We start from the raw sequence: 72,089 nt of genomic DNA, 5'->3' as shown, positions 1-72,089 counted from the left end.
TTTGTGTATGGCGATGATCGTGTGATTCGTTACACAGGAGCAGATGTTGAAACAGGTGGAGCTGAGGATGTCCAGCCAACGGAGTGAGGGCTAGCTTTGGGATTAAAGCTAGGGTTTTTCTCTCATGTATTTACTATATTTTATTATGAACACGAATTTTGGAAACTTGTAACACTTTAATGTTTATGTTATGAGTTTTGGCGCGTGCTTTTCATAAATTTAAATTTTCCCACGTTGGGAGTATTATTAATGTGACTTTTGATTTAATTTATTTCTTTTATTTATTTATTTTAAGTAATATTCCTTAGGGATGTTACAAGGCACGCGCATGGCCTAGTAGCGCAACACAACGATAACAACAAGAATTGTGGAGGTGTATTGTGATTGATAAACTGCTAACACACATCAAGTGTCCTTGGTTTATATAGCTTGCTATACCAACTACACTGTGTGATAACAACAAGAATTGTGGAGGTGTATTGTGATTGATAAACTACTAACACACATCAAGTGTCCTTGGTTTATATAGCTTGCTATACCAACTACATTGTGTGTTAAGTTTCTCAATCTAAGACTGGTTCATATAGCTTGCTATACCAGTTCTGATGCATTACATCTAATATGAGACCCAAAATTTTCTTTCTTTCTATCTATCTCTTATCTTTTGCAATATGTGGGGGATTGTTATATATTTATAATAATATTGCAAAAATAATAGCGTTGTTGTTGTTGCAACGTGAGCAAGTCTCCCTCCTTTTTAGGATGGTGCATGTTGTTGCAGCGAGATCTCCTCCACATGTTGATCCCACATCCACATTTTATGGGATATTTATATTCAACACTAGGCTTCAGTTACAGAGCATGGATTTTTAAATCCCTTCATCACAAAACCTTTCTCATCTCTCCTTTTTTTATTTCTTCCTTCTCTCTTCTCTTATATCTTGGGTTAATTATCTTGCTAGTTTCTGCTATCCTCGGGATATATCCGAGATGTTCCTGTTTTACCCTGGGGGGTTTGCGCATATACTGCGGATAAATCCTTAAGGGCAGTGGTTTTACACGCCTCAGGAAATCCTTTTATTTATGCTTTTATCTATTTTATGCATATTTACTAACAGATATCACCCTCAAACCAAGACATAAAAAACATCATTTAAAAATAGAAGAATTTCCCTCTTCGTTCCCCTCTCTTCCTCAAGGTTGATTGGATGGAGAGGGAGAGGATGACATCAAGTGGATTATAGTGTGAAGTTTGTGTTGTTCACTTTAAGTGGATTAAAGGTGAAACTGGGTGAATTAAGAGTAAAGTTTGTTCAAGTTTGTGAGTGATTTGATGGATGTGATAGATTAAAAATTAATTTAAATCATAAAAAAACAAGATTACCAAATTGTACTTTATTTTAAAAATAATTAAAAATTATCATTATATAAGTTTGATTTATCAAAGAAAAAAATATGAAAATGTATAAATGAAAGTAACATATTTAAATAAAACAATATTTAAAAGATAATGTAATAAAAAATTTATAATTAAAAATTACATTTTAAATCTTATTTTATTACAATTTTTAAATTTTCGTTATTAATTATTTTTGTAAAAATAATTTCAAAAGTCATATTTTTCCATCATTTTTATAATTAAGATGAAAAATAAATTGCGGACATCATTGTAATCTTGATATCACCTTCAAACCAAGACATAACATACATGATTTAAAAATAGAAGAATTTCCCTCTTCCTTCCCCTCTCTCTCCCTCAAGGTTGATTTGATGGAGAGGGAGAGGATGACATCAAGTGGATTACAGTGTGAAGTTTGTGTTGTTCACTTTAAGTGGATTAAAGGTGAAACTGGGTGGATTAAGAGTAAAGTTTGTTAAAGTTTGTGAGTGATTTGATGGATGTGATAGATTAAAAATTATATTTAAATCAAAGAAAAACAAAATTACCAAGATATACTTTATTTTAAAAATAATTAAAAATTATTATTATATAAGTTTGATTTATCGTAGAAAAAATATGAAAATGTATAAATGAAAGTAACATATTTTAATTAAATTATTTAAATGATAATGTAAGAAAAAAATTTATAGTTAAAAATTACTTTTTAACCTTATTTTATAACAATTTTTAAAATTTCATTATTTTTACATCGTTTTCATAATTATGCTAAAAAATAAATTGCGGACATAATTGTAATTTTGATATCACCCATAACAAACATGATTGAAAAATAAAGGAATTACCCTCTTCCTTCCCCTCTCTCCCTAATCGTTGATTGGAAGGAGATTGATTAGAGTAAAGTTTGTTGATGTTTGTGAGTGATTGGATGGATGTGATAGATTAAAAATTATAATTAAATCATAAAAAAACAAGATTAGCAAATTGTACTTTATTTTAAAAATAATTAAAAAGTATCTTTATATAAGTTTGATTTATTGTACAAAAAATATGAAAATGTAAAAATCAAAGTAACATATTTTAATAAAAAAATATTTAAAAGATAATGTAATAAAAAAATTTATAATTAAAAATTATTTTTTAAACCTTATTTTATAACAATTTTCCAATTTTCATTATTAATTATTTTTGTAAAAATAATTTAAAAAGTCATATTTTTACATCATTGTCATAATTAAGCTGGAAAATAAATCGCGGACATAATTGTAATCTTGATATCACCCTCAAACCAAGACATAACAGACATGATTTAAAAACAGAACAATATCCCTTTTCCTTTCCCTCTTTCTCCCTCAAAGTTGATTGGATGGAGAGGGAGAGGATGACATCAAGTGGATTATAGTGTGAAGTTTGTGTTGTTCACTTTAAGTGGATTAAAGGTGAAACTAGGTGGATTAAGAGTAAAGTTTGTTCAAGTTTGTGAGTGATTTGATGGATGTGATAGATTAAAAATTATATTTAAATCATAAAAAAACAAGATTACCAAATTGTACTTTGTTTTAAAAATAATTAAAAATTATCATTATATAAGTTTGATTTTTCAAAGAAAAAATATGAAAATGTATAAATGAAAGTAACATATTTTAATAAAAAAATATTTAAAAGATAATGTAATAAAAGAATTTATAATTAAAAATTACTTTTTAAACTTTATTTTATTACAATTTTTAAATTTTCATTATTAATTATTTTTGTAAAAATAATTTGAAAAGTCATATTTTTACATCATTTTCATAATTAAGATGAAAAATAAATTGCGGACATTATTATAATCTTGACATCACCTTCAAACCAAGACATAACATACATGATTTAAAAATAGAAGAATTTTCCTCTTCCTTTCCCTCTCTCTCCATCGAGTTTGATCGGATGGAGAGGGAGAGGATGACATCAGGTGGATTACAGTGTAAAGTTTGTGTTGTTCACTTTAAGTGGATTAAAGGTGAATGTGGGTTGATTTAGAGTAAAGTTTGTTAATGTTTGTGAGTTATTTAATGGATGTGATATATTAAAATTTATATTCAAATCAAAGAAAAACAAGATTACCAAATTGTAATTTATTTTAAAAATAATTAAAATTTATGATTATATAAGTTTGAATTATCGTAAAAAAAAATATGAAAATGTATAAATGAAAGTAACATATTTTAATAAAAAAATATTTAAAAGATAAATTAAATAAAAATTTTATAATTAAAAATTACTTTTTAAATCCTATTTTATTACAAATTTCAAATTTTCGTTATTAATTATTTTTGTAAAAATAATTTGAAAAGTCTCATTTTTACATCATTTCAATAATTAAGCTGAAAAATAAATTGCGGACATCATTGTAATCTTGATATCAACCCCAAACCAAAACATAACAGAGATGATTTAAAAATATAAGAATTTCCCTCTTCCTTCCCCTCTCAACCTCAAGGTTGATTGGATGGAGAGGGAGAGGATGACATCAAGTGGATTAGAGTGTGGAGCTTGTATTGTTCACTATAAGGGGATTAAAGTTGAAAGTGAGTGGATTTAGAGTAAAGTTTGTTAAAGTTTGTGAGTGATTTGATGGATGTGATAGATTAAAAATTATATTTAAATCATAAAAAAACAAGATTACCAAATTGTAATTTATTTTAAAAATAATTAAAAATTATTATTATATAATTTTTATTATCGTAGAAAAATATGAAAATGTATAAATGAAAGTAACGTATTATAATAAAAAAATATTTAAAAGATAATTTAATAAAAAATTATATAATTAAAAATTAATTTTTAAACCTTATTTTATTACAATTTTCAAATTTTCTGTTATTCATTATTTTTGTACACATAATTTGAAAAGTCATATTTGTACATCATTTTCATAATTAAGCTGATAAATAAACTGCGGACATAATTGTAATCTTGATATCACCCTCAAACCAAGACATAACAGAGATGAATTAAAAATAGAAGAATTTCCCTCTGCCTTCCCCTCTCTCTCCCTCAAAGTTGATCGGATGGAGAGGGAGAGGATGATATCAAGTGGATTACAATGTGAAGTTTGTGTTATTCACTTTAAGTGGATTAAAGGTGAAAGTGGGTGGATTAAGACTAAAGTTTGTAAAAGTTTGTGAGTGATTTGATGGATGTAATAGATTAAAAATTATATTTAAATCAAAGAAAAACAAGATTACCAAATTGTAATTTATTTTAAAAATAATTTAAAATTATCGTAGAAAAAATATGAAAATGTATGAATGAAAGTAACATATTTTAATCAAAAAATACTTAAAAGATAATGTAATAAAAAAATTTATAATTACAAATTACTTTTTATACCTTTTTGTATAACAATTTTCAAATTTTTTGTTATTAATTATTTTTGTAAAAATTTATTTAAAAAGTCCTATTTTTACATCATTTTCGTAATTAAGCTGAGAAATAAATTGTAGACATAATTGTAATATGCATATCACCCTCAAACCAAGACATAATAGAGATGATTTAAAAAGAGAAGAATATCCCTCTTCCTTCCGCTGTTTCTCCCTCAAGGTTGACTGGATGGAGAGGGAGAGTATGACATCAAGTGGATTACAGTGTGAAGTTTGTGTTGTTCACTTTAAGTGGATTAAAGGTTAAAGTGGGTGGATTAAGAGAAACGTTTGTGAGTGATTTGATGGATGTGATAGATTAAAAATTATATTTAAATTAAAGGAAAAACAAGATTACCAAATTGTAGTTTATTTTAAAAATAATTAAAAATTATCATTATATAAGTTTGATTTATCGTAGAAAAAATATGAAAATGTATAAATAAAAGTAACACATTTAAATTAAATTATTTAAAAGATAATGAAAGAAAAAAATTTATAATTAAAAATTACTTTTTAAACCTTATTTTATAACAATTTTCAAATTTTCGTTATTTTTACATCGTTTTCATAAATATGCTAAAAAATAAATTATGGACATAATTGTAATTTTGATATCACCCTCAAACCATTGCATAACAGACATGATGGAAAAATAGAGGAATTTCCCTCTTCCTTCCCATCTTTCTCCTTCATCATTGATCGGAGGGAGAGAGATAGAATGAATTCAATCGGATTACAATATGAACCTTATCTTGTTCACTTTAAGGCGATTAAAGGTGAAAGTGAGTGGATTTAGAGTAAAGTTTGTTGATGTTTGTGAGTGATTGGATGGATGTGATAGATTAAAAATTATAATTAAATCATAAAAAAACAAGATTACCAAATTGTACTTTATTTTAAAAATAATTAAAAATTATCTTTATATAAGTTTGATTTATCGTAGAAAAAATATGAAAATGTATAAATGAAAATAACATATTTTAATAAAAAAATATTTAAAAGATAATGTAATAAAAAAATTTATAATTAAAAATTACTTTTTAAACCTTATTTTATAACAATTTTCAAATTTTCATTATTTGTACATCGTTTTCATAATTGTGCTAAAAAATAAATTACGGACATAATTGTAGTCTTGATATTACCCTCAAACCATTGCATACCAGACTTGATTGAAAAATAGATGAATTTCGCTCTTCCTTCCCCTCTCTCCCTCATCATTGATTGGAGGTAGAGGGATAAGATGAATTCAAGTGGATTAGAGTGTGAAGCTTATCTTGTTCACTCTAAGGGGATTAATGGTGAAAGTGAGTGGATTTAGAGTAAAGTTTGATAAAGTTTGAAAGAGATTTGATGGATGTGATAGATTAAAAAATATATTTAAATCATAAAAAACCAAGATTACCAAATTGTACTTTATTTTAAAAATAATTAAAAATTATCATTATATAAGTTTGATTTATGGTAGAAAAAATGTGAAAATGTATAAATGAAAGTAACATATTTTAATAGAAAAAGATTTAAAAGATAATGTAATAAAAAAAATTATAATTGAAAATTACTTTTTAAACGTTATTTTATAACAACACTAGTGTATTTTAGAGCTTTTACAGCGTTGTATATGCCTCGGTTCATGCGGACCCGCTGCATAAAAGCACGCGGTGGCAGTTTTGTAATTAAATTGAACTTTTATGCCTCGGTTGTCATAATAACCGAGGCATATAGAGCTAAAAAAAATTTGACTCAGCGCGTTGACCATAATTTAATTTATTTATTTTTTTCACTGATGCAATATGCCTCGGTTCTCTCTTAACCGAGGCAGTAGAGACACTTAATTATTTTGACCACTGCGTTGACCCCTAATTTGAATTTTTTATTTTCTTTAACTGAAGGAATATGCCTTGGTTCTGTAATAACCGAGGCAGTAAGTGTAATATATGCCTCGGTTCAGCGCCTACCCGAGGCAGTAAGTGTAGAATATGCCTTGGTTTCGAATAACCGAGGCAGTATCCCTTCGTAGGGTTAAAAAACCCAAATTCCTTCGTTGTTCTGCGATTTCATCTTCTCCGTTGTTCTGCGAGTTCGTCTTCTCCGGCCAACCTTCAGTTCTCCGACGACCAGCACCACCGTCACGCACAGGTCCCATCGTCCGGCGCACCTCCGACGCTCCAGCGCAGCTCTGCGCCACCGTCCCGACGCTCTAGCGCCGCGGCTTCTTCTTCTTCGACCAACCACCACCGCACTGCTCCGCCCTTCTCCGACGACCAGCGCAGCTCTGCGCCACCGTCCCGCACACCTCCGACGTAGAGCTCCCACCATCCCGCACACCTCCGACGTTCCAGGGCATCGTTTCGTCGCAGCACCGCACCGCCGCGGCTTCTTCTTCTTCTTCGACCAACCACCACCGTCGCTGCACCTTTGAGGAGTCGTGCACTGCCACCGGAGCCGCAGCGTGTTTGTTCTTCGAGCAACCATCACCAACGGCTACTGCAATTCTGTTCAGTCTGCCTCCACAGCCACTGCACGCAGCTCGAGAAGGTTCTTCCGGTGCCGTTGCCATTGCCTCCATTCAATCCACCGCTCCTTGGTATGTTTATTTTTACGATTTGGATTATTTTTGGATCTGCTGGATTTAATTTTTTTGGATTGCTTGTATGTTTTTATATTTTCAATCTTGAATTTGAGATTATTAAAAATATGGAAGAAATTTTGGATTGTTTGTACTAGAAGATAATTTGGATCCTAGGAGTTAGTATGTATCAATTTCATGAGAATTTATTTTAAACTTTTGACAGTGTTGACGTAGTATCCCTGTTGTCCGACTGTGGGTACAATTGATTCTCCTCCGTTGCTACTCACGTCTCACACTCTAGGTTCTTAATTTTATTATGAGCTTATAATTGTTTAGTATATTGTTTATTTAGTATGTTTTTTATTTATATTTTAAAGTAAATCAATTTATTTTGTTTGATCTCAAATTGTCGTTGCATGGAGTTAGCCATAGTTTCCCGTTTGAGATTGAATACGAAAATTATTTACTTGTCTCCAAGTATTTTTTTTAAAGAATGTGTATTTTTTTTAAAAGGAGACAATACTAATAATTTAAATGTATTCAATCTTGAATTGTCCGGTTGGACAGTTTAAGAAGATTAATCACTTCTTAATAGTTTATTAGTGCATGTCTATTTTAATATACATATCTCAATATTCATGAATATTTGTCAATTGTGTTTTGTATTGATCTTTGGGTGCATATTTGACTGTGGTTAATAATCACTTTCATTTCGTGTAACCTGAAGACCAATGCGAAATGCTGGCGAAATTTCGTGAAATTTAAGATATGTGTTTTAAAATTAATATGTACCAATAAACTAGAAGAAGTGAATCTTCTTGAATGGGATAGGGTCACACCTTAAATACAAAAGCGAGGTGATCATTCATTTAAAGATTACTGAAATTGTTCACACAATTTCAGTATATAAACGTATGGATCGAGACTGGATTTACTTGCCACGGATCAGTGTTGAGTATGAGAAAGGAGTAGAAGAATTTATACAATTTGCGCAACGTTATGAAGGTAGAAGTGATGATGAAGTGAAGTTTAGATGTCCTTGTGTGAATTGTTTGAATGCGAGAAAGTTGAATGCAACTGCAATTAGGGAACATCTTATTTGCGATGGTTTCCTTCCAAGTTATACAATATGGACATGGCATGGCGAATTAATAGACTTTCCAACTGTCTCTCGAACTGAAAATTTTGTGGATTCCATCGTGGAAGATCAACATGAAGAAGACAAATTAGAGGACATGATTCGTGATGTTATACGTGCTCGTATCACAAGTGGTTGGGAAACGGTAATTGTTTCACTATATGAAATACTTATATGCAATTTTGGCTTAGTTTATATACTAATTTAAATTATTCTCTTGTGTGCAGAGATTTGGTACCAGTACATCAATCCCCGTCAAGTCCATCAAATATTTAAGGATAACTTTGGCAAAGTATATTATTCAAATGTACAATAGTACTTAGTATATTTGTTTATGGAAGCACATGATATTGTAATGAGTGCTACAATATGAATAGTATTTAAGTATTGTAATGAGTCCATCAATTATAATATGATATTGTTTCTGGCTGGGTTTGTATTTCTGGTTCAAAATTTGCAGGTTAAATGTGCTAGATTTGAATGAAATAGGACTAGAATTTAAAAAAAAAATTAGCTTTATGCCTCGGTTGTAACCAAAACCGAGGCAGAAGATCATCGAATTTTTAATTTTTTTTTTAAATGGCCATATGCCTCGGTTAGACCAGAACCGAGGCAGTAAAGTGCACTTTCTGTCGCGGTCAAAACAGACCCGAGGCAGAAAGTATATTAAATTTTTTTTATTTTTTGAATTTCTGGTACGCATTAGGCCTCGGTTGGGCGGAAACCGAGGCAATAAATATTTTATATGCCTCGGGTTGTAACCGAGGCATAAACTACTGGCTTTTTACCTCGGTCGTATATGCAGCGGTTGCGGACCCGAAGCCAAAAGCTGAAAATAACCGCTGTCATTTCCCTTCCCTGCACTAGTGCAATTTTCAAATTTTTGTTATTAATTATTTTTGTAAAAATAATTTGAAAAGTCATATTTTTACATCATTTTCATAATTAAGCTGAAAAATAAAATGCAGGCATAATTGTAATCTTGATATCACCCTCAAACCAAGACATAATAGAGATGATTTAAAAATAAAAGAATTTCCCTCTTCCTTCCCCTCTCTCCCTAAAGGTTGATCAGATGGAAAGGGAGAGGATGACATCAAGTGGATTAGATTACAGTGTGAAGTTTGTGTTATTCACTTTAAGTGGATTAAAGGTGAAAGTGAGTGGATTTAGAATAAAGTTTGTTGATGTTTGTGAGTGATTTGATGAATGTGATAAATTAAAAATTATATTTAAATCATAAAAAAACAAGATTACCAAATTGTACTTTATTTTGAAAATAATTAAAAATTACCATTATATTAGTTTGATTTATCGTAGAAAAAATATGAAAATGAATAAATGAAAGTAACAAAATTTAATAACAAAACAATTTTCAAATTTTCGTTATTTTTACATGGTTTTCATAATTATGCTAAAAAGTAAATTGCCGATATAATTATAATCTTGATATTACCATCAAACCATTGCATAACAACCATGAATGAAAAATAGAGGAATTTCCCTCTTCCTTCCCCTCTCTCCCTCATCGTTGATTGCAGGGAGAGGGATAGGATGAATTCAAGTGGATTAGAGTGTGAATCTTGTCTTGTTCACTTTAAGGGGATTAAAGGTGAAAGTGAGTGGATTTAGAGTAAAGTTTCTTGAAATTTGTCGGTGATTTGATGGATGTGATAGATTATAAATTATATTTAAATCATAAAAAAACAAGATTACCAAATTGTACTTTATTTTAAAAATAATTAAAAATTATCATTATATAATTTAATTTATCGTAGAAAAAAATAAAAATCTATAAATGAAAGTAACACATTTAAATAGAAATTTTTTTAAAAGATAATGTAATAAAAAAATTTATAATAACAAATTACTTTTTAAACCTTATTTTATAACAATTTTCAAATTTTCGTTATTAATTATTTTTGTAAAAATAATTTGAAATGTCATATTTTTACATCATTTTCATAATTAAGCTGAAAAATAAATTGCGGACATAATTGTAATCTTGATATCACCCTCAAACAAGACATCACAAAGATGATTTAAATATAGAAGAGTTTCCCTCTTCCTTCCCCTCTCTCCCTCAGAGTTGATTGGATAGAGAGGAAGAGGATGAATTCAATTGGAGTAGAGTGTGAATTTGTGTTGTACACTTTAAGTTGATTAAAGGTGAAAGTGAGTTGATTTAGAGTAAAATTTGTTAATGTTTTTGAGTGATTTAATGGATGTGATAGATTAAAAATTATATTGAAATCAAAGAAAAACAAGACTACCAAATTGTACTTTATTTTAAAAATAATTAAAAATTATCGTTATATAAGTTTGATTTATCGTAGAAAAAATATGAAAATGTATAAATGAAAGTAACGTATTTTAATAAAAAAAATTATAATTAAAAATTACTTTTTAAACCTTTTTTTATAACAATTTTCAAAATTTCGTTATTTTTACATCGTTTTCATAATTATGCTAAAAAATAAAATGCGGACATAATTGTAATCTTGATATCACCCTCGAACCACTGCATCACAAACATAATTCATAAATAGAGGAATTTTTCTCTCCCTTCCCCTCTCTCTCCCTCATCGTTGATTGGCGGGAGAGGGATATGATGAATTTAAGTGGATTAGAGTGTGAAACATGTCTTGTTCACTTTAAGGGGAATAAAGGTGAAAGTGAGTGAATTTAGAGCAAAGTTTGATGAAGTTTGTCAGTGATTGATGGTTGTGATAGATTAAAAATTATATTTAAATCATAAAAAAACAAGATTACTAAATTGTACTTTATTTCAAAAATAATTAAAAATTATCATTATATAAGTTTGATTTATCGTAGAAAATGTATAAATGAAAGTAACATATTTTAATAAAAGAAATATTTTAAAAGATAATTTAATAAAAACATTTATAATTAAAAATTACTTTTTAAACCTTATTTTATAACAATTTTCAAATTTTCGTTATTAATTATTTTTGTAAAAATAATTTGAAAAGTCATATTTTTAGATTATTTTCATAATTAAGCTGAAAAATAAATTGTGTACATAATTGTAATCTTGATATCACACTCAAACCAAGACATAACATAGATGATTTAAAAATAGAAGAATTTCCCTCTTCCATCCCCTCTCTCCGTCAAGGTTGATTGGAGGGAGAGGGAGATGATGAATTCAATTGGAGTAAAGTGTGAAGTTTGTGTTGTTCAGTTTAAGTGGATTCAAGGTGAAAGTGGGTTTATTTAGAGTAAAGTTAGTTAATGTTTTTGAGTGATTTAATGGATGTGATAGATTAAAAATTATATTGAAATCAAAGAAAAACACGATAATCAAATTGTACTTTATTTTAAAAATAATTAAAAATTATCATTATATAAGTTTGATTTATCGTATAAAAAATATGAAAATGTATAAATGAAAGTAGTGTATTTAAATCAAAAAATTATATAATTAAAAATTACTTTTTAAACCTTATTTCATAACATTTTTCAAATTTTCGTTACTTTTACATCGTTTTCATAATTATGCTAAAAAATAAATTGCAGAGATAATTGTAATCTTGATATCACCCCGCACCATTGCATAACAGACGTGATTGAAAAATAGAGGAATTTCTCTCTTCCTTCCCCTCTCTCCCTCATCGTTGATTGGCGGGAGAGGGATAATATGAATTTAAGTGGATTAGAGTGTGAAGCTTGTCTTGTTCACTTTAAGGGGATTAAAGGTGAGTGGATTTAGAGTAAATTTTTTTGAAGTTTGTGAGTGATTTGATGGATGTGATCGATTAAAAATTATATTTAGATCATAAAAAAACAAGATTACCAAATTGTACTTTATTTTAAAAATAATTAAAAATTATCACTCTATAAGTTTTATTTATCATAGAAAATATATGAGAATGTATAAATGAAAGTAACATATTTTAATAAAAAAAAAGTTTAAAAGATAATTTAATACAAAAATTTATAATTTGAAATTACTTTTTAAACCTTATTTTATAAAAATTTTCCAAGTTTTGTTATTAATTATTTTTGTGAAAATAATTTGAAAAGTGATAATTTTACATCATTTTCATAATTAAGCTGAAAAATAAATTGCGGACATAATTGTAATCTTGATATCATCCTCAAACCAGAACATGATAGAGATGATTTAAAAACATAAGAATATCCCTCTTCCTTCCCATCTCCCTCCGTCAAGGTTGATTGAAGGGAGTAGGAGATGATGAATTTAAGTGGAGTAGAGTGTGAAGTTTGTGTTGTTCACTTTAAGTGGATTAAAGGTGAAAGCGAGTTGATTTAGAGTAAAGTTTGTTTATGTTTGTGAGTGATTTGATGGATGTGATAGATTAAAAAGTATATTTAAATCAAAGAAAAACAAGATTACCAAATTGTACTTTATTTTAAAAATAATTAAAAATTATCATTATATAAGTTTGATTTATCGTAGAAATAATATGAAAATGTATAAATGAAAGTAACATACTTTAATAAAAAACATATTTAAAAGATAATGTAATAAAAAATTATATAATTAAAAATTACTTTTTAAACCTTATTTTATAACAATTTTCAAAATTTCATTATTTTTACATCGTTTTCATAATTATGCTAAAAAATAAATTGCGGACATAATTGTAATCTTGATATCACCCTCGAACCATTGCATCACAAACATAATTGATAAATAGAGGGATTTCCCTCTTCCTTGCCCTCTCTCTCACTCAAGGTTGATTGGAAGGAGAGGGATAGGATGAATTTAAGTGGATGAGAGTGTGAAGCTTGTCTTGTTCACTTTAAGGGGATTAAAGGTGAAAGTGACTGAACATAGAGTAAAGTTTGTTGTAGTTTGTTAGTGAGTTGATGGTGATAGATTAAAAATTATATTTAAATCATAAAAAAAATAAGATTACCAAATTGTACTTTATTTTAAAAATAATTAAAAATTATCATTATATAAGTTTGATTTATCGTATAAAAAATATGAAAATGTATAAATGAAAGTAACATATTTTAATAAAAGAATATTTAAAAGATAATGTAATAAAAAAAATGTATAATTAAAAATTACTTTTTAAACCTTATTTTATAACAATTTTCAAATTTTCGTTATTAATTGTTTTTGTAAGGTTAAAATACCTTTTTAGTCCCAATTTTCGTCAAGTTTTTTCAAATAAGTCCTAATTTTGGTTTTGTGTTCAAATAGGTCCAAAATTTGGTCAATTTTGTTCAATTGGGTCCTTTTTTGCTAACACCGTTTAAATCATTAATGGCCATGAACAGTGACTGCCACGTGTCATTTCGTGGTTTTTTTGAATTTTTATTTTATTTTATTTTTTGAATTTTTTTAATTTTTTTTAAATGTACACATGTCAACCCAAGAACGTGCCATGTGTCACTTCGTGGTTTTTTTGAATTTTTTATTTTATTTTTATTTTTTTTTTAAATATCCACGTGTCAACCCAGTAGTATGTCACGTGTCAAAGTGAATATTCTATATTCAATTTGGTCCCTATATTTGTTATTTTTGTTCAATTAGGTCCCAATTTTTGTTAACATTAACCAATTTGGTCCCCATTGAAGATGTGACCAAATTTAATTTTTATATCAAAGTTATAATGATGTTAATTTTAATATATTATATAAAAATATTTAATAAAAAATGTGAATTTTAATATAAAAAATAAATTTGGTTTTAATTTGGAGAGGGACCAAATTGGTTAATGTTAACAAAAATTGGGACCTAATTGAACAAAGATAACAAATATAGGAACCAAATTGAATTTAGAACATTGACTTTGACACATGGTACGCTATTCGGTTGACACGTGGACATTTAAAAAAAATTCAAAAAAAATGTTTAAAAAAATTCAAAAAAAATTCAAAAAAACCACAAAGTGACACGTGACACACTCTTGGGGTTAACAAGTGTACATTTAAAAAAAATTAAAAAAAATTAAAAAAAAAATTCATAAAAATTCATAAAAAAAAAATCATAAAAAAAATCAAAAAAACCACGAAGTGACACGTGGCAGTCACTGTTCATGACCGTTAATGATTTAAATGGTATTAGCAAAAAAGGACCTAATTGAACAAAATCGACGAAAATTGGGACCTATTTGAACACAAAACCAAAATTAGGATTTATTTGAAAAAAATTGACGAAAATTGGGACCAAAAAGATATTTAACCTTTTTGTACAAATTATTTGAAAAGTCATATTTTTACATCTTTTTCATAATTGAGCTGAAAAATAAATTGTGGACATAATTGTAATCTTGATATCACACTCAAACAAAGACATAACAAAGATGATTTAAAAACAGAAGAATATCCCTCTTCCTTCCCCTCTCCCTCCGTCAAGGTTGAATTGAGGGAGAGGGAGATGATGCATTCAAGTGGAGTAGAGTGTGAAGTTTGTGTTGTTCACTTTAAGTAGATTAAAGGTGAAAGTGAGTTGATTTAGTGTAAAGTTTGTTAATGTTTGTGAGTGATTTGATGGATGGGATAGATTAAAAATTATATTGAAATCAAAGAAAAACACGATAATCAAATTGTACTTTATTTTAAAAATAATTAAAAGTTATCATTATATAAGTTTGATTTATCGTATAAAAAATATGAAAATGTATAAATGAAAGTAGTGTATTTTAATCAAAAAATTATATAATTAAAAATTACTTTTTAAACCTTATTTTATAACAATTTTCAAGTTTCGTTACTTTTACATCGTTTTCATAATTATGCTAAAAAATAAATTGCAGACATAATTGTAAGCTTGATATCACCCCCGCACAATTGCATAACAGACGTGATTAAAAAATAGAAGAATTTCTCTCTTCCTTCCCCTCTCTCTCCCTCATTGTTGATTGGCGGGAGAGGGATAATATGAATTTAAGAGGATTAGAGTGTGAAGCTTGTCTTGTTCACTTTAAGGGGATTAAAGGTGAAAGTGAGTGAATTTAGAGTAAAGTTTTTTGAAGTTTGTGAGTGATTTGATGGATGTGATCGATTAAAAATTATATTTAGATCATAAAAAAACAAGATTACCAATTTGTACTTTATTTTAAAAATAATTAAAAATTATCACTATATAAGTTTTATTTATCGTAGAAAAAATATGAGAATGAATAATGAAAATAACATATTTTAATAAAAAAATATTTAAAAGATAATTTAATAAAAAAATTTATAATTAAAAATTAGTTTTTAAACCTTATTTTATAAAAATTTTCCAAGTTTCGTTATTAATTATTTTTGTAAAAATTGTATCACACCTAGCCGGTTCTGCTAGCTTACCAACACATATCATCCTTGACCGACAACCCATATCGGACAAGGCTGGGGGACTGGTGTACCGTACCTAGCCAAACTCAACCAAGTAAACAGTGTGCATTTCGAAACCGCCTAGTACCCGAACATCACCAACATAAGCCATCTAGGCAAGTAGCCGGTCGAGACCGACTACTCCAATGAACTTAAGCTAACATCGATGCCCCCGCGTTCAATAGGTCTCAAGGGCCTGGTTTGGGGCCCAGGCCCATTCATGGCCCAAACTACAGCCCATGTCAAAACCCAGCCCATGAAATGGTCAAACATCATTAATGCCCTATAAATACACGTGGACCCCATCATTTAAAGGTACGCATTCATTAATCACTGATTTGACTCTCTGAGAGCTTTGACTTACTTGAGCTTCGGAGATTCTTCTGCAGGTAACCCCTCCTGGGTTCAAGTTGACATGTATCGACCGGGAAGAGGCCAACTGAAGAGATAGCGGACTACGTGATAAGGTGACGCTTGTGCCTAACCTCTTGTTTGTTCTCTGCAGGAACAATTGGCGCCCACCCTGGGGCACGAAACGAGCACCTTTAGTACCCGTTTTTCTCCGAAGATGGTTTCTACCCGTAGCAAAGCTGGAGCTAACAAGCAAGCGGACGCCGGCCCCTCTGGACCTCCCGGCATCACCCCCGACTTGGCCGCCATCCTAGACGGCCAGGTAAAGATGCAACAAGAACTCGCAGACCTGAAGAAGCACAGCGCTGAGGAAATGGAAGCGCTAAAACAAGAAAACTCTCGCCTCAGGAGAAGGATCGAGGCAGACGCCAACCTGAAGGGAAAAGCCAAAGAAACCTCTAAAGCTGTGAAATCTCCGGCCTTCCAGCCTACAGAGGAAGAAAGTGAATACAATCCCACGCCCCACACCTTCACCACCACCCAACAGACACCCCTTACCTCCACCCATCCCCATCACTTTCCATCCACTCAACCAGGGCTCACAGCACCCTCAACCACCCACGCTCCCACAACATACCCCCCGCTCTCCACACCACATATATTCCACCCTACAACCTACAGTATCTTCCCACAACCCACATCCTTCCTCATAACATCACCTCCACCTTTCCTGCTATGATCAACCACCCACCCCCACCCCACATTCCCCCCCCTCACCAGCCCAGACGCCGCCACCCATTCACAGATTTTATCGCTAACACTCCTCTCCCAGCCCAGTGGGAACCCTTCAACCTGGATCGCTACACCGACGAAACCGACCCCGACGAACACCTGAAAGTCTACATCACCCACGTTGCCCTGTACACATCCCAAGACGCAGTCTTTTGCAAAGCTTTCCCCACTACCCTCAAAGGCCCTGCCCTAGAGTGGTTTACCACCCTTCCACCCTACTCAATTGATAGCTTCGACACCCTTTCACACATGTTTTCCACACATTTCGCTAGAAGCCGCCCACATCAAACCACCACCATATCCCTACTAGGTATCAGACAGGAACCCAATGAACCATTCAGAACATTCATCGATCGCTTCAGTAAAGCCGCACTTCGTACACCACACCTCAACCAGGAGATGATACTTCAATGTATGACCCTCACCCTACAACCCGGCCCCTTCGCCAACAACGTCTACCTCCACCCACCCACCTCCATGCACGAACTCAAGCTGCGCGCAGCTGACTACGTTCGCATGGAGGAAATGCAAACTCTTCACACCAAATTCTGTAATGACTACGTCGCCAACACCTCCAACCCCACCTCCAATCCCACCCCACAGCCTCACCCGCGCCCTGACATACGCCCACGCGAACCCCGCCAACCTCGCTTCACCAGATATGCTCCACTCACGGTAGCCCGCTCCCGCATCCTAGACGAGGCCCTCCAAGCTGACCTCCTCCCCCCACCACGAAAGACAATCACACCTCCTAACGCCGACATGACCAAGTATTGTCGGTACCATCGCAACCACGGTCATACTACGGAAGAATGCAAAGCGCTCTAGGATAAAATCGAAGAACTGGTACGTGCCGGCCACTTTCGCCGCTTCATCCGTAGGGATGACCACTCCTCCTCCTCTTGATCCCGCCACCCTCCACGGCATGACCACAGACGACAACCAAGCAACGCCCACCAAAATAGCCACTCCACCCAACCCAACAATCAACAACCAGAGCCCGCCCACACCAACATTACCCCTGCCGACCCCCCCTTACGAGGCACCATTAACACCATCTCTGGTGGCTTCGCAAGTGGAGGCTCCACCTCGTCCGCCAGAAAGAAACACCTCCGCCATATACAATCCATCAACCATATCACTCAATCCCATCACAGACGACATATGCCCCCCATCGTATTCACAGACGATGACTTCCACGGCCTCGACCACCAACAGGACGACCCCATGGTCATCACCATCGAAATCGAAAACTATGCTGTTAAGAAAGTCCTTGTGGGTCATGGCAGCTCCATTGACATCCTCTACTGGGCCACCTACCAAAAGTTACAACTTCCTGACACCGCCATGATACCATATGATGAGCCCATATACGGCTTTTCCGGTGAACAAGTATCCACCCGAGGCTACATAGACCTCCATACCGTCTTTCGGGAAGGAACCCAAACCAATACCATCCCAATCCGCTTCCTTATAGTCGATGCGCCAACATCCTACAACATACTCCTGGGCCATCCTTCCCTCAATACCCTTGATGCAGTCGTCTCTACCCCTCACTTAGCCATGAAGTTCCCAGCCCCATCCGGCGATATCTTGACCATCCACTGTGACCAACGCCTGACACGCGAGTGCTACATGGCAAGCTTAAGACCGCAACTCCCAATCCAACAAACAAACCACATCGAACGACCACCTAATTCCCGCATAGCCCTATCCGGCGAGGACCTTGACCCCAGAATAGGCGGGGATGCCCGCCTCGAACCAGTCGAGGACACTACTCCCCTGGAACTCCCCAATGGCCATTCCATCAACTTGGGCATCGGTTTGAACTCTGATGAGCGTGCCACAATCACACCCATCCTCACCAATAACACGGATCTCTTCGCCTGGTCAACCGCCGACCTCCTTGGAGTAGACCCCAAGGTGGCGTCCCACAAGCTCTCGATATATAAAGAAGCCCGCTACGTATCCCAGAAAAAGCGCAAACTTGGGGAAGAACGCAGACAAGCAGCCAAGGTAGAAGCCGACAAGTTACTGAACGCAGGGTTTATAGAAGAAGCACAATACACCACTTGGCTTTCTAACGTTGTCTTGGTAAAGAAAGCCAATGGCAAATGGCGGATGTGCGTGGACTACACAGACTTGAATAAGGCATGCCCTCGCGACGCCTACCCCTTACCCAACATCGATCGACTCGTAGACGGCGCGGCAGGAAACAAGGTGCTTAGCTTTTTAGATGCATATTCAGGTTATAACCAAATACCCATGGCCACAGCAGATATGCACAAGACCGCCTTCATCACAGACGACGCCAACTACTTCTATAGGGTCATGCCCTTTGGCCTCAAAAACGCTGGGGCAACTTACCAGCGACTAATGGACAAAGTCTTCAGCCATCTGACAGGACACTGTGTCGAAGTCTACGTCGATGACATGGTCGTCAAGTCCCCAAGCCATCATCAACACGCTAAAGATTTGGAGGCAGTATTCTCCGCCCTGCGCCAGTACAATCTCTGCCTAAATCCCGATAAATGTGTATTCAGCGTCGACCGGGGTAAATTCCTTGGTTTCATGTTAACCCAACGCGGCATAGAGGTTAACCCCGAAAAATGCAGTGCCATCATCGAAATGCGCAGCCCCACTACTGTCAAAGAAGTCCAACGGCTAATCGGCCGCCTCACGGCCATTTCTCGCTTCCTGCCAAAACTAGCAGAACAAACTCAACCCATAATCCAGCTCCTAAAGAAATCCGCTCGGTTCACGTGGACTGATGACTGTGAACAGATCTTCCTGAAACTCAAAACATCCCTAACCTCACCCCCTATCCTCCACAAACCAGACATCAGCCAACCCCTGCTAGTATACATCACGGCCACCGATCACACCGTCAGCGCTGCCCGTGTCCAAGAAGCAGAAGGCACGCAACATCTTGTGTATTTCGTGAGCAGAACACTACAAGACCCTGAAACCAGATACCAAATGGTAGAAAAACTAGCCCTATCCTTGGTCCACGACGCACGCCGCCTACGCCCGTATTTTCAAAACCACACCATAACCGTCAAGACCGATTACTCAATCCAAAAAATACTACAAAAGCCGGATCTAGCTAGACGCATGTCATCATGGGCCGTGGAGCTCTCCGAATTCAACATTCGCTATGAACCCCACGACCCCATCAAAGCCCAGTGTCTTTTAGACTTCGTCAATGACCTACAACAAACACCTGTTGAGGACCAATGGACGCTTCATGTAGATGGCTCCTCGAACCCAAGGGGTGTCGGCGCCGGCATCGTGTTGGAAGGCCCCAACGACATCCTCATTGAGAAGTCTCTTCACTTTGCTTTCAAAACGTCGAATAACCAAGCCGAATACGAGGCTATCCTCGCCGGCCTCTCCCTAGCCCGTGAAGTCGGCGTCAAAAAGTTATCATGCAAAACCGACTCCAAACTCACCGTAGGTCATCTGAACAACGAATTCCAAATCAAAGACCCCATCCTTCAACAATACTACCATCTAGTCCGCGCAATTATTCAATCCGCCTTTGAACAGGTCCGCGTCGAACATATCCCCAGAACCGACAACGTCAAAGCCGACATCCTTTCCAAATTAGCCAGTACCAAACTCAAAAACCGTAATCGATCCCTACTACAGCAAACACTATCCACACCTTCCGTCACACACTTGCCAAACGTTAACCCACACCCCATCAAACAACATCACCCCCACTCAAAACCCAAACTGGACCACCCCTTACATTCAGTACCTCAAAACCGGCAACCCCCCTTTCCCCCCGACGCGGACAAAACTTGGCTGGCCAAGGCCGCCAGGTACACTATGGTAGGCGAGGACCTCTACAAACGTGGATACGGCCAACCCCTACTTAAGTGTGTCACGTCAGAGCAAGCCCAGTATATCATTAAGGAACTACACGAAGGAATCTGTGGTTATCATTCAGGCGCACGCACCATGGCCACAAGAGTTCTCAGAGCCGGATACTTCTGGCCCACGATAGAGGCGGACTGCCAGGATCACGTCAGGAAATGCAAGCCATGCCAGAAGCACGGCAACCTTATACATCAGAAACAAGAACAACTACACCACATACTGTCCCCCTGGCCATTCGCTAAGTGGGGAATGGACATCCTAGGACCCTTCACACCCGGCAAGGGGCAGGTCAAGTTCCTAATCGTAGCCGTTGACTACTTTACCAAATGGATCGAAGCCAAGCCATTAACCACCATCACGGCCTAGCAAGTCCAGCAGTTTGTGTGGAAGGACGTTATATGCAGATATGGTGTACCACATACCATCATAACAGACAATGGCCGACAATTTATCGACAAGGAGTTAGCCAAATTCTACACCAGCTTAGGCATCAAACATATCACAAGTTCTGTAGAACATCCACAGACCAATGGGCAAGCGGAAGCGGCAAACAAAGTTATTCTCGTAGAGCTACGTAAAAGGTTGGATACCGCCAGAGGCCGATGGCCTGAAGAGTTAATCGAAGTACTATGGGCTTACAGATGCACCCCTCAATCATCAACAAACGAATCCCCATTCAGCCTAGTCTACGGCGCAGACGCCATGATACCAGTAGAAATTGGCGAACCATCCCTGCGCTGAGAACTATACGACCCAACTCATAACCACCGAAACATGGCCCTACATCTCGATCTCCTTCCCGAACTCAGAGAAAAAGCCCAAATACGCAATCTAGCCGCCAAACAACGAGCTGCCAGAAAATATAACGCAAACCTACACCCACGATCGTTTGTCGTCGGAGACCTAGTATGGAGAATGGCCAACAGTGCTAGAAAGAAGGATGGCAAGTTCTCCGCCAATTGGGACGGCCCATACCGCATACGAGAAGACACAGGAGGAGGGGCTTATCGCCTAGAACAATTATCTGGGGAAGAGATTCCCAACACATGGAATGTATCCCACCTCAAGTTCTACTTCAGCTGAACATGTATCATAGTCGAATCAATACTTGTAACCATGGGTGTACTCTTTTTCCTCACTTGGTCTTTTTTCCCTAAGGAGGGTTTTGGCCAAGGAGGTTTTAACGAGGCACCCCTATTTGAATAAATAAAAAGAATGGTTCCCTACTTTATGACTCTATCCCTCTAATCTTGATTCATTCGTTTAAGTTCCCCACCCTTACCCCAAGTAAGCGGCCTGGGTCGAACACCCTCTAACTTTGGTTCATTCGTTTAAGTTCCCCACCCTTACCCCAAGTAAGTGGCCTGGATCGAACACCCTCTAATCTTGGTTCATTCGTTTAAGTTCCCCACCCTTACCTCAAGTAAGCGGCCTGGGTCGAACACCCTCTAATCTTGGTTCATTCGTTTAATTTCCCCACCCTTACCCCAAGTAAGCGGCCTGGGTCGAACACCCTCTAATCTTGGTTCATTCGTTTAAGTTCCCCACCCTTACCCCAAGTAAGCGGCCTAGGTCGAACACCCTCTAATCTTGGTTTATTCGTTTAAGTTCCCCACCCTTACCCCAAGTAAGCGGCCTGGGTCGAACACCCTCTAATCTTGGTTCATTCGTTTAAGTTCCCCACCCTTACCCCAAGTAAGCGGCCTGGGTCGAACTCCCTCTAATCTTGGTTCATTCGTTTAAGTTCCCCACCCTTACCCCAACTAAGCGGCCTGGGTCGAACACCCTCTAATCTTGATTCATTCGTTTAAGTTCCCCACCCTTACCCCAAGTAAGCGGCCTGGGTCGAACACCCTCTAATCTTGGTTCATTCGTTTAAGTTCCCCACCCTTACCCCAAGTAAGCGGCCTGGGTCGAACACCCTCTAATCTTGATTCATTCGTTTAAGTTCCCCACCCTTACCCCAAGTAAGCGGCCTGGGTCGAACACCCTCTAATCTTGGTTCATTCGTTTAAGTTCCCCACCCTTACCCCAAGTAAGCGGCCTGGGTCGAACACCCTCTAATCTTGATTCATTCGTTTAAGTTCCCCACCCTTACCCCAAGTAAGCGGCCTGGGTCGAACACCCTCTAACTTTGGTTCATTCGTTTAAGTTCCCCACCCTTACCCCAAGTAAGTGGCCTGGGTCGAACATCCTCTAATATTGATTCATTCGTTTAAGTTCCCCACCCTTACCCCAAGTAAGCGGCCTGGGTCGAACACCCTCTAACTTTGGTTCATTCGTTTAAGTTCCCCACCCTTACCCCAAGTAAGCGGCCTGGGGTCGAACACCCTCTAATCTTGGTTCATTCGTTTAAGTTCCCCACCCTTACCCCAAGTAAGCGGCCTGGGTCGAACACCCTCTAATCTTGATTCATTCGTTTAAGTTCCCCACCCTTACCCCAAGTAAGCGGCCTGTGTCGAACACCCTCTAACTTTGGTTCATTCGTTTAAGTTCCCCACCCTTACCCCAAGTAAGCGGCCTGGGTCGAACACCCTCTAACTTTGGTTCATTCGTTTAAGTTCCCCACCCTTACCCCAAGTAAGCGGCCTGGGTCGAACACCCTCTAACTTTGGTTCATTCGTTTAAGTTCCCCACCCTTACCCCAAGTAAGCGGCCTGGGTCGAACACCCTCTAATCTTGATTCATTCGTTTAAGTTCCCCACCCTTACCCCAAGTAAGCGGCCTGGGTCGAACACCCTCTAACTTTGGTTCATTCGTTTAAGTTCCCCACCCTTACCCCAAGTAAGCGGCCTGGGTCGAACACCCTCTAACTTTGGTTCATTGGTTTAAGTTCCCCACCCTTACCCCAAGTAAGTGGCCTGGGTTGAACACCCTCTAATCTTGATTCATTCGTTTAAGTTCCCCACCCTTACCCCAAGTAAGCGGCCTGGGTCGAACACCCTCTAACTTTGGTTCATTCGTTTAAGTTCCCCACCCTTACCCCAAGTAAGCGGCCTGTGTCGAACACCCTCTAATCTTGGTTCATTCGTTTAAGTTCCCCACCCTTACCCCAAGTAAGCGGCCTGGGTCGAACACCCTCTAATCTTGATTTATTCGTTTAAGTTCCGCACCCTTACCCCAAGTAAGCGGCCTGGGTCGAACACCCTCTAACTTTGGTTCATTCGTTTAAGTTCCCCACCCTTACCCTAAGTAAGCGGCCTGGGTCGAACACCCTCTAACTTTGGTTCATTCGTTTAAGTTCCCCACCCTTACCCCAAGTAAGCGGCCTGGGTCGAACACCCTCTAATCTTGATTCATTCGTTTAAGTTCCCCACCCTTACCCCAAGTAAGCGGCCTGGGTCGAACACACTCTAACTTTGGTTCATTCGTTTAAGTTCCCCACCCTTACCCCAAGTAAGTGGCCTGGGTCGAACACCCTCTAATCTTGATTCATTCGTTTAAGTTCCCCACCCTTACCCCAAGTAAGCGGCCTGGGTCGAACACCCTCTAACTTTGGTTCATTCGTTTAAGTTCCCCACCCTTACCCCAAGTAAGCGGCCTGGGTCGAACACCCTCTAATCTTGGTTCATTCGTTTAAGTTCCCCACCCTTACCCCAAGTAAGCGGCCTGGGTCGAACACCCTCTAATCTTGATTCATTCGTTTAAGTTCCCCACCCTTACCCCAAGTAAGCGGCCTGTGTCGAACACCCTCTAACTTTGGTTCATTCGTTTAAGTTCCCCACCCTTACCCCAAGTAAGCGGCCTGGGTCGAACACCCTCTAACTTTGGTTCATTCGTTTAAGTTCCCCACCCTTACCCCAAGTAAGCGGCCTGGGTCGAACACCCTCTAATCTTGATTCATTCGTTTAAGTTCAAATAAAACGGTCAAAATCCAACACCCCTTCACAATTAGCCATACCGCTAACGCAACACAATCATACATATTAACAACATCTAACATAGCATACACAAGGCATTCATCATATTGAAGGCAAAGTAAAATAATATACGGATTATTACAAACAAAGTTCAAGTTTCAAGAAAAATTGAATTAACTACACCCCCTTGTTCTCCTCACCCACCACAGCAGCTCCCGAATCCTTCTCCTCCTCTGCCGCCCTCTCCTCCACCTCCTCCGCATCCCCCTCATCCTCTCTCACCAACTTCCTACCAACTACATCCTTATCTACGTCAAATCTCGAATCCAAGGCATCCACATCCTGATAGAAGAAGGTCGCTTGCCGCAACCCCTTCTCAAAACCATTTATATGCTCTTGGATAACGCTGTTCTTCAAATCGTCCAACTCCCCAACAGCCCCATCGTACTTATCCTTCAAATCCTCGTAGTCTTCTTCCAACTCCCCTATACGCTTGTTTAGTTTTTCCTCAGAGTCCAAACAACGCACTATCCATGATGCCAGCCTCTTCCTCTCCGCTTCCCAGCCTTCTTTCTCCTTTTCTAGAGCCGCCTTCTCCTCCTCAAGCTTATCCACTTTACCCTGCAACTCCCCCACCTCCTTTACTTCCCTTCTGTAAAGAGACCCCACACGCCGACTCAAGACTAAGGCCTTGCTTCCAAACTCTATCATTGTTCTCACGATATGATCAACCTCCATGTTATCAATAGAGTTAACAACAATGTCCGGCAGGTTGATCGAGATATCCTTCCTCACGGATATCTCCGGCAACTCGATCAACCTGGCCTCAGGCAACTTCTCTCCACTAGCCGATCCCGCCCCGCTAGCCGACCCAAGAATAGTTGCCCTTATTTTCTTCACGTCTTTGCCCTTCCCAGGACGGGGCGGAAGCTCAGCTTTTCTTTTCGTCCCGCCGTGTACATGTACCTCCACAACCGATTCCTGCAAGTTGGGAACATCAACTTTCCCAGCCGCCTTGGCCTTAGCGGCCATCTCCTTCCTCAGTGATTGAAAGAGCGCCAAATTCTTCTTACCAGACTGCGCCATATGCCCTGCAATAACATATCACGACTCGGATCAAAACAACTTAGCATCATTAACACAGCTTAAGTAATAAATAGATACCTTCAATATCTATTATCGGATGCACCGAATTATAAACCCTAACTAGGCCCTTAGTGGGCAACTTATCCACAAATTTCAACAACATCCCCACCACCTCCTTGTCACCAGCCGATAACTCCTCCACTCCCATGTCTTTATAACGAGAAGGATTGTTGGTCCAGTTAAAGGGAAACTTGGTACTCCCATCTGCATTCAAAAAATGCGGTTTACCCCCTTCCTTCACAACGACCTTGAAGTACCCGTCTTTGAAGTGCTTGAAAGACTGGGAGAAAGCATCCAACCTGCTGATGCTGGGGCGATTGATTAAAGAAAGCCAAGTAGCCGGCCTTCGGGGTCTGGTGTCATAAAAATACAAGAAGGCATAGGGAGTAGGCTCCAAGTACAAAGACTCGCACAGAATGCGGAAGGCCTGCAAGTAGGCCCAGCTATTAGGATGTAGCTGGGTAGATGCCACATTCAACGCCCGCAGCACACCCATAGTGAAGTCGTCAAAGGGTAGTCGTACATGAAGCTGAGAAAAGTGGCACATATACATGTAAAAGAATTTCTCGGTAGCCCCCTCCTGCCCGTGGCATACCCGGTCGACGACACTTACCCTCTCTAGCGAAACAATGTCTCCGCTGACACCCCTAGACATAACGGGTGTACAGTTTAGCCAAGAGTTTAACAGACGAGACCACCTAAATAAGGATGATTGGTCACGAACATCAGCAGCAACCCATCCATAGCCGCCTTTGGCCGGCCAGTTACTCTCCTCCAACTCTTCAAGAGGATCCTCTCGAACTTCCCTCACCACCTCCATCGGCATCCCGCTTGTAACAATTCCAGAACTTGTACCCTCTCCGCCAAGTCATCCATCCTTACTCCTATCTGACTCAGTACTTTCACTACTACTAGACGTAGACACGCTACTACTACTGGACATACCTGATTTCGTTTTTTACGAGAAGATGTCGGTCGAAATAGAGGACTAGTCGAACACTTTTACGCGCACAAGGTCTTTAAATTCAGAAATCACAAATGAAATAGGTAGCCTCTTATCTGTTTGCAAACACACATTTATAGCCTGCGATCCCAAACGACGAACCTTTTCCCGCCAAAACCATATCACAGACCAATCGATACCATCATTGCGAAAATTCCCACTCCAAAATGGCGGCGCCAAAACTTTTTCGATGTGACCAACTGACGCCCTTTCACCTACCTTCTGATAGTTGCAAATTCTAAGCCTTAACACTGTTCACCACACTTAAAGGCTGCGGGACTGGTGTATCACACCTAGCCGGTTCTGCTAGCTTACCAACACATATCATCCTTGACCGACAACCCATATCGGACAAGGCTGGGGGACTGGTGTACCGTACCTAGCCAAACTCAACCAAGTAAACAATGTGCATATCGAAACCGCCTAGTACCCGGACATCACCAACATAAGCCATCTAGGCAAGTAGCCGGTCGAGACCGACTACTCCAATGAACTTAAGCTAACATCGATGCCCCCGCGTTCAATAGGTCTCAAGGGCCTGGTTTGGAGCCCAGGCCCATTCATGGCCCAAACTACAGCCCATGTCAAAACCCAGCCCATGAAATGGTTAAACGTCATTAATGCCCTATAAATACACGTGGACCCCATCATTTAAAGGTACGCATTCATTAATCACTGATTTGACTCTCTGAGAGCTTTGACTTACTTGAGCTTCGGAGATTCTTCTGCAGGTAACCCCTCCTGGGTTCAAGTTGACATGTATCGACCGGGAAGAGGCCAACTGAAGAGATAGCGGACTACGTGATAAGGTGACGCTTGTGCCTAACCTCTTGTTTGTTCTCTGCAGGAACAAAAATAATTTGAAAAGTGATATTTTTCCATCATTTTCATAATTAAGTTGAAAAATAAATTGCGGACATAATTGTAATCTTGATATCACCCTCAAACCAAGACATGATAGAGATGATTTAAAAACAGAAGAATATCCCTCTCCCTTCCCCTCTCCCTCCGTCAAGGTTGATTGGAGGGAGAGGGAGATGATGAATTCAAGTGGAGTAGAGTGTGAAGTTTGTGTTGTTCACTTTAAGTGGATTAAAGGTAAAAGTGAGTTGATTGAAAGTAAAGTTTGTTAATGTTTGTGAGTGATTTGATGAATGAGATAGATTAAAAATTATATTGAAATCAAAGAAAAACACGATTACCGAATTGTACTTTATTTTAAAAATAGTGAAAAATTATCATTATATAAATTTGATTTGTCATAGAAAAAAATATTAAAAATGTAAAAATTAAAGTAACATACCTTAATGACAAAATGTTTAAAAGATAATGTAATAAAAAATTATATAATTAAAAATTACGTTTTAAACCTTATTTTATAACAATTTTCAAATTTTTGTTATTTTAACCTCGTTTTCATAATTATGCTAAAAAATAAAATGCGAACATAGTTGTTCACTTTAAGGGGATTAAAGGTGAGAGTGACTGAACATAGAGTAAAGTTTGTTGCAATTTGTCAGTGAGTTGATGGATGTGATAGATTAAAAATTATATTTAAATCATAAAAAGACAAGATTACCAAATTGTACTTTATTTTAAAAATAATTAAAAATTATCATTATATAAGTTTGATTTATCGTAGAAAAAAATATGAAATTTTATAAATGAAAGTAACATATTTTAATAAAAAATTATTTAAAAGATAATTTAATAAAAAAATTAAAAATTAAAAATAAATTTTTAAACCTTATTTTATAACAATTTTCAAATTATTGTTATTAATTATTTTTGTAAAAATAATTTGAAAAGTCATATTTTTACATTATTTTTCATAATTAAGCTGAAAAATAAATTGTGGACATAATTGTAATCTTGATATCACACTCAAACCAAGGCATAACAGAGATGATTTAAAAATAGAATAATTTCCCTCTTCCTTCCCTTCTCTCCGTCAAGGTTGATTGGAGGGAGAGGGAGATGATGAATTCAATTGGAGTAGACTGCGAAATTTGTGTTATTCACTTTAAGTGGATGAAAGGTGAAAGTGGGTTGATTTAGATTAAAGTTTGTTAATGTTTGTGAGTGATTTGATGGATGTGATAGATTAAAAATTATATTTAAATCAAAGAAAAACAAGATTACCAAATTGTACTTTATTTTAAAAATTATCATTATATAAATTTGATTTATCCTATAAAAAATATGAAAATGTATAAATGAAAGTAACGTATTTTAATGAAAAAAAATTATAATTAAAAAGTTAATTTTTAAAGCTTATTTTATAACAATTTTCAAGTTTTCGTTACTTTTACATCATTTTCATAATTATGCTAAACTATAAATTGCAGAAATAATTGTAATATTGATATCACCCCGAACCATTGCATAACAGACATGATTTAAAAATAGAGGAAATTTTCCCTCCCTTTCCCCTCTCTCTCCCTCATCCTTGATTGGCGGGAAAGGGATAGGATGAAATTAAGTGGATTAGAGTGTGAAGCTTTCTTGTTCACTTTAACGGGATTAAAGGTAAATGTGAGTGAATTTAGAGTAAAGTTTGTTGAAGTTTGTGAGTGATTTGATCGATGTGATCGATTAAAAATTCTAAAAAACTAGATTACCAAATTGTACTTTATTTTAAAAATAATAAAAATTATCACTATAAAAGTTTGATTTATCGTAGAAAAAATATGAAAATGTATAAATGAAAGTAATATATTTTAATAAAAAAAGATATTTAAAAGATAATTTAATAAAAAATTTTATAATTAAAAATTACTTTTTAAACCTTATTTTATGATAGTTGTCAAATTTTTGTTATTAATTATTTTTGTAAAAATAATTTGAAAAGTCATATTTTTACATCATTTTCATAATTAAGCTGAAAAATAAATTGTGGACATAATTGTACTTTTGATATCACACTCAAACCAACACATAACAGAGATGATTTAAAAATAGAAGAATTTCCCTCTTCCTTCTCCTCTCTCTATCAAGGTGGATTGGAGGGAGAGGGAGATGATGGATTCAATTGGAGTAGAGTGCGAAGTTTGTGTGGTACACTTTAAGTTGATTAAAGGTGAAAGTGACTTGATTTAGAGTAAAGCTTGATAATGTTTTTGAGAGATTTAATGGATGTGATAGATTAAAAATTATATTGAAAACAAAGAAAAACAAGATAACCAAATTGTACTTTATTTTAAAAATAATTAAAAATTATCATTATATAAGTTTAATTTATCGTATAAAAAATATGAAAATGTATAAACGAAAGTAACGTATTTTAATAAAATAAAGTATAATTAAAAATTTCTTTTTAAACCTTATTTTATAACAATTTTCAAGTTTCGTTACTTTTACATCGTTTTCATAATTATGCTAAAAATTAAATTGCGGACATAATTGTAATCTTGATATCACCTCCGAACCATTGCATAACGACATGATTTAAAAATAGAGGAGTTTTTCTCTCCCTTCCCCTCTCTCTCTCATCGTCAATTGGCGGGAGAGGGATAAAATGAAATTAAGTGGATTAGAGTGTGAAGCTTGTCTTGTTCACTTTAAGTAGATTAAAGGTGAAAATGATTGAATTTAGAGTAAAGTTTGTTTAAGTTTGTGAGTGATTTGATGGATGTGATAGATTAAAACTTATATTTAAATCATAAAAAAACTAGATTACCAAATTTTACTTTATTTTAAAAATAATTAAAAATTATCATTATATAAGTTTGATTTATCGTAGAAAAAATATGAAAATGTATAAATGAAAGTAATATATTTTAATAAAAGAAATATTTAAAAGATAATTTAATAAAAAATTTTATAATTAAAAATTACTTTTTAAACCTTATTTTATAACCGTTTTCAAATTTTTGTTATTAATTATTTTTGTAAAAATAATTTGAAAAGTCATATTTTTACATCATTTTCATAATTAAGCTGAAAAATAAATTGTGGACATAATTGTACTCTTGATATCACACTCAAACCAAGACATAACAGAGATGATTTAAAAATAGAAGAATTTCCCTCTTCCTTCCCCTCTTTCCATCAAGGTTGATTAGAGGGAGAGAGATGATGAATTCAATTGGAGTAGAGTGTGAAGTTTGTGTTGTTCACTTTAAGTAGATTAAAGGTGAAAGTGAGTTGATTTAGTGTAAAGTTTGTTAATGTTTGTGAGTGATTTGATGGATGGGATAGATTAAAAATTATATTGAAATCAAAGAAAAACACGATAATCAAATTGTACTTTATTTTAAAAATAATTAAAAGTTATTATTATATAAGTTTGATTTATCGTATAAAAAATATGAAAATGTATAAATGAAAGTAGTGTATTTTAATAAAAAAATTATATAATTAAAAATTACTTTTTAAACCTTATTTTATAAAAATTTTCAAGTTTCGTTACTTTTACATCGTTTTCATAATTATGCTAAAAACTAAATTGCAGACATAATTGTAAGCTTGATATCACCCCCGCACAATTGCATAACAGACGTGATTGAAAAATAGAAGAATTTCTCTCTTCCTTCCCCTCTCTCTCTCCCTCATTGTTGATTGGCGGGAGAGGGATAATATGAATTTAAGTGGATTAGAGTGTGAAGCTTGTCTTGTTCACTTTAAGGGGATTAAAGGTGAAAGTGAGTGAATTTAGAGTAAAGTTTTTTGAAGTTTGTGAGTGATTTGATGGATGTGATCGATTAAAAATTATATTTAGATCATAAAAAAACAAGATTACCAATTTGTACTTTATTTTAAAAATAATTAAAAATTATCACTATATAAGTTTTATTTATCGTAGAAAAAATATGAGAATGTATAAATGAAAATAACATATTTTAATAAAAAAATATTTAAAAGGTAATTTAATAAAAAAATTTATAATTAAAAATTACTTTTTAAACCTTATTTTATGAAAATTTTCCAAGTTTCGTTATTAATTATTTTTGTAAAAATAATTTGAAAAGTGATATTTTTACATCATTTTCATAATTAAGCTGAAAAATAAATTGCGGACATAATTGTAATCTTGATATCACCCTCAAACCAAGACATAATAGAGATGATTTAAAAACAGAAGAATATCCCTCTCCCTTCCCCTCTCCCTCCGTCAAGGTTGATTGGAGGGAGAGGGAGATGATGAATTCAAGTGGAGTAGAGTGTGAAGTTTGTGTTGTTCACTTTAAGTGGATTAAAGGTGAAAGTGAGTTGATTTAGAGTAAAGTTTGTTAATGTTTGTGAGTGAATTGATGAATGTGATAGATTAAAAATTATATTGAAATCAAAGAAAAAAACGATTACCGAATTGTACTTTATTTTAAAAATAGTGAAAAATTATCATTATATAAATTTGATTTGTTGTAGAAAAAAATATTAAAAATGTAAAAATTAAAGTAACATATCTTAATAACAAAATGTTTAAAAGATAATGTAATAAAAAATTATATAATTAAAAATTACTTTTTAAACCTTATTTTATAACAATTTTCAAATTTTCGTTATTAATTATTTTTGTAAAAATAATTTGAAAAGTCATATTTTTACATCATTTTTCATAATTAAGCTGAAAAATAAATTGTGGACATAATTGTAATCTTGATATCACACTCAAACCAAGACATAACAGAGATGATTTAAAAATAGAATAATTTCCCTCTTCCTTCCCTTCTCTCCGTCAAGGTTGATTGGAGGGAGAGGGAGATGATGAATTCAATTGGAGTAGAGTGCGAAATTTCTGTTATTCACTTTAAGTGGATGAAAGGTGAAAGTGGGTTGATTTAGATTAAAGTTTGTTAATGTTTGTGAGTGATTTGATGGATGTGATAGATTAAAAATTATATTTAAATCAAAGAAAAACAAGATTACCAAATTATACTTTATTTTAAAAATAATTAAAAATTATCATTATATAAGTTTGATTTATCCTATAAAAAATATGAAAATGTATACATGAAAGTAACGTATTTTAATCAAAAAAATTATAATTAAAAATTACTTTTTAAACCTTATTTTATAACAATTTTCAAGTTTTCGTTACTTTTACATCGTTTTCATAATTATGCTAAAAAATAAATTGCGGACATAATTGTAATCTTGATATCACCCCCGAACCATTGCATAACAGAAATGATTTAAAAATAGAGGAATTTTTCTCTCCCTCATAGTTGATTCGCGGGAGAGGGATAGGATGAAATTAATTGGATTAGAGTGTGAAGCTTGTCTTGTTCACTTTAAGGAGATTAAAGGTGAAAGTGGTTGAATTTAGAGTAAAGTTTGTTGAAGTTTGTGAGTGATTTGATGGATATGATAGATTAAAACTTATATTTAAATCAAAAAAAAACTAGATTACCAAATTGTACTTTATTTTAAAAATAATTAAAAATTATCATTATATAAGTTTGATTTATCGTAGAAAAAATATGAAAATGTATATATGAAAGTAACATATTTTAATAAAAGAAATATTTAAAAGATAATTTAATAAAAAAATTTATAATTAAAAATTACTTTTTAAACCTTATTTTATAACAATTTTCAAATTTTCGTTATTAATTATTTTTGTAAAAATAATTTGAAAAGTCATATTTTTACATCATTTTCATAATTAAGCTGAAAAATAAATTGTGGACATAATTGTACTCTTGATATCACACTCAAACCAAGACATAACAGAGATGATTTAAAAATAGAAGAATTTCCCTCTTCCTTCCCCTCTTTCCATCAAGGTTGATTAGAGGGAGAGAGATGATGAACTCAATTGGAGTAGAGTGTGAAGTTTGTGTTGTTCACTTTAAGTGGATTAAAGGTGAAAGTGGATTGATTTAGAGTAAAGTTTGTTAATGTTTGTGAGTGATTTGATGGATGTGATAGATTAAAAATTATATTTAAATCAAAGAAAAACAAGAGTACCAAATTCTACTTTATTTTAAAAATAATTAAAAATTATCATGATATAAGTTTGATTTATCGTAGGAAAAATATGAAAATGTATAGATGAAAGTAACTTATTTTAATCAAAAAATATTTAAAAGATAGTGTAACAAAAAAATTAATAATTAAAAATTACTTTTTAAAGCTTATTTTATAACATTTTTAGAATTTTCGTGATTAATTATTGTTGTAAAAATAATTTGAAAATTCTTGTTTTTACATCATTTTCATAATTAAGCTGAAAAATAAATTGCGGACATTATTGTAATCTTGATATCACCTTCAAACCAAGACATAACAGAAATGAAAGTAACATACTTTTATAAAAATATATTTAAAAGGTAGTGTAACAAAAAATTTGATAATTAAATATTACTTTTGTAACCTTATTTTATAACAATTTTCAAATTTTCGAATTTAATTATTTTTGTAAAAATAATTTGAAAAATCATATTTTTACATCATTATCATAATTAAGCTGAAAAATAAATTGTGTACATAATTGTAATCATGATATCACACTCAAACCAAGACATAACAAAGATGATTTAAAAATAGAAGAATTTCCTTCTTTCTTCCCCTCTCTCCTTCACGGTTGATTGGAGGGAGAGGGAGATGATGAATTCAATTGGAGTAGAGTGTGAAGTTTGTGTTGTTCACTTTAAGTGGATTAAAGGTGAAAGTGAGTTGATTTAGAGTAAAGTTAGTTAATGTTTTTGAGTTATTTAATGGATGTGATAGATTAAAAATTATATTGAAATGAAATAAAAACAAGATTACCAAATTGTACTTTATTTTAAAAATAATTAAAAATTATCATTATATAAGTTTGATTTATCGTATAAAAAATATGAAAATGTATAAATGAAAGTAACGTATTTTAATAAAAAAAAATTATAATTAAAAATTACTTTTTAAATCTTATTTTATAACAATTTTCAAATTTTCGTTACTTTTACATCTTTTTTATAATTATGCTAAAAAATAAATTATGGACATAATTGTAATCTTGATATCATCCCCGAACCATAGCATAACATGATTTAAAAATAGAGGAATTTTTGTCTCCCTTCCCCTCTCTCCCTCATCGTTGATTGGCGGGAGAGGGATAAATGAAATTAAGTGGATTAGAGTGTGAAGCATGTCTTGTTCACTTTAAGGGGATTAAAGGTGAAAGTGAGTGAATTTAGAATAAAGTTTGTTGAAGTTTGTGAGTGATTTGATGGATGTGATCGATTAAAAATTATATTTAAGTCATAAAAAAACTAGATTACAAAATTCTACTTTATTTTAAAAATAATTAAAAATTATCACTATATAAGATTGATTTATCGTAGAAGAAAAAATATCAAAATGTATAAATGAAAGTAACATATTTTAATAAAAAATATATTTCAAAGATAATTTAATAAAAAAATTTATGATTAAAAATTTCTTTTTAAACTTTATTTTATAATAATTTTCAAATTTTCGTTATTAATTATTTTTGTAAAAACAATTTGAAAAGTCATATTTTTACATCATATCATAATTAAGCTGAAAAAAAAATTGTGGACATAATTGTACTCTTGATATCACCTTCAACCCAAGACATGATAGAGATGATTTAAAAACAGAAGAATGTCCATCTTCCTTCCCCTCTCCCCCCAAACCTCTCCCTCCGTCAAGGTTGATTGGAGGGAGAGGGAGATGATGAATTCAAGGGGAGTAGAGTGTGAAGTTTGTGTTGTTCACTTTAAACCTTATGTTATAACAATTTTCACATTTTCGTGATTAATTATTTTTGTAAAAATAATTTGAAAGTCATATTTTTACATCATTTTCATAATTAAGCTGAAAAATAAATTGCGGACATCATTGTAATCTTGATATCACCTTCAAACCAAGACATAACAGACATGATTTCAAAATAGAAGAATTTCACTCTTCCTTCCCCTCTCTCCCTCAAGGTTGATTGGATGGAGAGGGAGAGGATGACATCAAGTGGATTACAGTGTAAAGTTTGTGTTGTTCACTTTAAGTGGATTAAAGGTGAAACAGGGTGGATTAAGAGTAAAGTTTGTTCAAGTTTGAGAGTGATTTGATGGATGTGCTAGATTAAAACTTATATTTAAATCATAAAAAAACAAGATTACCAAATAGTACTTTATTTTAAAAATAATTAAAAATTATTATTATATAAGTTTGATTTATCGTAGAAAAAAATATGAAAATGTAAAAATGAAAATAACATATTTTAATAAAAAAAATTTAAAAGATAATGTAATGAAAAAATTTATAATTAAAAATTACTTTTTAAACCTTATGTTATAACAATTTTCAAATTTTCGTGATTAGATATTTTTCTAAAAATAATTTGAAAGTCATATTTTTACATCATTTTCATAATTAAGCTGAAAATTAAATTGCGGACGTCACTGTAATCTTGATATCACCTTCAAACCAAGACATAACAGACATGATTTAAAAATAGAAGAATTTTCCTCTTCCTTCCCCTCTCTCTCCCTCAAGGTTGATTGGATGGAGAGGGAGAGGATGACATCAAGTGGATTACAGTGTGAAGTTTATCTTGTTCATTGTTCACTTTAAGTGGATTAAAAGTGAAACTGGGTGGATTAAGAGTAAAGTTTGTTCAAGTTTGTGAGTGATTTGATGGATGTGATAGATTAAAACTTATATTTAAATCATAAAAAAACAAGATTACCAAATTGTACTTTATTTTAAAAATAATTAAAAATTATTATTATATAAGTTTGATTTATCGTAGAAAAAATATGAAAATATAAAAATGAAAATAACATATTTTAATAAAAAAATATTTAAAATATAATGTAATAAAAAATTTTATAATTAAAAATTAGGTTTTAAACCTTATGTTATAACAATTTTCACATTTTCGTGATTAATTATTTTTGTAAAAATAATTTGAAAGTCATATTTTTAGATCATTTTCATAATTAAGATGAAAAATAAATTGCGGACATCATTGTAATCTTGATATCACCTTCAAACCAAGACATAACAGACATGATTTAAAAATAGAAGAATTTCCCTCTTCCTTCCCCTCTCTCTCCCTCAAGGTTGATTGGATGGAGAGGGAGAGGATGACATCAAGTGGATTAGAGTGTGAAGTTCATCATGTTCATTGTTCACTTTAAGAAAGTGAAACTGGGTGGATTAAGAGTAAAGTTTGTTCAAGTTTGTGAGTGATTTGATAGATGTGATAGATTAAAACTTATATTTAAATCATAAAAAAACAAGATTACCAAATTGTACTTTATTTTAAAAATAATTAAAAATTATTATTATATAAGTTTAATTTATCGTAGAAAAAATATGAAAATGTAAAAATGAAAATAACATATTTTAATAAAAAAATATTTAAAATATAATGTAATAAAAAATTTTATAATTAAAAATTAATTTTTAAACCTTATGTTATAACAATTTTCACATTTTCGTGATTAATTATTTTTGTAAAAATAATTTGAAAGTCATATTTTTACATCATTTTCATAATTAAGATGAAAAATAAATTGCGGACATCATTGTAATCTTAATATCACCTTCAAACCAAGACATAATAGACATGATTTAAAAATAGAAGAATTTCCCTCTTCCTTCCCCTCTCTCCCTCAAGGTTGATTGGATGGAGAGGGAGAGGATGACATCAAGTGGATTAGAGTGTGAAGTTTGTGTTGTTCACTTTAAGTGGATTAAAGGTGAAACTGGGTGAATTAAGAGTAAAGTTTGTTCAAGTTTGTGAGTGATTTGATGGATGTGATAGATTAAAACTTATATTTAAATCATAAAAAAACAAGATTACCAAATTATACTTTATTTTAAAAATAATTAAAAATTATCATTATATAAGTTTGATTTACCGTAGAAAATATATGAAAATGTATAAATGAAAGTAACATATTTTAATAAAAAAATATTTAAAAGAAAATGTAATAAAAAAAATTATAATTAAAAATTACTTTTTAAACCTTATTTTATAACAATTTTTAAATTTTCGTGATTAATTATTTTTGTAAAAATAATTTGAAAGTCATATTTTTACATCATTTTCAAAATTAAGCTGAAAAATAAATTGTGGACATAATTGCAATCTTGATATCACCCTCAAACCAAGATAATAGACATGATTTAAAAATAGAAGAATTTCCCTATTTCTTCTTTTCTCTTCCTCAAGGTTGTTGATTGGATAGGGAGGAATAGGACAGTAAAAAAAAACTAATTTTTATTAGTGTGTTTTTTGTTGAGGTTATACTTAACCGCTAAAAAAGAATGTTATTTCTGTTATTTTATTCTAACCGCAACAAATTTATATTATTTAAATATTTTTAAGTTTTTTTTAAGATGTAATTTGAATATTTCACAATCGGTTCTTTGTCTTGTGTATCGTCTTCTTCGTCTCTTTGCCTGGTTTTACTTCTTGAGCTCATAAGTAATGGTCTCTCGCTTGTTTATTCAATTTGTTTTCTAAAGTTTTCAGAAGCTTCTGAAATTTCTGCAACCATACAAAGAGGTATGTGATACTGTTATTTTTTCTTTCAAATTTCATGTGAAATTTCTCATCTTCCTCTAAAGCAATTTGACCTATTTGTTATTGTCTTCGTAAAACAGTAGTAATTTTCTACTCTACTCTTTTTTTTTTTTATTTAGTGTCATTGTTTGTAACTTTCAATTCTATTGATTTGTTTTTTTTCATTTTGAAACAAAAAATCTAATCACGAATAAGCATGGGTTTACGGTGAGAAATTTTGCTACTGAAACCCTAATCAAGGCTAAGTATGGATTTGTAGTGAGAAATGCGACGTGCGTCGCCATACGCTACACCTAGAGCTGAAATTTTGTCAAATCACAAGTAAGTTGTCGAATCCAACTACAACCTATATTGGATTGATGCATTATTGTGTCTATAATGTGTATTTTGGGGCCATTTGTGTTGTTTCTACATATTTTCAAAGAACACGTAGTCTTATGATGCTAGTTAAGCTTACTGAAAAATAAATGTATAATGCAGAAGAGAATGCTACTGGATAGTGTGAACTTGGTCAAATAGAGTCTCAATGTTTGATTTTTTTTCTCCATTATGTATTATGATTTTCTCGTTTGATCTCATAATACAACTATCTTTGATTTAATTTAAGCATAAATATATAATGTGAAGCTCTTTTTATTGCAGTTTAATGATCATGGTTTACCTTAGTGCCCATTAGTTGACGTATACAACTTACATCATAATTTAAGGGCAACAAGATATAAAACAAGGATAATGTGCACCTAGAGCATGTGGATTTGTCTCTCAAGTGCAAGCTACGAGAGCAGATGTGAGTCTTGTCTTAATAGACCCTTTTCCAGATTGAAATTGTATGTTTTAATGGTTGTTTTATTCTTGAACTCAAAATTTGATTTACAAAATTCATTTAGATGGTGAGAAGTACTTCGTTATTGAATTTTATGCACTTTATTCCCTCTAAACTTTGAGGTAGAATCTTAGTAAGATAAGACAAGGACTAAGGAATCCATTTATATTATACATGTATGAGTGATTTATGTATGATGATGGTGTTTAATTTCTCTATTAATAGTGATATGGTTTTGATTAGAGTTGGACCATCAGGGCTAGTAGCAGCTAGGGAGTTGAGAAAAGAGGGTTACAGGGTGGTTGTGTTAGAGAAGAATCATGATGTTGGAGGGCAGTGGCTTTATCAGGCAAATGTGGAAGAAGAGGACCATTTAGGGAGAAAGCCTTTTCTAAAGGTGCATAACAATATCTATGAATCTATTTATCTGTAACACCCTGTATCTATTTATCTCTAACACCCTGCATCTATTTATCTCTAATACCATGTATTATATCTCTAACACCCTGCATCTATTTATCTCTAATACCATGTATTATATCTAATAACACCCTGTATCTATTTATCTCTAACACCATGCATCTAGTCATTCATTTGTTTCATGCCAAAGAAAATATTAGATTATGTTCATATAATGCTAAGCTTAATCATAATTTTTCTTTGTTTTTGTCCATCTAATGCTCAAGAATGGATACATGGAAAAGAAAACAAATGCATAGTCACATATATAGGACCCCAAAACCATTCAATAATGAGGTATGTGCCTTATGTAATCTCTTTATTTTCAATAATTTGATCGGAGCATGAACTTTGCATACTGAAACATGCCCATGTGAATTAGCTTAAATATGATAAATATTCTTAAACTTTCATATTTTATAAGTCTTAAACTTAACAGAGGCATTTTTTCATGCAACAGATTGTGGTGGTGGTTGGAAATTCTTTGAGTGGGCAAGGAATATCAATAGTGCTTGTGGAAGTAGCAAAGAAAGTCAACATGAGTTTCAGATCTCACTACAAGGCATATCAATAGATTTATTTTTGTCATCTTGTATCCTTGAATTGTATATAATGCATGAATCATTGTGACTTTTCTTCCCAACTCACTTCAAGGAAAGACTAACCGATAAGATTCTGAAAGTCATTCGTTTAAAGCAAGCTCTTGCCATTTTGTAAGTATACTAATACTAAACATATGTTGTTTGATGTTATGTTTCTGAAAATTAATAAAATATTGCAGGAAGTGTTGTAAACATGTTTATGCAATTAGGAAATTATAGGTAAACCATTTTCTGAAGTTTATCATTTTCCATAATATATATACATATATATATATATATATATATATATATATATATATATATATATATATATATAAAATGTTATTGCCACCTAGATTTCCACTAAATAATAACCCTATTGGCTAAGCCAATCATGTCTGATATAAAGTTCTAATTGCCAATTGAGATGTGTGTTTCATTCAATCTACGAGAAGATTAATTCATGGTTTGCCTTAGTTCCTTAAATACCGTAGACATTTCTTTTCTAATTATAGTGTTTGAGGAACACACCAACTTAATTAAGGTAGGCTTCATGGTCCATAAATTGTTTACTGTAACTATAGTAAATGTGCTATTGGAGATTTTATATCAACGCAATATGGGATTTGAATTCTGATACTATTGGTGCAGGTGCATATGAATGTTGTGTAGTGATTAAATCAAATGATGTGGCTATTGCAATAGTAGAGAAAGTGGCTAAGGGTGCTATCACCAAACTTCTTGTTGGAGCTTTATCGTGTGGCATATTTGAAAGGTATTTATTGATATATTGATATATAGTTCAATAAACCAGTTCTGCTAGTTAATATGTGTCACAACTGTAAAAAATCTTGCTTACTAGAGACATTAATATGAAACTAGTTAATGCAACATCTGCGATGTGGGATATGGCATATGAATAAAACAAGAGTATGAAAATTGGAGAAATGTGAATGGTGCATGAGTACGTTAGAAAAGAGATAAATAAAGGTCAAACATCAATGAGCAAATTCAACATACCTAGTGAACACTTTTATCCTAAGCCTGTTTACAATGTAATGAAAAAAAGTAACAAAGCCAGTAAATTGAAAACCTTTTCCACTAAAATTATGTGCACAAGGTGTCTTACTGTCATTTATGTTATATGAGCACTTCTAGTTTTGTGATCTGCCATTTTAATTGAATGAATGACTGGGGTAAAAAGGGTTTGTAAAATAATAGAGCACGTAAGAGGTGGAAACAAATGTCTGTGGTATAGGTTGAATATTTTAAATTCCCAAAGGGGCTTTGTGATTTACATTTCAAATTTTCAACATGCATAACAAGGAATAGAAGAGTCATCCAACAATTTTTAATGAATATACTACATTTGTCTGTACATAGATTTTGGGAAGGATTGTATTCTTGTGTAGAGAAGATTTGAAGAGTTCTGTTATTCAGGAGCATATAAATAGATTCTAGAAGGGGTTGCGGCAAGCGACCTTCTTTTATAAGGATTTTGATGTTAATGATGTTAAATTTGATGTAAATAAAGATGTGGTTGATGGTATACTTGTGGATGAGGTGGAGTCTAGCCTTGAGGAGGATGTGGGGAAGATGGCGGAGGCGGAGAAAGTAGATGCAAATCCTGATGATGCTGGGGATGCGAAAGATGCTTAATAGGGGCGACTTAGGATTCATATTTGAATATTTTCAATTTGACTTTGATTCTAAGTCTGTATTGATCCGTACATTTTCTATATTTTCGTTAATCCGTACACTATCTTCTTTATCGTTAATGTCATGGTTATTCTTGGTATGTTTGTTGTTGTGTGATGCCGATGGGATATGTTATAGGGACGTGCGGAATGATGTTTTTGTAAATGTGTTTTGACGTAGGCCGAAATTGGTTATAGTTCGTTTTAATTTGGGAAGTAGTTCAATGTTTTGGGGTGCGATTGTTGTAATAGTTGTAAGTTAAGGGTGTTCGACCCAGGCCGCTTACTTATGGTAAGGGTGGGGAACTTAAACGAATTGAAATTAAGTTAAGGGTGTTCAACCTAGGCCTCCTACTTATGGTAAGGGTGGGGAACTTTAAATGAATTGAAATTAAGTTAAGGGTGTTCGACCCAGGCCACTTACTTGTGGTAAGGGTGGGGAACTTAAACGAATGAAAATTAAGTTAAGGGTGTTCTACCCAGGCCGCCAACTTGTGGTAAGGATGGAGAACTTAAACGAATTGAAATTAAGTTAAGGGTGTTCGACCCATGCTGCCTAGTTGTGGTAAGGGTGGGGAACTTTAAATGAAAGGAAATTAAGTTAAAGGTGTTCAACCCAGGCTGTTTACTTGTGGTAAGGGTGGGGAACTTAAACGAATTGAAATTAAGTTATGGGTGTTCGACCCAGGCCGCCTACTTGTAGTAAGGGTGGGGAACTTAAACGAATTGAAATTAAGTTAAGGGTGCTTGAACCAAGTCTCCTACTTGTGGTAAGGGTGGGGAACTTAAAAAAATTGAAATTAAGTTAAGGGTGTTCGACCTAGGCCGTTTACTTGTGGTAAGGGTGGGGAACTTAAACAACAATGTGAAAGATGGATGAAGAGATGAACATGTAATCAAGAACCCTATACTTTATTCATAATTTATTGGGGTGCCTCGTTAAAAACTCCTTGGCCAAAACCCTCCTTAGGGAAAAATGCCAGGTGAGGAAAAAGAGTACACCCAAGGTTACAAGTATTCTGTACAACAAGTTTTCAAGCTGAAGTAAAATTTGAGATGGGACACGTTCCTTGTGTTTGGTATTTCTTCGCATGTTAGTTGTTCTAGTTTGTAAGCGCCACCCCCGGTATCCTCGCGTATTCGGTATGGGCCATCCCAATTGGCAGAGAATTTGCCATCCTTCTTTCTCGCGCTGCTGGCCATTCTCCAAACTAGGTCTCTTGCGGTGAATGATCGTGGTCATAAATTTGCGTTGTAATTTCTAACCGCTTTCTATTTAGCTGCTAAGTTGCGTATTTGAGCTTTCTCTCTCAATTTAGATAGGAGGTTGAGGTGGGTGTACATGTTTTGATGGTTTTTCTCCGGATCGTATAGTTCTCGGCATAAAGATGGTTTGCCAATTTCTACCGGTATCATGGCCTTCGCACCGTATACTAGACTGAAAGGGGATTCATTTGTTGATGATTAGGGGTACACCTGTAGGCCCACAGTACTTCCACTAATTCTTCTAGCCATCGTCCTTTGGCGCTATCTAACCATTTGCGTAACTCTACTAGTATGACTTTGTTGGCTGCCTCGACCTGCCCATTGGTCTGCGGATGCTCGACAGAGCTGGTTACATGTTTGATGTCGAGACCGGCGTAGAACTTAGCGAGCTCTTTGTCTATGAATTGTCGGCCATTGTCGGTTATGATTGTATGTGGGACGCCATATCGGCATATGATATCTTTCCAAACGAACTGCTAGACTTGTTGGGTCGTAATGGTGGCTAATGGTTTGGCTTCTATCCACTTGGTGAAGTAATCGATGGCTACTATGAGGAATTTTACTTGGCCTTTTCCTGGGGAAAGGGGTCGAGGATGTCTATTCCCCATTTGGTGAAAGGCCATGGGGAGAGTATGGAATGAAGTTGTTCTTGCTTTTGGTAAATGAGGTTGCCATGTTTTTGGCAGCGTATGCACTTTTTGACGAAAGTGTCGCAATTTGCCTCCATGGTTGGCCAAAAGTAACCGGCGAGGAGGATTCTGGTGGCCATGGTGCATGCGCCGGAATGATATATGCATATGCCTTCATGTAATTCTTTTATGATGTATTGGGCTTGTTCGGCTGTGACACATTTGAAGAGTGGCTGGCCGTATCCCCGCTTTTATAAGTCATCTCCAATCATGGTATACCTGAGGCTTTAGCTAGCCAACTCTTGTTGGCATCAGGTGCGGGGTTACCGATTCAGAGGTACTGGATGTAGGGAGTTGTGCAATTGTCGGCTTGGTTATGGGTTAGGTTAAGGCAAGTGTTTGTTGTGGAAGGTGTGGATAGTGTTTGTGTTAGGAGTGATCGGTGTCAGCTTTTTAGCTTAGAGTTGGCCATATTAGATAATATGTCGGCTCTGACATTTTCATATCTGCAGATGTGTTGGATGCATACTCGTTCAAAAGCATATTGGATGACGTTTCAGACCAGGTGATAATATTGCAGGAGGGTTGGGTCTTTGATCTAGAATTCGTCATTTAGATGGCCCATTGTGAGTTTAGAATCAGTTTTGCACGTAAGCGTTTTGACGCCGACTTCGCGAGCGAGGGATAGGCAGGTGAGGATGGCTTCGTATTCGACTTGGTTGTTGGATGTCCTCAAGGCAAAGTGGAGGGATTTTCGATAAGGATGTCGTTGGGGCCTTTTAGGACAATGTCGACACGTGCCCCCTTTTGATTTGAAGAACCATCAACGTTAAGTGTCCACTGGTCTTCTTCGGGGGTTTGTTGCAGGTCGTTGACGAAGTCTAGGAGGCATTGAACTTTGATGGGGTCGTGGGGTTCATAATGGATGTTGAACTCGGATAATTCTACGACCCAGGATGACATGCGGCCGACAAGGTCTGGCTTTTGGAATATCTTCTGGATGGGGTAATCGATTTTGACGATGATGTTGTGGTTTTGGAAATAGGGGCGTAGGCGTCGCGCTGCGTGTACTAGGGATAAGGCTAATTTCTCCACCATTTGGTATCTGATTTCGGGACCCTGTAAGGTTCGGCCGACGAAGTATACAGGGTGTTGAGTGCCATCAACATCCTGAACTAGCACGGCGCTAACGATGTGATCCGTGACGGTGATGTAGACAAGGAGGGGTTGATGAGTTTCTGACTTATGGAGGATGGATGGTGATGTTAGAGTGTTTTTGAGGTTCTAAAAAACTTGTTCACATTCGTCGTTCCATGAGAACCTGGCCAATTTCTTGAGTAGTTTAATGATGGGTTGGGTTTGCTCGGCCAATTTAGGAAGGAAGCGGGAAATGGCGGTTAGAAGGCCGATGAGGCGTTGTACTTCTTTGACACTGTTAGGACTTCGCATCTCAAAGATGGCATTGCATTTTTCGGGGTTAGCTTCTATGTCGTGTTGTTTTAGCATGAAGCCGAGGAATTTACCACGATTGATGCCAAAGACGCATTTGTCGGGGTTGAGGCGAAGGTTGTATTGTCATAATGCGGAAAATACTGCCGATAAGTCCTGAGCGTGTTGGTGATGTCTCGGGGATTTGACAACCATGTCGTCGACGTATACTTCGACACATTTGCCCATTAAATGGTTGAAGACTTTACCCATCAGTCGTTGGTAGGTTGCCCCTGCGTTTTTGAGACCAAACGACATAACTTTGTAAAAGTAATTGGCGTCGTCTGTGATGAAAGTGGTCTTGGTCATGTCAGTTGTGGCCATCGGTATCTGATTATATCTGGAGTATGCATCTAGGAAATTGAGGACCTTGTTGTCGGCAACACCGCCAACGACCCGATCAATGTTGGGTAAGGGGTAGGCGTCCCTAGGGCAGGCCTTATTAAGATCTGTGTAATCAACACACATTCGCCATTTACCGTTAGCTTTTTTTACCAGAACAACATTGGAGAGCCAGGTAGTGTAGTGGGCTTCTTCGATAAAACCTGCGCTGAGTAATTTTTCGGCCTCGATCTTGGCTGCTAGTCGACCTTCTTAACCAAGCTTTTGTTTCTTCTAATAAACATATCTGGTGTCTTTGTATATGGAAAGTTTGTGGACCGCGACTTGTGGGTCAACGCCGGGTAAGTCGACAACAGACCAAGCAAAGAGGTCGGCGTTGCTGATGAGGGTAGGGGTGAGTATGTCACGCTGCTCGTGTTGAAGGCCAGTGGCCATTTTGAGGGTGCGTCCATTAGGGAGTTCTAGGGGTAGAGTTTCATCAACAGACTTGAGGCGTGCGTCGCAGCCTACTTTGGGGTCGAAATCATTACCAGATAAAGAGATGTCAAAGCTAGGTGGACGTTCAATGTTGTGTGTTTGAAGGATGGGTAGTTGTGGTCTTAGACTGGCCATGTAGCATTCTCGCGCGAGCCGTTGATTGCCGTGGATGGTAAGGATGTCTCCGGATGGGGAAGAAAATTTCATGGCCAGATGAGGTGTAGATACGACTACGCCGAGAGTGTTAAGGGATGGTCGGCCGAGAAAGACATTGTATGATGTAGGCGCGTCGACGATAAGGAAACAGATATAGATTGTCTTGGTTTGAGCGCCATCGTGAAAGACGGTATGGAGGTCGATGTAGCCGCGGGTGGAGACCTTCTCCCCTGAGAAGCCATATATGGGTTCATCGTAGGGAACCATGGCGGTAGTGGGGACCTAGAGTTTCTGGTATGTCGCCTAATAGAGGATGTCGACTGAACTCCCTTGGTCGTAGAGAACTTTCTTGACGGCATAGTATGTGCTTGATGGACTAAAGGTGGCGGAGATGTTTCTTTCTAGCTGATGAGGTGGATCCCCCAATAGCAAAGCCACCAGAGATGGTGTTAATGGTGTCGCGTAGTAGGGGGTCGGTCGGGGCGATATCAGTGCAGGTAGGTTGGGGATCATAGCTGGTGGGTTGGGTAGGACATCTATCGTGGCGAGAATCGCGGGGAGGACGTCAATGGTCAGATCATGGAGGGTGGTCGTCTCTACGAATGAAGCGGCGGAAATGGCTAGCACGAACCAATTCTTCAATCTTGTCTTGTAGTGCTTTGCATTCGTCTGTGGTGTGGCCATTGTTACGGTGATAGCGACAATATTTAGTCATGTCAGCGTTGGGGGGAGTGGACGTCTTTCGTGGTGGTGGGATGAGGTCGGTCTGAAGAGCTTCATCAAGGAGACGAGATCGAGGAACATTCACGGGTGCGTATTTGGTGAAGCGAGGTTGTCGGGGTTCCCTGGGTCTGGGATCAAGTCGTGAAGGTTGTTTAGGGGGGTGGCCATGGAGGATGTGTAGTCGTTGCAGAATTTGGTGTGGAGAGTTTGCATCTCTTCCATGCGGATGTAGTCCGCGGCACGGAGCTTCAGTTCATGCATGGAGGCGGGTGGGTGTAGGTAGACGTTGTTGGAGAAGGGGCTGGGTTTGAGTGTCAGTGACATACACTGAAGTATCATCTCCTGGTTAAAGTGTGGTGTGCGGAGGGCAACCTTACTGAAGCGATCGATGAAAGCCAGAAGCGTCTCGTCTTGTTCCTGTTCGACGCCAAGAAGAGGGATGGTTGTGGTTTGATGTGGGCACCTGCCGGCGAAGTGAGTAGTGAACATGTTGGAGAGGGTGTCGAAGCAGTCGGTGGAGTATGGTGGTAGGGTGGTAAACCATTTAGGGGCGGGGCCTTTGAGGGTGGTAGGAAAGGCCTTGCAGAAAACGGCATCGTGAGAAGTGTAGAGGGTGACATGGGTGATATAGACTTTGAGGTGCTCGTTGGGGTCGGTCTCACCTGTATAACGGTCTAGTGTGAAAGGTTCCCACTAGGCAGGGAGAGGGGTGTTGGCGATGAAATCAGTACAAGGGTGGCGACGCCTGGGTTGTGGGAATGGTAGCGGGTGAGGGGGGATGGGATGGTGGATAAGGGTAGGAAAGGTTGATGTGAAGTTTTGAGCTGGGATATGGGTGGTGGGAAGGGTGGGAGGGAAGTTGTAAGGTGGGATGTGGGTGGTGGGGAGGGCGGCGGCGGGGGTAGGTGCCGCAGTGTTTCTTGGGAGGGTGGGTTAGAAGTGTGTATTATGGGTTGAGAGGATGGGAGTCTGTTGAGTGGTGGTGAAGGTGTGCGGAGTATGATTCTACTCGTTTTCTTCTTCAGTAGGCTGGAAAGCTGGGGACTTTGCGGCGTCAGATGTTTCCTTGGCCTTTCCCTTTCGGGTGGGATCGGCCTCAATCTTTCTCCTTAGACGTGAGTTTTCCTGTCTAAGTGCCTCCATTTTGTCAACATTCAATTTCGTTCGAGCAAATGATGTTGTTTTAAAAATAAAATATATAAAAAAATATAAAAAAGTAAAAAATAAAATATATATAAAATAAAATAACAATAATAAAAATAAAATAAAAATAAAATTATATATATATATATATATATATATATATATATATATATATATATATATATATTCAAAAATAAGTGTTACATAAAAAAAAGAAGATAATAAATAATAAATTGTTAAAAAAATAATAATAAATAAAAGTTAAATAATAAAAGATTTTAAATTTATGTTTTTAAACGTTAAGTAAAATAATCTTTTTGTTTATATATATATATATATATATATATATATATATATAATTAAAAAATATATTTTCGTTTTTAATTAATTAATAAATTCATAAATTAAAAATTAAAAATAAAAATTAAAAATAAAAATTGTGGATTGGAGGGAACATTTTTTTTCTTCTATCCCAACTTCTTCCAACTGCTGTCCACCCCATCTACTAATGAAGTTAACACAAGAACCAGGGGGTTACCACACACACACGTTAATTTCATCATAAAAATATTCTCTACATATTTTTGGCACCATGGCTATGCAACTTTTTTATTGAAATCATTGAATTCAGAATTGCAACAAAAGAGAACCAATTGGTAAACCAACAATTTTTGGAATCAAAGGCAGAATTGCAAAAGAGGTACGCATTTTCTATCTTCAAACCTTTTGAATGTTGTATGATGTTCTGAGTTGAGGCTTTTGATTGATTGATTATATGCCGGTAAAAATAATTGAAATAGTTTCATATCACAAAAATACTTCTCTGTTCTTTTTTTTACAATGCAAATCAATTAAATAATGAAATAGAAAGAAGTAGAAAGGAGTGGATTTGTCACTGGAAAATAAAATTCAGCGGTGAACATTGTCATTCTGTGAAGTGTAATGTTGGTGTCGGTTTTAGTAAGTGTTGGTTCACGGTGGTCACCGGCGTTGCTGTGGTGGTCACGACAAGAGAGATAGCGAGCCATGGTTGAACCAGTGTTGGATTCTGGGGTGATGCGATGTGAGAAGGTGTTGGAGTTGGTAACGTCATTTGATGGCATTAGGGGTTGCCGCCGTTGTTGGCCTTTCGCCGTCGTTGTTGGCCGTTCACCGTCGGTGGTGGTCCGCTTGTGGGTCTCGAACAGGGACGGTCATGGTGTTTGGGTGGTGACCGCGGGAGGTAGGAGACGAAGTAAGAGTTGCGTTTTTTATATATGGCTTTAGGGTTTGTTTAAGTTTTTTCTTCTTGTATCACCATAGTTCATTCACGCACTCGCTCTTCTTTTATTAAAGTTAGCAGGTTTAAGTTTTTACTTCAGGCACCACCATAGTTCATTCACGCACCCCCTCTTCTTTTATTAAAGTTAGCAGATTTAAGTTTTTTACTTCATGCACCACTATAATTCATTCACGCACCACCTTTGTTTTAATTAAGGTTAGCATATTTAAGTTGTTTCTTCACGCACCTCCAGATTTCAGTTTATGCACCCTTGCTTTTAATATTGGATTTTGTTTATTTATTTGCTTCATGCACTCTCCAATGTAATAACCTCACACCCCTTTCATTAAGTTTTAGTTTACTTTACGTACATGCGTTTTCACTAAGCACACACCCATTTCCTTTATTTTCTTCTTAGATATAATGGTTTACTTTACTTTATGCACCCCGCGTTTTACTTTAATGCACCCCGCGTTTACTTTATGCACCCCGCATTTTTCTTTATGTATCACGTTTCTGCGTTTTTTAAGTAAATTTCACATTTCAATCACGTCATTTTCAAAAAATAATAAAAATATTTTAAATTGAAATAAAAATTAAAATAATTTTCAAAAATAAGAATAAATAAAAATTTAAAATTATTTTCTTTATTCTTTGTTTTGGTGTCTAATCAGCCGCTCGCGTCGTACGAAACTTTCTTTTAAAATGCAAAAATATTAAAAATTGCTTTTGGTGTCTAATTGATCGTTCGCCGCACAGTACACTTCTTTTAAAAATATAAAAATATAAAAATTATTTTGGTGTCTAATCGGCCGCTCGTGTCGTACGACACTTTCTTTTAAAATGCAAAAATATTAAAAATGTTTTTGGTGTCTAATTGACCGTTCGCATCACATGACACTCTCTTTCTTGTCAATAAATAAGTTATAAAGAGGTGTTTGATGTCTAATCGACCGTTCGCATCGCACGACACTTCTTTTTAAATAAAAATTATAAAAATAGTTTTGGTATCTAATTGACCGCTCGCGTCGCACGATACTTCTTGATGAGTACGTATTTTTGCCCTCATTTAATGTTTAATTCTGGGTATTTAATTGAATTTGTGTGCCTAAAGAGTGATTTAATTGATAATTCTGATAATTAGGTTGTTTGAGCTTGTGTGATAAAAATGTCTTAAAAAGTTATTTTTAGCTGCATAAATTATTTTTGGATATTTTAACGTTTGTTGATGCAGCTGAAGTTAAGTTTTAAGCTCATTTAGAGGTGCGGAAATAAATTGATTAAAGCTTCATGACACCTTAAAGATAAATCAAAGAATAAGAAATTATCAAAAGCACAAAAATTCAGGCCAAGCATTACATGAAGACGGCAAGAAAAGCTGAAAAAGTGAAGAAGTTTGGCTAAACCAAGAAGAGAGGAAAGAAAAATTGGACCTTGCGGTTTTCTTTATCTTTATGATAGAAGATAATTTGGGAAAATATATCTTTAGATATTTTATTTGATATTTTTAAATAATTATCTTATTTAATTATATCATAAAATATTAAAAGATAATAACTACCAAATCTTTTTAAATATGACAAGATCTTCTTGAATCTTTTTAGTTCCACAACAAACAAATATATCTTGAAGATATTGGATTATTTAGAAGATAATTTAAGGAGATTGCAAAGGGTTAATTTGGAAAATTAATACAAATACTAATTGGTGATAATTTATCATATATCTTTAAGTAATTAATTAATTTAATTATATTAGATATTGATATTATCAACCAACTATATTTGTCAAATAGTATATATCTCTCTAAATATTTTTAAATATTTATATTTATCTTTATTTTAAAAGATATTTGAGAGATTTTAGCAACAGAAAAGCCCAGTCCAATTCCTATATAAAGAGACAAGGGAGAAGCAGAAAAGACAAGCTCGGCACGTCGGAATTTAGGAACCCTTAGGGGGACCTAATTTCTTTCTTCTCTCCATTCTTCTATTTTTATTTTGTATTCCATGGATTGCTAAACTTCTTGGGTTGATTCCATTGTAATTTCATTATGGATTTTGAGGTTAGAATGAAATAATTTCTTTGTTCTTTTTATTATTGTTGAGGTTTTAATTCATCTATGTCTTTTATCTTTGAATCACGTAAAAAGTAATGATTTTAAATCTATATACATATTGATCATATGAGTTCAAGGGTTTTTAAATTTAATTAAGACTTTACTTTGATTTTATTTAAAAACTTTCATGTGATTGAATGAGTTTTTACCAATAATTGAGACTTTACTTTGATTAAAGGTATTTACTCTAACTAAAATTAATTGAGACTTTACTTTGATTAATTAAGCTTTTTATTTGATGAGGAGATAAAAGACTAGACATGATTAGGCATAGTAAATTTGATTGAGACTGTACTTTGGTTGAATTTACTGTGGATAATCTAAAAGTTCTCACTTTTAATTGAGACTGTACTTTGGTTAAAAGTGAGAATGCCAACAAATTAATTGAGACTTTACATTGATTAATTTGCAAATCTATAATAATAATTAATCGAGCAATAATCTTTAGATAACCGATGATGAATCTATTTTGAAAAAGTAATGGAATCAATCTATTTTCTTTACTATTGTTTATATCTTATTTTATCTTTTTATCTTTATCCCTCCTATTTTTATAATTTTATTTGACTAACACTTGTATAGTTTTATAAGAACTAATTTGTTAAAAATCAATTCCGTGTTCGTTGGGAGACGACTTTGGGTTACTTTACCCTTACTATTTTGTTGACTACTTTCTTAACAATACTGAAGTTGTTATAGATAAGTAGTATTAATTTGATCGCGTCAACGACAGCGTTATCACTTCTGTTTAAATAAAAATTATAAAAATATTTTGGTGTCTAATTGACTGCTCGCGTCACACGACACTTCAAAAAAATACAATATATAAAAAATGATTTTGGTGTCAATCCGGCAGCACACGTCGCATGACACTCATTTTCAAAAATGTCAAAAGACAGCTTTAAAAATTAAATATTCTAATTAAGTTTTATCAAGAACTACGTGATCCTTGATTCTCTATTGTGAATAGAGATACGTAGGAGCAGGACAAGTCCTTGTCAGGATCCCTTCCCAACAATCAAAAGGTTTTCCAAATCATTTTCAAATAATTTTATAAAGAACTACGTAGCCTTGATTTCTCATTTTTAATGAGAATACGTAGGACCAAGGTTAATCCTTGTCGAGTCCTTTTCACTCAAAAATATATTTGTTCAATTTATGTTCTTACTTTTGGGAAAAATAAATATTTAAAATAAACACATCTTTTTTGCAAATTTAATTAAAGGTACCGCCTTTGGGCAGGCGCTGTAGGGTGCTAATACCTTCCCTATGCGTAACCGACTCCCGAACCCTAAATTTGGTTTTCGCGGACTTTATGTTATTTTTATGATTTTCCATAGTTTTCCAGAATAAACTATGGTGGCGACTTCTAATCTCTTTTTCCAAATAATTTATTTTTAGTTCGTCGTCCCGTCGTGATTTAGGTTGCGACAGATGGCGACTTCACTAGGGATCGTAGAGAGTCAGGCCTATTTAATCGAATATGCGAAAGCGATGTGTTAAATTTAGATGTTTTGTTTTTCCCTTTCTCAATTTATGTATATATTCCTGTTGGTGTATGACATATTTGTGGATATTGAACCTTAGGGTAGAAAATATGTTTTTGTATGGATCTCTTTTGCAGGTGGGGGTTTAGGTTTGCGTGTTTTCTCTCCCAGCACACACTCACCTTATATTTTGTACATGACATGAGCGCGGCCCTATACCCGGGTCTGAGTAGCTTAGAATTAGAAGGGGATTGTGTAGCAGTGCCACAGTGGATGTACTTCCCAAGTGGTCATTGTGAGAACCCTAGCTAGAGTCTGTTTGCTTCATTTGATACTCTCACATCGTGTTGTTTACCAACTGTTGTGAGAAATGTCGTGAAGTGGGCCATAACTCTAGTGACATTTTATCCTTAAGACATTGGAGACTATCCTGGTGAGCACATATACATACCTTAATCCTATGATACGCTTGAACCCTATAAGGCACGAAAGAGAGATGTGTATTCCTATAATTCCTTCTCTGTTTATTTTATTTTATTTTATTTTATTTTTATTTCTTGGTTTGTGTTCTTTTCTTTGGGTTGTAATAAGTTATGTAAATTATTCATAGCATCATGTAGTCTGTAATTTTTTTTTCTTTTTTTCTTTTACATTTTCATTGTATCCATTCTAGGTAGAAAATTATAAAGCTGTGTCATTTTCTTAGAGAAGAAATGGAAATTAATAGGGAATATGGAGTTGGAGAGCATTTTGGTTCAGAGTCACTAAAAAAGAAGCAGTCAATTAGAGCAAAGGAAGGAAACTTGACTTATCTTCGAGAGTTAGTGGGGAAGATGAAGACTATCCAGAGGAACAATTTTCGAAGGAAATATGGGAATTTACTGAATCTTCTAGAGATTGATACTCAGGTTCCAGCCGTTACTGCTTTGGTCCAATACTATGATCCGCTGCTCCAATGCTTCACCTTCAAGGATTTTCAATTAGTGCCGACAGTGGAGGAATTTGGGGATATTCTAGATCTACCATTAAAAGGCAAGATTCCTTACAAGCATGCAACGCAAAATACATCTGTTTCAACACTAGTAGGAATCTTGAAGATACACCCTGCAGAGTTAGAAAGCAAAATGATTACAAAGGGAACCATCAAAGGCATTCCTCAAGGGTTTCTAGAGGGACATCTACGTCAATTGGCTGATAAAGACATGGGGGAAACCTTCATGGATGTACTGGCGCTCGTTCTTTATGGCGTCATGATTTTTCCAAGCATCAATAACTTTGTTGATCTCTCAGCCATCAATGTTTTCATAGCATATAAGATCAATGCAAAAAACCCAGTCACAGCAATTTTTGCTGATGTTTATGGAAATTTGAATATGTGTTATGAATCTAAGAAGAAGAAGTTGTCATGTTGCTTGCCAGTATTATATAAATGGTTTACTTCTCATATTAGTCCAAATTACAAGCCAACAGCTAAAGGAGCGCAAGAATGGGCGTGTTTTTTTGCTAAGTTACATAATGGAATGATCAAACGAGAGGTATCCTGGCAGCAGAGATCACATATCATACACTATGGGGAGTACCCAAATGTACCTCTAATAGGAACCAAATATTGTGTTAATTATAATCCGGTATTAGCACAAAGACAATTTGGATATCCTATACGGGGTGCACCAAATCCAGAATCTTTAGTTGTAGTGTGGAATTGCTATGGAGAAGGGACCTCTAATGATTTACTCTGGCGAATTAGAAGTGCTTGGGGCAGTGTGGTGCGTGCAGAAAAAGACTCTAGGCCATGGGTAGTAAATGAGAAGACGTCTTATCAGCAATGGGTAATGGATAGGGTTAAAGTGGTGAAGCTACCGTTCAAACCAGTTGCCTTCATGCCAGAACAACAAGATATGGAGAGTGAGGAAGTCAAAACCCTTAAGGAAGAAATAGAAAAGATGAAGTAGAAAAATGTTAAGCTTGTTAATGATCTTCAGAAAGCTCACCATGAATATATAGATCTAAAACATGACAATGAAGCCAGGATCAGAACTTGTGATGTATTAATAAAGAAGCAGAGAGAGGAAAGAAACCATCACTTTAGAGTACAACAAGATCTCGAGGCAGCTAATAAAGAGCTAGCTTTGAGAGGCAAAGAGAAGAAAGCAGTGGTATTGTCTGAACGTGAGAAAATTGCATTATGTGAAGAATTGGCGAGAGACAAAAGGGAGGCATTAAACAAGTTGCGAAATGCACAGGTTAGGATTAAGGAGATGGAGCAACAGACAGAAAAAATGACAGCAGCTTATGATGCAAAGCTAGAAGAAGAGCAGTGGTATAAAGCAGAGTTAGAAAATGACATACAGTACAAGAACAAAGAGTTTGAGAGACAGATGAAGGATACAGTATCGGCTTATGAAGCAAAAGTGGCTGAGGAGAGTTGGTATCGGGCAGAGTCGGAGGAGGAAATCAGAGATTGATAACTGAATGTGCTGAGTTAAAAGGAACTGTAGAGTATTGGAGAGGATGTTTTTCAAAGTTAGCAGCTATAGCTAACGGAGCAATTGAAGATGTACCCAGGATGTTAACTGATGCTGAGATTGCAATGCCTATATTCAATCCACCAAAAGCAATCGAAGATTTCCTCGGTTACTGTAGAGAGCTAGTAGGGGAAATGAAGAATATAGTGGCTAGAGCTCGCAGTTGATGTTTATGCTTTCTTTCTTTTTCATTGTTATGAACTTCTGAACATTGTGGATTTTTGTTTGAATCGACTACTTTATTCCGCGTTAATTTCCATTATTACTCGCAGTATTATTCACACAGCTTTATAATTTCTAGCTAGAATGTTTGCATTTGCATTTTGTCTTTTCTTTTCCTTTTTCGCACTTCTCATTTCATTTGAAATTAAACAGAAGAGTGACAGTAAGTGAATACGGCAAAGTTTTCGAGACACCCTTATAGAACTCGGGCAAATTCCAAAACAATGGAGGATTGGGAAAATGCACACGAGGAAGTGAAAGAAGAAATTAGCCAAGTGAAGGGTGAAATCAGCCAACTAAAGGATCAAATGGGTCAGATCTTGGAGGCATTGAGGACTCTGAAGAGTTCAGGAGAAAGTTCAGCAGTTGACGGTGGTACTTCCTACCCTCCAGGCTTTCATCCTCACGTATCAAGTGGACCTCCGGTTTACCCATCACATCATCTAGTGAGTCAAGGGACATCATCTCAAGCTTTTCCACCTTATGGCTTACCCCCGGGTTACACACCTCCAATGGGAGAGTATGTAGAGCAAGTTAAGAATCCGTTTTCTGGAGGTAATACAAGCATACCTGTTTCATCACCTAATGAGCAGTTCCAAGTTTCAACTGGGATGGCTGATTTTAGGAACCAGGTACGCCCAGGAGAGAATGTGGTTGGAATCACAACCTACACAGATCCTAATGTATCGATTCCACCACATGTTTCGACTGTAGGTGTGGGTTTACAAGAAAAAACACTAGCTCAAGAGATTTCATCGACTGAGAATAACAAGGGAAAGTTAGAGATATTGGAGGAAAGACTATGGGCTATTGAAGGGAATAAAAGTTATGAATTCGGTGATGCTGTAGGCTTATCTTTGGTCCCTGACGTGGTGATACCCCCTAAGTTCAAAGTGCCTGAGTTCGAGAAATGTAGGGGGACTACGTGTCCAAAAAGCCATATAACAATGTACTGTCGAAAGATGGCTGGTCATACTCATGATGAGAAATTGTTTATCCACTTTTTCCAAGATAGCCTAGCTGGGGCAGTGTTGAATTGGTACATGCATCTTGAGCCAACTCATATTCATTCTTGGGTGGATCTAGCTTATGCTTTCATAAAGCAATATAAATTTAACATGGATACAACACCAGACAGAATACAATTGCAAAATATGACAATGAAGAAAAATGAAACTTTCAAAGAGTATGCCCAGCGTTGGACAGAGATTGCTGCCCAGGTTGAGCCACCACTATATGATAAGGAGATGGTTACAATATTTGTGAATACATTACAGTCGCCATTTTATGAGCATATGATTGGGAATTGGAATATATCTTCTAATTTTGCGGACATCATCATCATTGGTGAAAGGATTGAGACTGGGATAAAAAATGGTAAAATTGCATATGGCCCGCTCGCGGCTGCAAATACCGAAAAACCAGGTTTCAATCAAAGTAAGAAAAAAGAAGTTGAAGTTCATGCCGCATCCGCATGGGATAACCGTGCACTTGTTAATTACCAAATACAGCCTGTTTCAAACAATCAGTTGCAACCTCAGAAAGCGACTGCTAGTGATAGTGAGAACCCAGGTCAAAGTACTAATACAAGAAGGGAGAGGAAGTTTATTCATTTTACTCCTATTCCTATGACATACACAGAGTTGTTACCGATGCTTCTTCGTAAATCTTTTGTTGCAATTTGCCCAATGAAGCCACAACATGGAGGGGTAAAGGGGCATTCGACAGAAAGGTGTTTTCCTCTAAAATATAAGGTACAATCTTTGATTGATGCAGGGTGGTTGACATTCAAAGAAGATAAACCCAATATTGAAAATAACCCTTTGTCGGGGCATGAGAAGACTTCAACAAATGCTATTGAGGTCAGGGAGAAAAGGTTGGTAAGAAAAGTGAGTGAAATTCGGAGCTCTATGAAATTCATTCTTGAAGCACTATTAGAAAGGGGGCTAGTAAAAGGTGAATATGATTTGAGTAATGCATGTGCATTCCATCCGGGTGCCAAACATTCTATTAATGATTCCGTGGAGTTCAAGCTAGAGTTGCAAAATCTAGTTGATAAGCATTTCCTGCAAGTTTTTCATGGAAAGAAGGATTAGGATGTATTGGCCCAAACTGATGAACAATCCAATTTAACCACGCCAGAACCTTTAGTGATTCATTTCACTAGACCTGCCCCTTCTTTCATGGAACAAGGAAGGCAATCCATAGTGATAAAAACGCCCTCCTATTTTCCTTATGAAAGTGATAGAGCTGTTCCATGGAAGTATGGAGTACATGAATTAGGTGAGGGACAACAAGTTGAAAACACTTCTGTGCATGAAGGTCCAATTGTTGAAAATATATCAGGTCTTGGTGGGATAACAAGGAGTGGCCGTTTCTTTACACCACCAGATCTAAGGAAGGAAGCATGCCATAAAAGTAAAGTAAATGATGGAATTGAAAAAGCAAAAGAGATATTAAGAGAAAAGACGATACAAGATGAAGAAGAATGCAAAAAAGATAAACAAAAAGAAATATCAGATGAAGAGGCCGGTGAATTTTTGAAATTCATACAACAGAGCGAATACAAGGTGGTGGAGCAGTTGAATCGTATGCCAGCTCGTATTTCGCTTTTGGAACTGCTCATGCATTCGACAACTCACCGAAAGTTGCTAATGAAAATACTGAGTGGGGCTCATGTTGAACAAAATATTTTGTTGGATAAATTTGAAGGGATTGTTAATAATATTACCATTAATGATTTACTTACTTTTTCGGATGATGAGATACCAGTTGAAGGAAGAGGACACAATAAAGCTCTTCATGTATCTGTTAAATGTCTCGACCATGTCATAGCTCCTGTGTTGATTGATAATGGTTCTTCCCTAAATGTGATGCCTAAGGTGACGCTGGAGAAGTTATCACGTGATAAATTCCCTATGAAGCCAAGTACTATGATTGTGAGAGCTTTTGATGGTAGCAAAAGAGAGGTGATGGGAGAAGTAGAGTTGCCAGTTCAAGTTGGTCCGTGTGTATTTCAAATAACTTTTCAAGTAATGGATATCTTACCGGCATACAGTTGTTTACTTGGTAGACCTTGGATTCATTCTGCTGGGCCTTCCACTTTGCATCAAAAGTTGAAATATGTAATGGGGGATAAGATGGTAACAGTTTCAGGAGAGGAAGATTTTCTGGTGAGTGGTCCTTCATCTGCTCGATATATTGAAACAACAGAGGAGGCTCTTGAGACGACTTTTCAAGCTTTGGAAATTGTGGGGAATACATATGTTGAACCATTTCAGATAAAGCCATATTTGTCATGTGCCTCTTTGATGATGGCAAGGGTTATGTTGAGAGAAGGTTATGAATATGGGAAAGGCCTAGGCAAAGTTGGACAGGGACTAATATTTCCACTAAAAATTGTTGAGAACAAGAACAGATACGGCCTGGGGTACAGGCCTACTAAGGAGGACAAAAGAAGATTAATGGAGGAAAAGAAAGAACGAAGCTTAGCTCGCTTGCAGGGTCGTGAGCCAAGGGTAGGAAAGATATCCATCCGTGACTTAAAGAAGAGCTTTCGTAGTGCTGGATAGATCAATGCTAATCAAGTTGTAGTTATTGAAGATGAATCTGGGGAAGGAAGTTCCAGTTTGGTGCAACCTTGTCCTCCCAACATGCAGATCGATAATTGGAAGACCGTGAATTTACCCCGTGGTGTTTAAGTTCAATCAAATGTAATGCTTGTTATTTTTATTTTGTTTTTCCCCAAAACATTCTATGATGTCTTTATGGACTGGTTCTATTTTTTGTTTTCAGTTAATGTGATGTTCAATTATGTTTTCTTTCACTATATACTTTATTTTTCTATTTATTTTCTTTTATAAATCCAAATAATGCAGATATGACAATGAATGTTTTGAAAATAATGATGTCAATATTCCTAATTTTTAGCACCTTATCGATAATATGGATGATGATCATGAAGACGATTGGGAACCTTGTTCTGAGTTGTTAAGGTTAGTGAAACAAGAAGACCGAGAAATAAAACCCTATCAAGAGATCATTGAAATACTTAATCTAGGGGATGAAAATGAGAGAAAAGAGGTTAAAATTGGTAACAACATGAGCAAGGAGGTACGAGGAAAATTATGTGATTTGTTGAAAGAGTTCAGAGATGTGTTTGATTGGTCATACCAGGATATGCCTGGGTTGGATACCGATATAGTGCAACATCAACTTCCACTTAAAGAAGAATGTCCCCCAGTTAAACAAAAGTTAAGACGAATGAAACCTGAAATGTCACTAAAGATTAAAGAAGAAGTGAAGAAGCAATTTGATGCAGGGTTTTTGGCTATAGCAAAATATCCTCAATGGGTGGCTAATATTGTCCCTGTGCCGAAAAAAGATGGTAAAGTCCGACTGTGTGTTGATTATAGGGATTTGAATCGAGCTAGCCCTAAGGATAATTTCCCATTGCCACATATTGCCATCTTGGTGGATAACACTGCTAGATTTTCCTTGTTCTTTTTCATGGATGGATTCTCCGGGTATAATCAGATTAAGATGGCACCGAAAGATATGGAGAAAACAACATTTATAACGCTTTGGGGAACATTTTGTTACAAAGTAATGCCATTTGGACTTAAAAATGCTGGGGCAACTTATCAAAGAGCGATGGTGACTCTTTTTCATGATATAATGCATAGAGAAATCGAGGTTTATGTGGATGATATGATTGCTAAATCTGAATCAGAAAATGATCACATCGTTAATTTGAGAAAATTGTTTGAGAGGTTAAGAAAGTTTAAACTCAGATTGAATCCGGCTAAATGTACCTTTGGTGTAAAGTCAGGAAAGTTATTGGGTTTTATTGTCAGTGAAAAAGGTATTGAGGTTGACCCAGATAAGGTACGAGCAATAATGGAGATGTCAGCTCCTAATACTGAAAAAGAAGTTCGAGGGTTTTTAGGCAGACAGAACTACGTTGCTAGATTCATCTCCCAATTAACCTCCACCTGTGAGCCAATATTTAGATTGTTGCGTAAGAATCAAGTTGTGGAATGGAATGAAGACTGCCAGGCAGCCTTCGATAGAATCAAACAGTATTTGCAGGATCCTCCCGTATTGCGTCCGCCGGTATCAGGGAGGCCCCTCATTTTATATTTAACTTTGTTGGATGAATCGATGGGTTGTGTTTTAGGGCAACATGATGAGACAAGGAAGAAAGAGCATGCCATTTATTATTTGAGTAAAAGATTTTCAGGTTGTGAACAAAGATATTCTATGTTGGAACGAACTTGTTGTGCATTAACATGGGCAGCACATCGTTTACGTCAATATATGTTGAGTCACACTACTTGGCTGATATCTAAGATGGATCCGATTAAGTATATTTTTGAAAAGCCTGCTCTCACTGGTAGATTGGCTCGATGGCAAATGTTGTTATCAGAATACGATATAGTCTATGTGACTCAAAAAGCCGTAAAGGGAAGCGCTTTAGCAGAATATCTGGCTCAATAGCCCATTGAAGATTATCAGTCTATGCAACCTGAATTCCCAGATGAGGACATTCTTGCCCTATTTGGACATGGAATAGGGGCAGTGCTCATCTCGCCAGAGAATCATTACATTCCGATGACAACAAGATTGTGCTTTAGTTGTACCAACAATGTTGCAGAATATGAAGCATGCGCCATGGGTATTTTGGCAGCTATCGAGTCGAAGGTGAAGGTGTTGGAGGTGTATGGTGACTCGGCATTGGTGGTTCATCAGTTAAAAGGGTAATGGGAGACTAGAGACCAAAAGTTAATCCCTTACCAATCATATATTAGAGGATTGATGAAACATTTCAATTCCATTGAGTTCTATCACATTCCACGAGAGGATAACCAATTAGTTGATGCTTTGGCCACCTTATCATCAATGTTTGAAATTAGTCAAGATGAGGAAATGCCAATGATCGAGATGAGGAGTTATGAACAACCAACATACTGTTATTTAGTGGAAGAAGAATCAGATGGTAAGCCTTGGTATTTTGATATAAAGCGCTACCTCAAAAGCCGAGAATATCCTGAAACAACTTCTGAGAATGATAAAAGAACCTTGAGAAGGTTAGCTTCAAGTTTTATTCTGAATGGGGATGTCTTGTATAAAAGAAATCATGACATGGTACTCCTCAGATGCGTCGATGCAAGAGAAGCAGGGTTGATATTAAAAGAAATTCATGAAGGAGCTTTTGGCATATGAATGGGCACTCTATGGCTAAGAAGATTTTGGTGGCAGGTTATTTTTGGTTGACTATGGAGAATGATTGTTACATGCATGTGAAAAAATGTGAAAAATGTCAGACCTATGCAGATAATATTAATATAGCTCCTACAACCTTAAATGTTCTATCTGCACCATGGCCATTTGCGATGTGGGGAATAGATAGAGCCGAAGGCGTCAAATGGACATCGTTTCATTCTGGTTGCAATTGACTATTTTACCAAAAGGGTGGAAGCAACTTCTTACGCCAATGTGACTAGAAAGGTGGTAGTAAAGTTTATAAAAAAGGAGTTGATATGTCGATATGGGTTGCTTGATAAAATTATCACTGATAATGCAACTAATCTAGATAATCAAATGATGAAAGAGCTATGTGAAGAATTCAAAATTCAACATCACAATTCGTCTCCTTATCGCCCGAAAATGAATGGGGCTGTTGAAGCTGCTAATAAGAATATAAAGAAGATCTTGTAGAAAATGGTGATTACATATAAAGATTGGCATGAAATGCTTCCCTTTGCCCTACACGGATATCGTACATCGGTATGGACCTCAACTGGTGCAACACCTTTCTCTTTGGTATATGGGATGGAAGCAGTCCTTCCTTTTGAAGTAGAAATCCTATCTCTGAGGGTGTTAATGGAAACTCAGTTAGAAGAAGCAGAATGGGTACAGGCTAGATTTGACCAACTTAACTTAATTGAAGAAAAAAGGTTAACAGCAGCTTGTCATGGAGAAAAGGGCATTTGATAAAAAGGTTCGTCCAAGAGAGTTTCATGAAGGTGATCTAGTCTTGAAAAAGATTTTGCCTATACAAAAAGACCACAAAGGGAAATGGACTCCAAATTATGAAGGGCCATATGTAGTGAAGAAGGCATTTTCAGGTGGTGTGCTAGTTCTCACAAAAATGGATGGGGACGAGTTATCTCTACCTGTCAACTCAGATGTAGTAAAGAAGTTCTATGCATAATGATCTGATAATAATTGGGAAATATTGATATTGTTCTTATGGTTCATTGTATTATGCTTTATTGTAGTCAAGACTGGATTGTCATTTCTTTGTAATTTTGTTTTACGTTCTTTTGTAAGTGTCTTTTGTCATCACACTGAGCTTTTTTAAATAAAATACCATGGGTTTAAATCACGAAGTACAAGTCATTCAGTATAGCCCAAAATGGTTCTTGAAGGGTGTCATGGAAGTGAGCAAAATAAATAAAGAAGATCACAAGTCAAAATTGTTTGACTATGCAGTTGCAAATACAGTGCATCGCTAGAAGAGGTGAAAGAAAGTGAAGAGAGAGTTAATCAAAGTGAGGAGGTATGGTTTGTCTATGTTTTGTGGCTTTGAGGGTGGCGGATCAAATACTTCCTATTTTGAAGCATTTTTACACTCATGTTGTTTGAATTCCCCAATTCATGAAGATTTCCCTAAGATAAAGGATTTTCCAAAAGAAAAGAGAATATAAATAGTATGCTGGGGCACATTTTTGATAGCCCTGTTTGACTAAAAAGGCTGTTCTGAGTTAAAAAAAAGTGAAAAGAAAGAGAGAGAGAGAGAGAGAGGGAGAAGAAAAAGAGAGTTATACACGCAAACAAAAATAAACAGTGATATGTGTCTGATGCCATTTGTTTTTGTCACTCAGTTAACTCTTTGAAGAGGATAGGGCAGTCAAGATTTAAAATGATATGTGGCCATCTTTTTCTTATCCAAAAAATGATTTAAAAATATGTTTCCATTGTACCCTCTTGGAGCCAAAAAATAATAATTTGTTTCCCAAAATACCCTTGAATAAGGATCATCAACATGTCAAGAATTGCAAGGCTATTAAAGGGACTCAATAAAGTGAAAAAAGTATTTCAATGGAAAAAGCCAAAAGTTGAAAATCCAAAGAAAGTCATAAAGTAATGGCGAAAAAAGAACTTGAGAAGGAAAAGTTAAGAATGATGAGAACTTTAAAAGTTCAAGACCCTAGATGATAGCCGAAGCGATAATCTTGCAAAACGATCTTTATTACAAAATGTAAAAGCCACCAATATTTTATTTGGGCCTTTAATATCTATTTCTTTCAACACCCTTAAGCCCGGGCCACGTTACAAACTAGTTAAAGTCCACACTGATTGAAAAATGTCTGTCAGATTTTGTTCATGGGAATAACTTAGAAACAAAAAAATTTGGTTGATGACACATATTGAAAAAAGGAAAGAGAGAAAAGAAAAAGAGCAAAAAGCTCAGTCAGTTCTTAAATTTAGTCAAAAGTTTTAAAGTGAGGCAATCCTTTTTCGGTACAAGTTTTTGAAACACGTTGCTGACACAAGATTGCATCAGTTGTGTAACACCTATCCATGGGTTCAAACATACATGAGATGTATTGTGCATCAAGAAAGAGAATGTAAGGTATACGGTGCTCTCATTCCGCGCAAAGATTTGCCTAATTCCTCGTGATTCTGATATAGAGTGTGAGGTGATAATGTGAAACACAAATTATGAGCATGCATTGAATTTGATGGCTACAAAACCAAATAATTATAAAGACATGTGTCTTCTTAAAGAAATGATAAAATGAGGAAAAAAAGAGAGAGAAAAATAAGGAATGAAATGAAAAAATGAAGGAAAAATGAATGACTGGGGATGAAAAGAAAAGAAAAATGAACAGACAAAGGTTCTAGGTGATTCATGCATAACATGCATTCATATTTTCTAAACTAGGATATCATGCTTTCAAATTACTTTATATATATATATATATATATATATATATATATATATATATATATATATATATATATCGAGGCCCTCTACAAAGGTACTGGTCATCGATCTTTCATATTGAGGCGCTCTGCAAATGCAATGGTCATCAATCTTTCATATCAAGACCCTCTTCGATGAATCGTCATTGATTTTCATATGTTTTCATATCGAGGACCTCTACAAAGGTACTGGTCATCGATCTTTCATATCGAGGCCCTCTGCAAATGCAATGGTCATCGATCTTTCATATCAAGACCCTCTTCGATGGAATGGTCATTGATTTTCATATGTTTTCATATCGAGGCCCTCTACAAAGGTACTGGTCATCGATCTTTCATATCGAGGCCCTATGCAAATGCAATGGTCATCGATCTTTCATATCAAGACCCTCTTCGATGGAATGGTCATTGATTTTCATATGTTTTCATATCGAGGCCCTCTACAAAGGTACTGGTCATCGATCTTTCATATCGAGGCCCTCGGCAAATGCAATGGTCATCGATCTTTCATATCAAGACCCTCTTCGATGGAATGGTCATTGATTTTCATATGTTTTCATATCGAGGCCCTCTGCAAATGCACTGGTCATCGATCTTTCATATCAAGACCCTTTTCGATGGAATGGTCATTGTTTTTCTTAAATGTTTTACATTGATGTGATTTCTTTTTAGAGCCCAGATGAAATTAGTGTTTCTGTCTTTTCTTATATTTTACTTTGATGATACGAAAATGACTAATTTTTCGTATCATCTAGTAAGATATAAGAAAAGAGGGGCAGCTGTCAACACCAAATTTCGTCCGGGCAAATAATGTTGTTTTAAAAATAAAAAATATATAAAATAAAATAACAATAATAAAAATAAAAATAAAATAAAATAATATATATATATATATATATATATATATATATTCAAAAATAAGTGTTACATAAAAAAAAGAAGATAAAAAATAATAAATTGTTAATAAAATAATAATAAATAAAAGTTAAATAATAAAAGATTTTAAATTTATGTTTTTAAACGTTAAGTAAAATAATCTTTTTGTTTATATATATATATATATATATATATATATATATAATTAAAAAATATATTTTCGTTTTTTATTAATTAATAAATTCAGAAATTAAAAATTAAAAATTAAAATTGTGGATTGGAGGGAACAGTTTTTTTCTTCTATCCCAACTTCTTCCAACTGCTGCCCACCCCATCTGCTAATGAAGTTAACACAAGAACTAGGGGGTTACCACACACACACGTTAATTTCATCATAAAAATATTCTCTGCATATTTTTGGCACCATGGCTATGCAACTTTTTTATTGAAATCATTGAATTCAGAATTGCAACAAAAGAGAACCAATTGGTAAACCAACAATTTTTGGAATCAAAGGCAGAATTGTAAGAGGTACGCATTTTCTATCTTCAAACCTTTTGACTGTTGTATGATGTTCTGAGTTGAGGCTTTTGATTGATTGATTATATGTCGGTAAAAATAATTGAAACAGTTTCATATCACAAAAATACTTCTCTGTTCTTTTTTTTACAATGCTTATCAATTAAATAATGAAATAGAAAGAAGTAGAAAGGAGTGGATTTGTCACTGGAAAATAAAATTCAGCGGTGAACATTGTCATTCTGTGAAGTGTAATGTTGGTGTCGGCTTTAGTAAGTGTTGGTTTGCGGTGGTCACCGACGTTGCTGTGGTGGTCACGGCAAGAGAGATAGCGAGCCACGGTTGAACCAGTGTTGGATTCTGGGGTGATGCGATGTGAGAAGGTGTTGGAGTTGGTAACGTCATTTGATGGCATTAGGGGTTGCCGCCGTTGTTGGCCTTTCACCGCCGGTGGTGGTCCGCTTGTGGGTCTCGAACAGGGACGGTCATGGTGTTTGGGTGGTGGCCGCGAGAGGTAGGAGACGAAGTAAGAGTTGCGTTTTTTATATATGGCTTTAGGGTTTGTTTAAGTTTTTTCTTCTTGTATCACCATAGTTCATTCACGCACCCCCTCTTCTTTTATTAAAGTTAGCAGGTTTAAGTTTTTACTTCAGGCACCACCATAGTTCATTCACGCACCCCCTCTTCTTTTATTAAAGTTAGCAGATTTACGTTTTTACTTCATGCACCACTATAATTCATTCACGCACCACCTCTGTTTTAATTAAGGTTAGCATATTTAAGTTGTTTCTTCACGTACCTCCAGATTTCAGTTTATGCACCCTTGCTTTTAATATTGGATTTTGTTTATTTATTTGCTTCATGCACTCCCCAATGTAATAACCCCACACCCCTTTCATTAAGTTTTAGTTTACTTTACGTACATGTGTTTTCACTAAGCACACACCTATTTCCTTTATTTTCTTCTTAGATATAATGGTTTACTTTACTTTATGCACCCCGCGTTTTACTTTAATGCACCCCGCGTTTACTTTATGCACCCTGCGTTTACTTTATGCACCCCGCATTTTTCTTTATGTATCACGTTTCCGCGTTTTTTAAGTAAATTTCACATTTCAATCACGTCATTTTCAAAAAATAATAAAAATATTTTAAATCGAAATAAAAATTAAAATAATTTTCAAAAATAAGAATAAATAAAAATTTAAAATTATTTTCTTTATTCTTTGTTTTGGTGTCTAATCGATCGCTCGCGTCGTACGAAACTTTCTTTTAAAATGCAAAAATATTAAAAATTGCTTTTGGTGTCTAATTGATCGTTCGCCGCACAGTACACTTCTTTTAAAAATATAAAAATATAAAAATTATTTTGGTGTCTAATCGACCGCTCGTGTCGTACGACACTTTCTTTTAAAATGCAAAAATATTAAAAATGTTTTTGGTGTCTAATTGACCGTTCGCATCACATGACACTCTCTTTCTTATCAATAAATAAGTTATAACGAGGTGTTTGATGTCTAATTGACCATTCGCATCGCACGACACTTCTTTTTAAATAAAAATTATAAAAATAGTTTTGGTATCTAATCGACCGCTCGCGTCGCACGATACTTCTATTTAAATAAAAATTATAAAAATATTTTGGTGTCTAATTGACTGCTCGCGTCACACGACACTTCGAAAAAATACAATATATAAAAAATGATTTTGGTGTCAATCCGGCCGCACGCGTCGCATGACACTCATTTTCAAAAATGTCAAAAGACAGCTTTAAAAATTAAATATTCTAATCAATTTTTATCAAGAACTACGTGATCCTTGATTCTCTATTGTGAATGGAGATGCGTAGGAGCAGGACAAGTCCTTGTCAGGATCACTTCCCAACAATCAAAAGGTTTTCCAAATCATTTTCAAATAATTTTATAAAGAACTACGTAGCCTTAATTTCTCATTTTTAATGAGAATACGTAGGACCAAGGTTAATCCTTGTCGGGTCCTTTTCACTCAAAAATATATTTGTTCAATTTATGTTCTTACTTTTGGGAAAAATAAATATTTAAAATAAACACATCTTTTTTGCAAATTTAATTAAAGGTACCGCCTTTGGGCGGGCGCTATAGGGTGCTAATACCTTCCCTACGCGTAACCGACTCTCGAACCCTAAATTTGGTTTTTGCGGACTTTATGTTATTTTTATGATTTTCCATAGTTTTCTAGAATAAACTATGGTGGCGACTTCTAATCTCTTTTTCCAAATAATTTATTTTTAGTTCGTCGTCCCGTCGAGATTTAGGTTGCGACAGATAGCTGTCAACACTCAATTTTGTCCAAGTGAGTAAAATTTTTTTTTAAAAAAAAACAACAAAAAATAAGTGTTAACTAAAGAATAAAAAAAATTGTTTAAAAAATTGTTTATAATAAAAAGGATTAAAAAAATGTTTTTTAATTTATGTTTTTAATTTTTAAGTTAAGTAAAATAAAGTTTTTTTTTAGTTAAAAAAATATTATTTATTAATAATTATATTTTATTTTCTTTAATTAAAATAAAAATCAGATTTAATAAAAAATTTAAAAAAATTAAAAAAGTTAAAAAGTTAAAAAATTATTTAGTATTAATTACTTTTCGTTTTTTTTATTAATTAAATTAAAAATTAAAAAAATTAAAAAAACACAAAAACAGTTTTTTCTTATGATTTCAACTTCTCTCACGGTTTCAACTACCGCTCACGTAATTCACAACCGCGCGCGGACAGTTTTTTATTAAATTAGTGAACTTTTATTTTAAAAGGAGAGAGAATTTTTGGAGAGATTTACGTACAAACACTTTCATCTTCTCTAACATTTTTAAGCCATCATCAACCATCCTCTGCACCCATTTTTTCACACACTTTCATCCAAACCATTCTTCGTACAAAGACAGAAAAAAATCAAAACAAAAAAACAGTACAAGAAAGAGCAAGAAAATCAATAAATCACGGTGAAGAAATGGGGGAAGGGTGGAATAGGCTTCGAGAAACAGAGAGGGAAGATGGCGATGTAAGAGGCATTAGTAGTTGGCAACGATCTCTTTGACGGAATGGCAACCGCGGCAGTGGTCTTGGTGGCCCGAAGAAGACGCGAGCAGAGGAGACGGTGCGGTAATGTTTCGCATGGCTATAAGTGGTGCAGTGGTGAGCAGTGCCGACGTTTACAAACCTCCGAGAGTGGTTGTCATCACCGTTGGCGGCTTTGCCGCGAGCATGGTTGCGTTTTGAACGTGATTGGTGGACGCACATGATGTTGTGGTGGCGTAGATGGCTGCCGGTACCGTCGTGGGTGGTGCCGCCGTGAGTAGTGTCGTCGGCGGTTTGGCCGTGAGTAGCAGCAATGGTGTTTGCGTGGTGGCTTTGTGTGGGAGGTAGAAGATGAAGTTGGGGAAGAAGAGTTTAAGTGATGTGCATTCTGGATTTGATTTAGGTTTAAGGTTTTGGAAGATTCATTTAATTATTCTTCGTGAACCCCCATAACTTAATTCTCACACCTATGCAGATTTATTTCATAATTGGACCATTTGTTTTTTTTTTCATGCACTCCCAAATGTAATAACCTCACACCCCTTACATTAACATTAAGTTTTATTTTACCTCATGTACCTGCGTTTTCACTAAGCACACACCCCACTTCTTTAATTTCCTTTTTAGACTAGGATGCGTTTACTTTATGCCCCATGCATTTCTTCTATGTGCACCCCATTCCTACGTGTGTAGTTTTTCTCATTGCACCCACATATTTATTTATGCACTTTCATTTTCATTTTCTATTTCCAATTTTACCTTTTTATTTTATTAAATATCACATTTCAATCATATCATTTTCAAAAATAATAAAAAATATTTTAAATTAAAATAATTTTCAAAATTTTCAAAAATAAGAATAAATGAAATTTAAAATTATTCTATTTATTTTATCTTTTAGTGTCTAATCGACCGTTCGCGTCGCATGATACTTCTTTTTAAATAGAAGAAATATAAAAATAGTTTTGGTATCTAATCGACTGCTCGCGTCGCACGATACTTCTTTTTAAATAAAATTTATAAAAATTATTTTTGGTGTCTAATCGACCGCTCGCGTCGCACGACACTCCTTCTCACAAATATAAAAAACTATAAAAATATTTTTGATGTCTAATCGACCGCTCGCGTCGCACGACACTCCCTTTCATAAATACAAAGTATAAAAAATGATTTTTGTGTCAACCTGGCCGCACCCGTCAAATGACACTTATTTTCAAAAATGTCAAAAGACAACTTTAAAAATTAAATATTTTAATCAAGGTTCTCAAGAACTACGTGATCCTTGATTCTTCATTGTGAATGGAGATACGTAGGAGCAGGGCAAGTCCTTGTCAGGTTCACTTCCCAAAAATCAAAAGGTTTTCCAAATCATTTTCAAATACGTAAGATCAAGGTTAATCCTTGTTGGGTCCTTTTTAATAAAAAAATAACAATTTTGTTCAATATTTTCATATTTATGGGAAAAATAAATATTTAAAATAAACACATATCTTTTGCAAATTTAATTAAAGGTACCGCCTTTAGGCGGACGCTATAGGGTGCTAATACCTTCTCTACGCGTAACCGACTCCCGGACTCTAAATTTGGTTTTCGCAGACTTTATTTTATTTTTATGGTTTTCCATAGTTTTCCAAAATAAACTATGGTGGCGACTTCTAATCTCTTTTTCCAAATTAATTTATTTTTAGTTCGTCGTCCCGTTGCGATTTAGGTTGCGACACATTTCATCAGCACTGCGCTTTTTCAAATCAGCTAGCTCTTGTTGCATTTTGGCTTGGCGTTCCAGGATAGTGGCCAAGTCCGATGGGGTATTAGCAGGTGCTGCGGGTTGAGACCATCTTCAAGAGAAAGCAGGTTGATCCGTAAAGTATCACTTTGTGCCCTATGGTGGGCACAAATTGTTCCTGCGAAGAACAAATAAGAGATTTCAGACTTGAGTATCACCTTACCTTAATCCGCAATCTCCCTAGCAAGCTTTCTTCCGGTATGTATGCACTGCCTGCTGATGTCTCAATTTAGACCGATTTGGACCCGGGAGGGGTTACCTGCGGAAGAGACTTCGACGCTCAAGTCAGCTAAGGATTCTCATAAAGTCAAATCTCGTGATTAGGGAATTAATGCATGTGTTCCTTTAATTCGTGGAGTCAATGTCTATTTAGAGATTATTAATTATGTTTGGCCACGTAGTGGGCTGGGCTTTTGATTGGGCCATGGCTGGGCTTGGGCCAAGTCCAAGTCCCATAGTTTGGTTATTGAGGGCCTACGATCCTGGTTGGAAGTGGGTTAGGTTTATCAAGTTCTCGCTCTATTTGCTCAAGTTGGCGGCTTAGGTCGCTTACTATTGATTGTTTGCCACACATGATCATAGTTCGCGTCCTTGAGGGGTTGTGTAGGCGGATCTCATGGTTGTGGCTAAGTTAGGTCGCCTAGGTGTAGTACACCAGTCCCCCAGCCTGTGCCAGTGCATCTATAGCGGCACAGGATGATAAGTGATGGCATGTTTTATTGGGCCGACCAGGCGTAATACAGGAGGGAAAGCAAACTTTAATGGATAAGGGGTGATTGGATGTCAAACATCATTGCAAGTCATTTAATAGATGGCCAAATTGGATGAAACAATAGGAATATTATCTTAGGGTTGATGAATTGGGAGTTTCTATAGTGGCAGCAATCTAAGGGGAAAATGTGAATGAATTCGTGAATGGGAAGTGTTAGGGATGACTGTAATCCCAATAACTGGGATCGTATCCTATGGAGTCAGAAATTGATGGAAATCAGAGTTGTTGATAAAAGGGTAAGGTTTGCATGTGCAGGAACCGCCTGACGGCACCCTTTTGGCCGCAAGGCGCCATACTAGAGAGGCATGGTGTTCTGATTTACGAAAATGT

At 35.3% G+C, this 72,089-nt stretch overlaps 3 protein-coding genes across 20 annotated transcripts; all 3 read left to right on the top strand.

Moving 5' to 3' along the window:
- The first annotated feature begins 38,167 nt into the window (after window positions 1-38,167).
- LOC114163197 (flavin-containing monooxygenase FMO GS-OX-like 8) lies at window positions 38,168-49,732 on the top strand. Of its 18 annotated transcripts, none has more exons than XM_085670391.1 (7): window positions 38,168-38,343; window positions 38,557-38,682; window positions 39,428-39,581; window positions 40,104-40,235; window positions 40,719-40,768; window positions 40,876-40,999; window positions 48,777-49,732. In XM_085670391.1, the coding sequence occupies exons 2-4, from the start codon at window positions 38,627-38,629 to the stop codon at window positions 40,215-40,217; spliced, it is 324 nt and encodes a 107-aa protein (XP_085526517.1). In that variant the 5' UTR covers window positions 38,168-38,343; window positions 38,557-38,626; the 3' UTR covers window positions 40,218-40,235; window positions 40,719-40,768; window positions 40,876-40,999; window positions 48,777-49,732. The 18 variants fall into 18 exon arrangements, 14 of the variants coding, with proteins under 14 accessions (XP_085526517.1, XP_085526516.1, XP_085526514.1 ...); XM_085670390.1 differs by lacking the exon at window positions 48,777-49,732 and adding an exon at window positions 41,759-42,022; XM_085670388.1 differs by lacking the exon at window positions 48,777-49,732 and adding an exon at window positions 41,608-42,022.
- Window positions 49,733-55,983: 6,251 nt separating this feature from the next.
- Window positions 55,984-57,855, top strand: LOC114188446 (uncharacterized). The gene has a single exon (XM_085665958.1). It carries the CDS (start codon window positions 55,984-55,986, stop codon window positions 57,853-57,855), a length of 1,872 nt encoding a protein of 623 aa, XP_085522084.1.
- Window positions 57,856-57,942: 87 nt separating this feature from the next.
- On the top strand, window positions 57,943-59,331 carry LOC146888722 (uncharacterized). Its single transcript, XM_085665952.1, has one exon. The coding sequence runs from the start codon at window positions 57,943-57,945 to the stop codon at window positions 59,329-59,331; it is 1,389 nt and encodes a 462-aa protein (XP_085522078.1).
- Window positions 59,332-72,089: the final 12,758 nt, after the last annotated feature.

The sequence above is a fragment of the Vigna unguiculata genome, chromosome 1 (genome assembly GCF_037176805.1).
Source record: "Vigna unguiculata cultivar grain cowpea cultivar isolate G323 ecotype 2 chromosome 1, ASM3717680v1, whole genome shotgun sequence".
NCBI classification, from domain to species: Eukaryota; Viridiplantae; Streptophyta; class Magnoliopsida; order Fabales; family Fabaceae; genus Vigna; species Vigna unguiculata.
The sequence above is the reverse complement of the archived record's forward strand: the minus strand, read 5'-3'. Positions and strand labels throughout refer to the sequence as shown.

Coding starts and splice junctions, on each gene's coding strand:
- LOC114163197 (XM_085670376.1), top strand. CDS start 38,627: ATGCGACGTGCGTCGCCATACGCTACACCTAGAGCTGAAATTTTGTCA. Junction 38,683..39,427: donor GAAATTTTGTCAAATCACAA/GTAAGTTGTCGA, acceptor GGTTTTGATTAG/AGTTGGACCATCAGGGCTAG. Junction 40,206..40,875: donor GTTTCAGATCTCACTACAAG/GCATATCAATAG, acceptor CTATTGGTGCAG/GTGCATATGAATGTTGTGTA.
- LOC114188446 (XM_085665958.1), top strand. CDS start 55,984: ATGGAGGATTGGGAAAATGCACACGAGGAAGTGAAAGAAGAAATTAGC.
- LOC146888722 (XM_085665952.1), top strand. CDS start 57,943: ATGGAACAAGGAAGGCAATCCATAGTGATAAAAACGCCCTCCTATTTT.